This window comes from Nestor notabilis, unplaced genomic scaffold (assembly GCF_000696875.1).
Source record: "Nestor notabilis isolate BGI_N333 unplaced genomic scaffold, ASM69687v1 scaffold10348, whole genome shotgun sequence".
Lineage (NCBI taxonomy): Eukaryota > Metazoa > Chordata > Aves > Psittaciformes > Psittacidae > Nestor > Nestor notabilis.
The window spans coordinates 1-59,928 of record NW_009938720.1 but is presented as its reverse complement, the minus strand read 5'-3'; the positions used below and the strand labels follow the sequence as shown (position 1 = coordinate 59,928).

Below are 59,928 nucleotides of genomic sequence, written 5' to 3'. Positions count from 1 at the left end.
GCTTGGCAGCCAGGTCCAGCCAGCTAACTCTTCATTTTGTTTTGAGTCCACCCAAAACGTGTGTATTTCAGAGTTCTTCCTCCTAGCTCTCTCCAAAGGCTGGGTTAGACAAAACTCGTCACGTAATGTTTTTGTGTGTGGAAAAAGTGATTTGGTTATACTTTGTTTCTGACAATAGCTTATAAGAAAATGGAAGTTTCCATTCAAAAGCATGTTGAAAGCAAACATTCTGAATTCTCAACAAAACAGGGAAGGTGCCGTTTGCTGCTTAAGCAGTTTGCAAAGAGGGCGAGTCAATTCAAAATTTACTTTTTTTCTGGCAAGTTACTGGCCTGTTGCGTTGGCCACAGTTTCAGGTTAAACAGGGGGACCAAGTTTTCAACCGCAAGAAAAGAAACGCATGCATCCATGCAAGTAAAATACCTGGTTTTCTTTGGTGTCTGCTGTTTCTAGTACTTCTCTTTCAGAACTTCGATGGCTGACTACGGGTTTTGTTGCTGTAGCATCAGTTCCTACAGTTGGTCTTTTTGTCCATTTTCCTCAAATCTTCATAGATTCTTCAGCATGTGCTGCCAGTTTGTGGTCAGCCAATGGGTAAGTGCTAGCACCAGGCTGAATCGCAGGGCTCCCTCACCAAGCACTCTAGCCCTCCTAGAACGGCTGCAGTTGGACTTGCCCAATAACAAAGACTGGGAACAAATACTGATCCCTACTGAGGTCCAGTATTCATCAGCCTTTGTGCTCTGAATTAACTGCTCTATTGATTCCTTTACTTACACTGTAATTGATTTTTAATTCAGAAAATTAACATGACACAACTCAACACAACCTGACAGTGTGCACTTGCATCCCAGAAAGCCAACCATGCCGTGGGCTGCATCAGGTGGAGCAAGACCTGGTCGAGGGAGGGGATTCTCCCCTCTACTCTGCTCTTGTGAGACCCCACCTGGAGTACTGCGTCCAGCTCTGGGGCCTCCAACACGAGGGAGCTGTTGGAGCAGAACCAGAGGAGGCCACAAAGATGCTCAGAGGGCTGGAGCACCTCTGCTATGGACACAGGCTGAGAGAGTTGGACTTGTTCCGCCTGGAGGAGAGAAGGCTCCAGGGAGACCTTAGAGCAGCTTCCAAGTACCTAAAGGGGGCCACCAAGAAATCTGGAGAGGGACTTTTTACAAGGATGTGTAATGATAGGACAAAGGGGAATGGCTTTAAACTGATAGAGGGGAGGTTTAGATTAGGCATTAGGAAGAAATTCTTCACTGTGAGGCTGGGGAGGCACTGGCACAGGTTGCCCAGAGAAGCCGTGGCTGCCCCATCCCTGGCAGTGTTCAAGGCCAGGTTGAACGGGGCTTTGAGCAACATGCTCTAGTGTGTGGTGTCCCTGCCCATAGCAGGGGATTGGAACTAGATGAGCTTTAAGGTCCTTTCCAACCCAAACCATTCTGTGATTCTAAGTGAGGATTCTTATTAAGGAACCTAATGCAGAAGGGCTTCATTGGTCAGGATGGTGCGTGGCATGACTGAGATCTCTCTGAAAACAAATCTGAGCTGACAGAATGTTTCAAACAACTGTTTGAATTCTTTCATCAAAGAAAATACCTTTGCAAGTTAAGACAAGTCTCTGATAAGGCTTTCTGGCTTGCTTATCTCTCATCTCCCAAAATAGCTTAGCCATTTTTGCTCCAGGCTGGTTTGCAAGGAAAGGTTGATTTTCTTCACCTCTGCGAAAACGCAGCACCCCTGGAGAAGTCAATTATCATGCTCGTCTCTCCTGTGAAGGCCACAGGAGGTTATGATGACAAGTAAGAGTATTTTCAACATTCTTCACTGCTTGAGGAGGTGTAGAGCTTTTCCCTCACTTTGCAATGGGAACACGTCCCATCTCCGTGGTTACAGATCGATAAATGGCATTAAGCCTGATATTTCAAGAGCTGTCAGGCATTTTGAAGGCAGAGCATACACTCTTTTACATGATCTTCCTTGGGTGACAGTTTGAGTCTTCAGCACATTTCACAGCATGGTACAACTAGGAATGCAGTGTTGCAGTGCAGTTAGCTTTCAGCTGGATCTGTGGGATAAGCAGGCACTCCAAGCCTCCAGGATCACTGGCATGAAGTGGGCGTGTGGAGTGGAGGCACAAGCAGGACCATGCCTTCCACTGGCAGTAACTCTCAGACGAAGCCCCTTGCAAACCAGCAATGAAGAGCACTCTTACTAAATCTGCTGTGCATCTGTTCCGGGGTATTGCCTGTGCCTCGTTGCTGAGTGATACAGAGTGCAGTTTTTAATGCAGTTATCCTTACTACGTTCTCACCAGCATTACTATCTCATGTTGTACAGTTTAAGCAACTCTTCTTGGTTCACTGGGAGTGTTAATGGCTTGTCGTCATCCAGATTTCAACTTCCTCTGGAAGCCATCTGAGTTTAGCAGTGTGATGGTCATTAGCCCCCTGGCTCAGGATTAGTGCTAGCTCACAGGCAGGGCCCTGAAATGCAATAATATCCATGTACATGGCAGCCAGTTTTCATTTTATTTTTATTTTAAACTTTAGCACCTTGTTAGGCCCCAGAAGTTTTCCTTTAGACCAAACCCACTCCCCAAAATCCAGAGGCTGAAAGAGCCAAGGGTTCTCCTTTCCAAAGGGCAATGATTTGACGCTCAGGCTATGCACAGCTTTCATTTCTGGAGAGCTCCGAAAGTGGATTCTGTGAATCGTTCTCTTTATTCCTAGCTGGGTGTTGATCCCCAAGCTGAGCCAGGGTGTTTTCAGGTCAGGTCTCTGCTACAGAGTCTCCTGGCACAGTTGTGTCAGCCAGAGCTGTGATAAGATCCTTTGAAGGCAGAGCTGTGCCAGCAAAAGCACCTTTTGCAGTTGGAGGTATAAGCAGAGAAAACAGTGCTTTTGTCCAGGTAGCTTATTTTGCTCAAGGAAGCTAGAATTCACTTTCTCAGCAAAAGCATGGGTTTACTGTTAGAAGCTGCATCTGCCTTGGAAATGTTTGCTCTTCTGACCAACTAGTGTAGCTATGCTGTCAAAGCTATTCTGGCTTTCAACTGCCTCAAGCATCCCAACTGTTAAATGCTCAACAGACCCAATTGTTTTAGCCAAAGCCTTGAGCTTTGGTACGACACTGTGTTCAGTCCTGGGATAAAGCACTGTGCAAATGATTTCTAGCTGTCAAATCAATAATATAACTTTCCTCCTCATGTTTGAATTCCCCTCCAATCCCTTCCTAAAAAGGAGAGGAGGAGAGGAAAGATTCAGTGCCCAAAATATCAACTTAATCCACAGCAGCTGAAGTACAAAATGTCCCCAAAACTGTACCCCGAGAATGATCAAACTTCTGATCTTGGCTGTCCTATCCCTGAGTCTTCCCACAGCCAACCTTTTGAAAACACTGAAAGAAAAGCCCTGCAGGCTGAACCTACTGCTGATCTGACAGAAGGGATGCTGCCTTGGTTCTGCTGTGCTCCTGGACAGACCTGCTCAGGGCTGAAGTGCTCCACATGAGCAGTTCTGTAGAATCACAGAATGGTTTGGGTTGGAAGAGACCTTAAAGACCATACAGTTCCAATCCCCTGCCATGGGCAGGGACACCACACACTAGAGCATGTTGCTCAAAGCCCCGTTCAACCTGGCCTTGAACACTGCCAGGGATGGGGCAGCCACAGCTTCTCTGGGCAACCTGTGCCAGGGCCTCAGCACCCTCACAGGGAAGAAAGTTTCTCTCGAGCTTCTAGTTTCAATCCCCCAGAAAAGAGAAGGCTGTTTAAGAAATGACCAACGTGTTCCTGGGCATGGGATTGTTTCAGGTGCCCTTAATCCTCTGAAATGGGGTTACTTACAGGCATGAGAACCTCCAGCTGCTCTTATGGGTTGACATTACAGCAGGAGGGGGAAAAGCATATCACCTTTCCATTTGTGATCTAGGAGTTAGTAGTGAAACCCATCTATGAAGAGCCTTCCTGAAGGCTGGATTAAACTGAGTCTTCCAGAAAGTGCTGGAGAGAAGATGCCATTTCCACTTGTGTTGTCCATAATGTCTTTGGGAAGGTGCATTGGTAAGGTGCTAGGTCATCAACAGTCTATTGAGGTGACCAGTCTTGTGTATTTCGTCTGGAACGTTGTGCAATTGGCCTCTGAAAACCAAGAAAAAGCAAACTCAAGTTCTTTCTCAAGTGGGCAAGAAAGTTTCCCATAGAACTTCACACACCTGTGATGGTGAAAAAGTTATTAGCTGATCATTAGCTGCAGGAACTTTTTCAGCCTGAACACTGAGATGAACCTCAGAGATGTGCCAGTGTGTATCTGGAAATCACAAAAAGTAGTATTACTAAGGAGAAGATGCTGCAAGTTTTATGTAAAATGTGAGAGAAAACATCCTGGCATGAGCAGGAATCACAACATGCTCAGTTGGAGGAATCTGTACACATCCAATGGCAGTAGCATAGCTGTTGAAAAGATTGTGTGTTTCAGATGGGCTTTGTCTTCCCAGGATTTTGAATGATTGCTGTCATTAAAAGCAGAAAAGGAGAGACGACAATTCAAAAGTCGTTACGTTTTTGCATTTCTGCAGGCCTATTAAACATTACTTTTCTCTCCCTGGAGGTCCCCCCTCACTGTAAATGTACCTTAACTGGGCCAAAATACTCATTAGGTTAATGCACATGCAATTTTCACAGCATTCTCTTGATTTCTCTATCATCAGTTAATTCTTATACTTGCACTCGTGAGCTGCATTCTGGAATAGTCAGTAAAGATGACTGCTTGATCAAGAACTAGAGAGAAGCCCTTTGGATAATTAAAGTGTTTACCTTCAGACACAGGAAAAAGTGTTCAACAACTTAGTGGTGTAAGAGCAGTCAGTAACTGTCATACAGGTAGGGGCACTAACTTTGACTGGTAGACCTCACTGTGGAATGTACCAGATAAGCACATCTCCACTGAAATACACACACATGGCTTGCAGCCAGCAAGGCTAATACCGGAGTCTGTGAAGTACTGTACAATGTTATCAGAGGACAGCAGGCATGGTGGATGCAGCAGGACATAACAACCCTGCCAGAAACTTAGTTTGTAGCATCTGCCTAATCTGAAGAAGATTTTACACCTAGATGCAGTCAGATTCATCTCTTGTACAACTCACACTGTTAATCACATCTGACCTCACCACTACCCTTCATCTGTGCCTGGCCGGTGATGACACCCTACACCTAAGTGTCTAGTGTCTGTGCCCCAACCACTGGGATAACTCTCACTTTTTATTTCCCACTAATTCTGAGCTCATATTGCTCTGGTTTGCCTAGCACTGCATACATACAGACATGGCATTATCACCCTTTTGTTCCTTTCATAATGACTTTCACATTCCCATTCCCTGGGGAAATGTGTGTTGGGGTGGGGTTTTTTTCCTTAATTTTTTCCTCAGTTTCTCAAATATCTCTTGGTTCAATTTGGTTTTGGCATCAACTTCTAGATTGCACTGTAATGAAAAACTGCCAGTGCTACTGAATGCAGCCTTTCTACAGTTCTGCTAAAGCCAGGCTTACAGGCACACCCAAAAGCCTTCTAGCAGGGCTCTCCAGCACGTAAAGCCCTAGTGCAGGAATAAAGTGCCTTTGTTAAGAGAATCTCAAATAGTGCATCCTGCCACATGGATATTACTCTCTCCACAGTGCCAGTGAAGAAAACAAGGCATGAAGAGGGGAGGGATGTACCTCAGTTCGTGGTGTAACACTGTGCAGAATCTCCTGAGCAAATATCTGAGCAAGGCAATACATCTGCACAAAGTGGAGTAGCTGAATAGCTGCATTCCCACTGTCCAGTCCTGCTGCCGCACAGCTGGCAAAAGCAGCCATGGTACAGTGCCAGCCCCACTTCCAGAGCAGCAGATATCTCTGCCTGGCACACTGTAGACATAACTATAGTGGCTTACTCCAGATCACACAATGAGTCAGTGTCAAAGCTAGCTCAGTCAGCTGGCCTCCAGGTTCTGGCTTTAACCGGCCTTCAGGAGAGGAAAACAATGTAGGTTCAGACATTCCTTAAATGCTAGGACCAGGAGGGCCATGAGGGAAGGTGACAGCATCCTGCCTAGATGAGAGCAGGAACTGCATTTACTTCCCATTTCCAAGAGCCCAAAATATGTGCACCTTTTTTGTTCCTGGACTGACTTCTCTGGAAATGCGTCTTGCTGGTGACTCACTGAGGTGTGAAACAGGGCCAGGCTCCCAGGCTGAGTCACCCCAGGCACATGCAGGGTAAGAGGGGCTGCTTTTGGGTGGCAAGCACCAAGCATGTTAATCACTCAAAATTACTAAGATCTTCTGCTCTAAACAAGAGGTGGTAAGCAAAATCTTAGGGGCTGACTAGGATGGTCACCAACCTGTCTTACTGTGTCAGTCAGTGTGATAACTGCCATGCTCCAAGCCAAGTGGCAGACAACCATGAAACCGGGATTATTTTATTCTGAAAGAAAGAAGAAAGAAACGTGAAAAACATAGCACAAGGAAGTACAAGGAGATTGCAATCACCAGTTTAGCTGCTATCAGGTTTGGTCTCTCTCTTCAGAGAGTGATTTTATACCTTAGGAGTGAGGAGAATAAAGCTTTCATTCATGGAAGAGACGTATTTTTTGGGTTAGAAAAAAACATCAAAATGATCTTTATTCTTCACATCACTTGTGAGCCCTGTCTTCTTGTGTTAAGGATAAGTAGAAGAAGAGACAAGGGGATTTTGTTTAAGTGAGGAATAAGTCAAGTCTGAGTTAGTATGACTGATACGAACAGTTTATAAATGGAACTTCACTAAGTCTATAGAATTAAAAATATTCACATTATTTACCTAAACCCAAACAATTTGAGGACCATTCAGAGACAAACAATGGGGAAAAAATTAAAATCACGTTTCTTCATTCTTGTTGGAAGATGTGCAGGATGAACTGAATTTCAGTTATCTGCTGGTAAACAGGAGAAATAGTTGCCTCTTCTCATGATGAAAGTTTCTGAATATATTACTGAAGTTATTACACAATTTAAATCTAGATCTCAAAATGCTTTTCCAGATTGCATTTTTTCAACGTCTCTATTAAAGCTGGTTAAATGTTTTAACTTCCATCCCAAAGTGTTGATTTTGACATTTTGAGATAAACAGCAGTGTGTTTGGGATGAAGAGTTTAAAATTTAGGATTTTTATTAAATTCATTAAATTCATTAAATATTCCAGGAACAGCAGATAAGCAAACTAATATGGAAATCAGAATATAGGTACTGAGCTATTTCGTAGGAATGCACTAATGTTTGTTCACCATTTAGACTGTCAAAGCAGTGCTGGCCAAGCGAGGAGGTGAAAGCTGGGATGGATGCACATTTGCAAAACCAAACAGCACACAAGTATTGTCAGGCTATGGGGTCACTCTGTCTTGTTGAGCTATACCTTCTGCATTCATTTTAGGTATCCTGCTGCCGTGGCAGCTCCCTCACGGGGATAAGACAGACAGGCCGGATGCAACACAGGTTGCAGAAGTGAGTGGCCTTGTGAATGATGAAAGGTTAAACGTGCAAAAGAAAAAGCAGGACATAGAAAGCAGGCAAGCATAACAAAACAGTGTAAGGGGGGATGAGTGAACGTGCATCTCAGATGAGATTAGTTATACTCTTGAGTCTAATCTTGCTGAAGACGGAAGGGGCACCTCCTCTGGCAGCTTGGCTTCAGGAAAATACCTTCAGCTGTCATATCTCGTTGGCTAAATGCCATTGTGCAAAATGGTTTTACTAGCCCTATCAGCTCATTAATGAACAATTTGCTAATGCAGAGGGCTGTGATCCCGCATCAGCAGTCCTGTTGTGGCAGCTTTGTCTTTGTGCCAAAAACTTCTGAGAATGTCCTTAAAGAGGCAGATCTCTTTTAATTCAGGTGACAGTGTGCCATGCACTGCAGGTTTCATCACGACCTCCAAGACCTGAAGATCTGTTTCAGTGAGAGCAGCTCTGTCCATCTTCTATAAAAAATGTCTTTGCTTCCTAAAATGAGTATTTTATCTTAAAAAGGTTCTTAAAGACAGTTTTAAATTTAAGTGATCTAAGTTATTGTAATTTCTTCTTAACGTTTGTGGATATTTCTTCTAATCCTGGGTTCCATAAAGAACTATTTCAGCATCTTCACATAACTGACTCTCCAATTCCCTCTACTCAGATGGCTTCATGTATAACTACAACAGCACTCCTATATTTGTACATAAACCACCTTAAAATTCAAACAAAAATGTCAGGAAGTTCAGACATGAGGCCTTTAATTCATATACAAAACACGTGCACGGAACATTCAAAAGAAGTTTTCAATCTCTCTTAGGCATCCAAGGAATGATATTTTCGTATTTGAGATAAATCAGGAGTCAGAATTAACCATTATCTTTTGGCAAGTGTTTTGCAAACATAAATCTCCCCCTTAATCTTTGGAAATCAGGACTTTAGACTGCATGACATTTAAAAATCTTGTTTTCTTTTAAAGTGTATGCATACACTTATCTATAAGTAAACACTTAAGTTGGATTCATTAATAATTTGATAGCTGACTTAAGAAGTAAGCCTATTGAAAATAAAGCATTAAATCCTTACACTGGGTATTAAAACACAAGTTTAATATAATTTTTAAAATGAATGAAATAAATTCAAGGTGAAAACCGTAAACGTTTGCTGTTGAAGTTTTAGGGAACATAAAATCACTGAATTGATGGAATTACCATCTGAACGTCTGGAACAAGAATTGGCTGAACTGAACCAGGTTTTGATAAAAGTGATTTTTCTGCATGTGCAGAAAGAATATTGGAGCTGACCAAGTTGAATAATCTGAAACAGAAATAGGAATAAGTTTGAAGCCAAGAAACTAACTGGGAACTACACATCAAAAGCCTCGTGTTCCTTGCTAAGCTGTGAATAAAAGTGAGGAACAAAAGCTTCATGCTTACCTTTTGAGGGACGCTGAGCAGCACCAAGCAGTTTGACTCGCTGCAAACTATCCTTCTAAATCATGTTCTAATGAAAAATATACGACACCAGGCTTAGCATAGTTCTTTCTGTGGACAGCATGCTTGTAATGGTCTGCGTGGTTAGTAAAAAACATGGACACCAGCTAGAGAGGGGTTTTGATCAATGCGTGTGCGCTGAGAACTGAGCCATGATGCTGAGCATGTAGGCACCCACCCCAGCTGCGTGGAAGCAGTGGCCTTGCACCCCTGCACACGGGCACTGCAGGGGTAAAACACCAGCCCCTGCCGTGTAAATCCTCCTTTTGCTCATTCCTACATGAGATGGGTACATAATTTCTTTGCCTCCTTTGGCCCAGGCTGAGCTTGGTTTGCTCTGTGCTGCTATGGGCAGGCTGGCTTCCCTTCGTTTGCCTCCTACCGCCATGCTTATTTTTAGTCCCAGGGCTCATACACGTGTAAGTAACAGTACCTTTGTCTAAGGGAGAACGACATATATGAAATAAATATGAAATACATATGCTTTTAAAAGATGTTTCTGAACAATATGCTGAATTCACAGCAATGTGAATGTATTTTCCATGGCAGCAGGTGACCCCTCAGAGAGGTGGGGAAGGGGGTGTATGGCACAGTCAGTCACATCTCAGTCACATCCCCTGGAGCTGGGACAGCAGAGGGTAAATTAATGAAACACCATCAACAACGCACATGGTGGTTCAGGAGCGCCAGTGGGGCTTGCCAAGCCACCTCTCTGCCCGCTCAGCCTCAGGAAGCTCACTGAGAGCTGTGCTGGGCAAATCTCCACCAAATAAACAAAGCAACCCAAAACTTTCCGCTCAAGTGAGCCAGAAAATGAATCTAAGGAGCAGCCTGAAGCTCCAGAGACATTCCACCTACCCCTGGCCCCAGCGGGGTCCATGAGGCAGGACAGTGGCATGGGGCTGGGTGCATGGCTGAGGTTGAGGATGGTGTCAAAATGGCGTCCTGGCCTGTGGCAATGCACTGGGGTGGATGAGGTGTGCTGGTGCACCCAGGGCATGGCGTGGCCCCAGGCAGGAGGTTTGGCCGTGTGTGGCTGGGGCAGGACTCTGCCAGCTCCCCTGCAGAGGCTCAGGTCCTGCCATGGTGACCAGCCTCTTTTCTTTGGCATTTCATCATTAACTCCTGTTAACAAACTCATTACAAGAAAGTTACTGCAAAACTTCTCAAACTGACAGCCCGCGCTCCCCACCACAAACACAGGAGGTCACGGGGATGTTTCAGTAACGCAGGGCAGAAACGGTGCTGCATTTCCTATGACAGAGCATGATGGAAAAAAGACTTCAAAACCCCAGGCCTTTCATGTCCTGTGTCATCATTCAGCCCACAGGATCCCTATTGGCTACAGCAACAATCAGCTTGGGCTGTCAGCTACCAGAACTGCGTTGTGTTGTGGTATTTTTAAATTAAACATATCTTATTTCACATATAGGAGGACATTAAGGCAAGCTGCACTCCTGCTTTTCACCAAAATCATGCAGCTGATTGTTCCTGCATTAGCTGGGAGAGACACATCAGAGGAGAGCTGGGAGAGCGACAAGGGCCCCCAGGGACTTCAAGCAAAATGAGTTTCAGGCAGTTTCAAAAAATTTGACTCATCCAACCTGAATGTAGCTACAATATTTCCAAAACAGGGAACAAGAAGCGAGTTCTCACTCGGCTTGGAGCTCATGACCCCTTCCCTGCCTCAGGTCTCAAGGCATACTTAACCTGGAACCTGCTCCTGGTGGAGAAGCAGCTAGCTCAAGCATTGTTCGGGCCTGCTAGCAGCTCTTGGAGTTTGACAGGGGAAATAATGTCTGTAAATAATGATTTGAACTTCCAGCATCAATAAAGTGTTATTGTGAAAATGGCTGAATGAGACTCCGCAGCCTGTTGCTATGGGGAGGATGAGAACGAGAGGATGTAGCTTGGGAGGAAATGAACGGGGGGGACAAGTGTACTGCACTTCCAAAATGGGAGATGCGTACCTCAGATGGATGTGCACAGCTTATAGTGACTCTAACACTATAGGAGAAGTGTGCCCTGCTATCTCTCACAGTGCTCAGCAGCTCCTCCAGCATGGCAGTATAAAAGGGGAGCACTGAGGGAGGGGGCAAGGACAGTGTCATGTTGAACACTAACCAGAAATGAATCTCAGCAAGAAGAGATTGCCAAGAGACACAATGGCAACCTCCAGTCATCTTACCCTTGTTTTTCTCCTCCATCCCTTGCTGCAACCTATTGTAGACACTTCTGTTCAAAACTATATAAGTAACTTCTGGAGGCAAGAACCTGTAATATAACTGCAGGACACCACAGAGCTGTGCCTCCATCTTCATGAGGTATACACCCTGATGATACAGGAGGAGCAAATGCATCTCTTTGACAGCTGAAACTTACATCTGCACTATGTTCAGCAAGGGTTGGTATCATTTATTTGTTGGAGCCCTGTGGCAGATCTGCCTATCTGCTTGAATGCTCCCACTTCAAGAAAAAAGCCCCTCCAGCTTTTTAGATAAGCTCTGTAACTTATAGGAGGGAGGAAATGTCAAAACAGCACAGAATGATATTTAAAGCAAAGCACTACCCACCAGAGCAGGCAGATCTGGAGGGGACATTTCTGAACCCAAGCTAACACAAACTTTGTTCGGAATAATGTTCTGCTGTACGTGCATCAGTGCACTCACTAGGGACTTACCTGGCTCTGTGTCTGTCTGTATCTGTTAGTTAAAACAAAGATTCCTCATGGTGACATATTAGGCCAGATGCTGAGATAGACAGTGCCATTGCCATGGTTCTGCGTGGCTGCGCAAGCTGCGGAGCAGGCATGGTACCCAGGAGGATTCCCCCGTCTTGAGCCATTGTTGTTCCTTGCACATTCCTGGCCTCTGCTATGCACACAAGATGGTGAACCTTCACTATCTGCATTCTAGTAATTGGGACCGACATCTTGCACAATTTCAGATAAACCTAAATGCTTTTTCTGACCTAATATGAGTGCTGTCCCATCTGATGGGAATGTTCTGGGCGACTCAATCAACGACAGCACTGCTCAGCTCAGTAACTGGCAGTAAATGAGGCACTGGGAGTCTTGACTTTGGGAACCTCATTTAAGGTGGGATTTTTTTTCTAGAATCCCTTATCCTAGCTATACCTCAAAGTAGCTGCCTTGGCAGTAGTGTCTGATGATGAAGAATGACTTATCAAGGTCAGGTGCAGAATAGAGGTTAGCTACATCCCATAGAGAGAAGCGTGCAGGTTCAGGTACTTCTATACACCGCCCTCTCTTAGAGAGTTCAAACTTCTCGCATTCTTAAGGAATAACATAATTTTACACTCTGCGTGCTTCAGGGAACATGTGCTAAAATCACCTAAGGGAACAATTATGAGTACAACCCCAGCAGTCTTCCAGGTAAATTGGCAATTCCCAAGCAGCATGTTTTGCCCACACAGGTTTTTTCAGTGAGACATTAAAGCCTCTGTAGTCTGTATTAATATGTGGGGACAGCAAATCTACAGCTGCCACTGGCACTGTGCTGCATTGCAGAATTACGTCTTCTGTGCATCATTACTTAGGGTTGAACATTCAGCTATAGAGAAGACAGCTGGGTGGGCTATTGTGAGACAGGAAATACTATAGATAGCAGCAGAGCACTGGATTTACTTTTAGCACAAAGCTCATCTTCATATGCCATTTTCTCCAAAACCTTAGAAAGTGAAGTCACAGGAAGAACTCAGACTTATTGTCAATCTGGTGAGGTGCAAACATAAACAGTGATTTCTGTAACAGAAGCATAGGGCTAATGTGCACACAAGTTCTTATTTTCTTCAATCACAGATCAGCTCCATATGCTGGTTTGCCAGTTGACAGCTGTGTCCCAGCTATTGATTAAATTCTAATTAATCAGGCTGACAAATGGTGTCACTGCTTGCAAGTACAACTTGTCATGTGCAACTCAAGTTTGCTGCATTATGCTTATGTTGCTTTTCAAGAGGAGTTACCAACAAAATCATGACTTTAAGGGTGCAGCAGCATTCCTTATCAGGCAAGGAGACCCAACAACACGAGCTACAACACTGATTTCCTTATATTGCTGTGGCATTAGCTATCTACTCTATACATTGTTCAGAAAAGCAGCCTTAGCTTGACAATAATTACATTTGGCAATTATTAACTCTCCATGTGCTGCCTTCCCAGGTAGGAGAATATCACTAACACGTGGTGTCCCTCGGCCTTGTGCACTTTATGATTGTTCTTATTGTAACAATAAAGCAATTATTTAAAAAAAAAAAAAAAAAAGGCCTTTGAAGTGTGGAGCACTTTGAGCCTTGTCTTCACAGGTGGGAAACAGACACAATGGTATTCAGCAAAGTCCAAAGGTCGCACCAGTTGCCTGCAGCAAAGCAGTAAATAGCCACAGATATCCCAAGCACCAGGTTAGTTGTTTAAAATGCACAATTGCTGAACTCAGTATCCTTGTATATGTGATGTAAGGTAGAATGCAAATAGCAATGGAAGAGCCCCCCTTCCGTTTTCCTTCTCTTTCATGGGTTTACAAAAATGTCTGCACCAACACACATCTTTGAATACAAAGTGCATCTAAAGAGCCTGCCCTAGCTCCTTGTGAGGTTGAGGAAAAATGCTCAGTAGCCATCGTGAGCGTAAATGAAGTTTTAGACACTGATGTTAAAGCACTGGAGTCCATCCATCTGCCCATCCATTGCCAAGAAGCAATGCTACTGCAATCATGATGATTCACTTGTGCCCTTTACCCAAAAGCATGAGATTTCATGAGTGATACGGTTTTGCATGGCTGATGGTCTCAGCCTTATCATGCCAATGAAAATAGCAAGTAGGTTTTTTTACTTTGGCTCTAGGACCCTGACTGGTTTTGAAATAAAAAACTGAGGAGTCATGGTCTCAAGAGCCTTCCTGGCTTGCTTTGTCTCAGCTCAGCATTTTCTTTCCTGCCTGCTCTCAGAAGCCCCAGTTGCAGGGATGACCCTTTATGTCAAGGCTCTCAGAACCAGGAATTATAAGTGTCTGCCCTCTACGTGTCACCCTTCGATTACAAACCTACTAAATTAATGAGAATCAAAACCTGTGAGTAGGGCCACCCCAGTATCTGAGGCATAAGTGCTTGCATACTACAAAACAAATACAACCACAACTGGTGCTATGCTATAACCTGAGTCTGCAATTTTGGCAAAGCAGCCAATGAAACTGAAGGTGAATGTGATGTATCCTCTTAGGCTGAGGAAGTATCTCTGCAACCAAGTTGAGGTGTGTCCAGAGATAGCACCACGTGAAAAAATCCATGGATAGGATCTTTGGATCTTTTATCACAGCCTTGGGACAAAGGCTGTGATGTCTGTATCCAAGTTTCTAGTTCTGTAAAAAGACTAACACATAGGTTCAGCGGGTAATGTTTGAAGTTGCACAATTTCTAAACATACAGAAACCTACACTTAAAAATATTTATGCTAAGTATTATCATTCGTCTGCATTGTACCAGTCCTTGGAGCAGAGAAACTTCATTGGTAACATTATTAATCCAAGTTATTTTAGCATTAGTAAAAGACTAAGAAAAAAGTCTAATTCGTCTTCGCAGCATTAAACTCATTGAAGTGCTGTAATTCTGCCAGAGTACTGACAAACCCAAATGAAAACCCTGATAATGAGATTTTGTAGATTAAGTTAGTCTCACTCCAGGTTTCTCATTATGATGAGCAGGTAAAAACCTATTTGAATCCTTCTTCTTTAGAAGGCAGATGAGGTGAGACACAGCTCCAAGTTACAACATACAGCGAGACTGGGGGTAGTACATAACACTCACATGGAAGTGTCAGTCTTGTTGAGTATGCCTCTGTTTTAATTTGCGCTTGTCTTTACAGCAAGACTTACTATAAATGGAAAAACACGAGTAGGTGCAAGTGACTGGTGAGCAGAGTATATTTTTGAAGGATATTTTGAAGAAGCATGAGGTTAGGCCTTCACTTCTCATGGAAATGCAGCCAGAGACAATACCTCGCTCCATTACACACTGTAAAAATACAAGCCAAATGAGAGTACTAAACTCACTCTTCCACAGAAAGGCTTAAGGAGAGGAGTGTGCATAGTGAGGCCAGCTGGGAGACTCAAATCCCAACCACCAATTAGTCTTAATTTTCCTTACAGTTCAGGTCTATGTGAAGATCTCACCTATTTGGAAAAAAACCCCACAACTTCAGCAGTTAATGATCAGTTTTCATCTTGAGCTAGATTACAAGTAATGGGATCATTTCAGGAGACTTACTCAGTCTTGCGAGCAAAGTGTGCTCGCTTCCTCAGTCTCCTTCTGGCCCCATGAATCTTTCCCTTATTCCTTTACAGTGGCATGACCTTCAACAGGCAGGACTGAAAAACATTTTCATTTCAGTTTATATGCTTTAGGAAAGTAAGTTAATTGCTTAAACCACACAGCAATTGTAAGAACAGCTGTAACACTGAGAACTGATAGGCAAAGTTAAAAATCTGGAAGTGCTATCCCAAGTTCACAAAAGGGAAGCCACATCTGCTTAGTAAAGTTTGCAGCTATTTCTGTATGGCTTTGCTTAAGCTAAACCATGGCTGAATCCACATGTTTATCCTGGCTTTGCTCTTAGGCCAAGTTTCCTATTTCCACAGTAGAAGCTCAGACCGTCATTAGCATTTGTCTGGAAGTTTCAGCAAAAGGCCCTTGAACTCCAAAGTGTTGTGTCTGATGCAGAAAGAACTCAGTGATTTGCTAGTGTTTATTGAAATGTATTCTCAAGAAAATGCTATTAATATTTTTCTAATGTTAATGAACCTTTGAGAAATATTTTGACTACAATTATTGCACTAAAAAATCAAATCAGGTTTAAAACTGAGGTGCAGATCACCTATTTAACTGCAGTTTTACAACTATCTCAATATAATTCTGATACTGTCAACCTTTGCTAAAAGTGATCTTTTTGTTTGTTTTTTGCCTGTGGCTCCACCTGTTTTTCTTATTTTCTGTTTTCTCCTTCCAGTGCAGAACTACCGTGTTGCCACGAGCTTTCACTTAACCACTAACCAAAGAAGCAATTTAACTGTGGAGTTTAAGCTACCTTTTACACCCCAAGTGCAAATATTTATTTAAATATGTGGCTAATTCTAAACAGAGCTAGTCAAGTGAATAAAGCTACTTACATTCATATATCTGTGAGATTAAGTTTTTAGACTATGTTTACACCATACTGAGTAGTGCTGTGTTGAGATATCCAAGCTGGTGGAAGCCAAGGCAATTAGGTTAGTCCTACAGGCTTTGCTATCATAACTAGATTCTTTCTAGGATCCACTGGTGTGCTGACGGTGCTGTACTGTGCCGTCTACAAACCAGCCTGTTCAGAACTAGCCCTGGCTTTTCTTAAGACAGTACTGCACATGTTGTCACATCATTAGTAGTATCACTAAAGCAGGGATCCTTCTGCAGGAAAATACTATATCAATTAAAAAGAATAACAGTGTCCTTTCATATACATCAGCTATTTTTAAAGTGCTTAACACCAATTATTGGTTATACTATTTCCAGCTCAAAGTAACGTGCATAATCAATTTTAGGCCACCATTTCAATACTAAAGTTCATAAAATTAATATCTTATTGTGTAGAATTCCTCTTGAAAGCTACCAAGGGCTGCAGGTTTTTAACTGATGATTAAATTTAGCCATCATGAAAGGGAGTAACGATAGTAAACATCATGAAGACTCTACAACAATTTATGCCTTTGCGAAACCTTTTGTATTAATTTTAATATGTGGACATCTGCATATCTTAGCTAGAATACAACTTGTATTTCCACCAAGATGCTGAAACGCCATTTAAAATCTATTCAAAGACACGGTTCCCCGAGATCGCAGAAACACGCTGCATGCTTAGTAGAAATACTGGAGAAGCTTTTTGCTGTTATTTTTTCTATGAAATAAATGATGTGAAATGTGAACTAAGGTTATTGTTTTGACACAAACATCTTGCCAGAAGGCTGTTTTGAGTATAACTTGTTTTCCATGTGATTAACTGTGGCACTAAACTTGAGTGTAGTACGTGAGTATTGCTGATTTCTTTCTTTTTTTGCTTCTTAGCTGTTACCAGCTGTACATGACTTAAATTTGTCACTTCCTGAAAAGCTACAACATTTAGAAAGTTTTGTCTTACTGAAAGATGCATTACCTGCATATACCTGCAAGTGACAAGTTCTGCTATGATGATTTCATCTGCAGCTTGTGTGAATTAAATAGGTATCGGTTTCTGTATCTAAATGCCCACACATTTTTCCAGTGTTAACTGCAGGGAAAGAACAGAAAAAATACAGCCTGCCTGGAGAGAAGCTTTATACCCAGCCCGTTTTTCTACTTTGCACTTCAGTTTCAACAGTCACCTTGCAATAATTCTTAATATTGATCTTGGCCACAATGAAGTCAGAGGCAAAGAATTCTACCAATTGTTGTGGAGTCAAGTTGATACTCAGTTTTTGCTAGTATAAATCAATTACAAAGTTAAAGTCCACTTGTGACTTATTAAAAATCCTGTAAACTCTGGTCTGCGTTCTCAGTGAAACTCAGCTTTTAGAAGAACCAAAATTGCAAAGAGCTAAAAGCTCATTCTCCATTACAGCTATTGGAAGGCTTGGAAGAAGTTTCTTTCCCAAGCTGTTTAATAGCAAGGAAGGGTTCAATCATCCATTGGCACACACAGGATCACACTGGGCATTTGACTAAATTACAAAAAGAAGTGCCTGTAAATTTCCTTTTGCATCAGTGACCAAATGAAACATACCTATGAAAGTCTGATCACTTTGAAGGAAAACACAATCTGGTCATCCCATACAGCATGTGCCTAATTCCCACATCAATAACATTGTCGTACAGTGAACTGAATTCGGACTACTGAAACCAGTTAGAAGTTCTGTCCTATGAGAAGCTTCCCTCCATAAAAATGCAAATTACTGGACTCTAAATTACATCTTCCAAATTCCTTGTTCCAAAAAATACCTGAACAACTTTGAATCTCTATTTGAGCGGGACATTCCTCAAGACCACCAGTCTGAATTTTGAAAGCCTTATTCCCTAAGCAGACAGCAGCAAGATGAGGAGTTAGAAATGGTAACTCTCAGTCCTTCTAAAAGGGATCACGTTTACTAACATAAACAAGCTGTTTCAGCAATGCAAGTTCCACTCAGCACTGTACCTAAATCCTTCCAGATTGATAAGGTGAAGTTTCAAATTCTATTTAGATAATCCATAGAAACCTAAAATCAGTAATTTTGAAATGGGTTGGATTATTCAGTGCCTGCCTGGAAAGGGAGCAGATGCACACTAGCCTAAGCAGGAAAATAATCCACTTGAAAACATTTTCCCCGCAGACTGCTCTCAATAATCCTCTTCCCCATTTTTGAAGTTACTAACCTTTATGCTTATCACCAAACCTGAAAGCGCTGAAGTGATTGTGATAAGAAAGCTGGCCAGAATCAGTAAATACTTGGTTTAAACACAACAAAGGTGGAGACAGAGAACAAACAATCCAGCCCCCCTTGCTTTATCACAAAGGAATGGATGGAGCCCCCTGCCACAGCCCCACACATACAAGCATCTTGCTTGCAGCAGGGTATAGAATTGCATTTTAGGTTATTTTTATAAGTAGTTATGCTGACTGGTTTGGTTTTCGTGGGGTGTGGGTGTCGGGTGTGGTGGAAAATGTGTCTTTTTCCTGCGACTGTATCTGGAGTTTCATTCCATTTGATCTTTCTGTTTATCTGCAAACTCCCACAACACTGGAGCACTTCCCATGGCTTTCTACCAAAGGAACTGTAAAGACTCTGCAATAATGACCTCTGATTTCTGAGATACACAACACATGTTTTTATCCTGGAAACTTCAAGTTCCTTACGGAACTTGGATACAAAATGCTTCCAAGAGTTAAAAAATACCACAGGAAATGAAATACACGGGTGCTTGGTATATTTTTTTTTAAGACAATCTAGAGGCAGGCTGTAAATTACTGTAATAAATCACAAGCAGGACAGCTCTGAAAAACTGTAAGATTTTAAAAGCTTTAAAGCTGGGGGTCCATAAAGGGGGACTGTCATAAAAACCTAAGTAGTTACGAGTATCATAGAGACAGAAAGTAAGAAACAACCGTTTGCTGTCTCTTCCAGGGCCAGAAGCAGCGATTCACAAATGAAGTAGTGGTTAGCAAACAAAGCTAGCAGAGTCAGAATAGAGAGAAGTGGCTCTTCCTGCAACAGGGAGGAGGCCCATGGCACTCCCTGTTAGAATCTGCAGATACAAGTAGTTTCCATGGGCTCAGTGGAGAGGTGGTCAAACAGACAGACTTGGAATCAGCATCCCTAAGGGTTTACCAAATGGACAAACCAAACTGAGCTCAGGAAATCCCCAGAGCTGCAAGCAGCTGCTGTGCTTATCCTATTCTTAACTTTTTCTTTAGGGGTCAGCTCCTGTCCATTGCTGCTCACACTGTGGCTGCTCTTACGTTGCATGCAGAGTGAAGTGGAACCAGCCCAGAGTGCTGCAAAACAAGTCTTTAGCATCTGATTGTATCTTGTTGAACAACACTAAGCTCATCTGCCTCTTGGTTTTTTGTGTGGTTGGTTTGTTTGTTTTTTTGAAGAGATTTACCATCTCTTCAGTGATAACAAAAACATTATCTAATATTGCAACTATATCTGCAGGGGAAAAGTTATTCTTAAAGGACTGGCAAATCAAACCTGGTACATAAAGTATGAGGGATTAAGAAACTAACTTGCTTATCCTATTTTGACAAGATGAAGACTTAGGATGGAACCACTCCTGTCAAATAATTTTTATCGACTCGTCTTACTACCCTATCTATAAGATTACAAAAGAAGTGATCTTTGAAGTCAGATTTGTTGTTTAAAAGCATTGCATATTACCCAAGATATTACATAGTTCAAAATCCTGCTGCTCACTTTCCATTCCCTTCTAGAAACACATTGATACACTTCATTGTTACAAAAGAGACCATTAATTATGTTATTTTCTCTCAGCTGTGCCAAAGTCCCCTAAGTTTTCAACAGATCACAGATGTCAAGTCATGTATGCTTGGGTCCTGCAAATACGAGAGAAGAAAACTTACACCTAGACAGGGCCAGCACTGTGAGAGCAACAACCAAGGCAGAGATTTCCCCCAAAACTGTTTATGAATTCCAAGGATTGTGTGTTTATTTCTAGAAGTTTTGATATGAAAACAAATGAAGAGTAAAAAGTTACGTGTAGTAACTGCCCATATATGTGAACTCATCCTTTAATAAATAAGGTATGCTGAGGTACTTTATTCCCTTTTCTTTCCCATTTAAGCTAAGGTAAAAAAAACTTCACAGAAGCTGACACAACTTAGCTCTCAGGACCCTTAGTTGGGGTTTTTGTTGGTTGGTTGGTTGTTCTTTTTTATTCCCCGGTACAGTAGGCTAGTATAGCTTGGCAGTGGTTCCACAGGACCTGCTCCAGTAAAAGCGGCTATTTCTAAAGAACATAAGAACTTGTGACATATCTCAGGAAGTCTGTCTTTTCCTCACCAGGAAGATATGAAATTTCTGGGAATAATTAAGCCAAGAAGCCAGAAAACTTGGTCATGACAGCCATCTGTCACAGTAAAGGAGAGCCATCTACATCAATCTTCTAGAAATGAGGTGCACCCAGAATGTGCTGCAGAAGCAGTTCACCAGCTCATTCACCACTCGCCTTTTTTCCTGCATCCTCTAATTCTGCTGCTCTGAAACATGGTTCTGTATCTTTTAACCTGCAAGAACCTATAAGCCCAAGTATCTCATCAGGGATAGGGGAATAAAATTACCATCTTCAGAGAAGTCCTGAGTGGCACAAACCTTTCCAGTTGATGGTTACTTCCTGGAATTCCAAGACATTTTATGAATTTACATGATCTATGTCAGCCCATGGAACAGAAGTAAAAGACTAAGTGGGAAAGGCCAGAAGTCAGGGTCTGGAGGGAATCAACATCACTTGTGCAAGAATAAATTCTTCATTTCAGTTTGGATCATGAACCGGAACATGCTGCTGTGAGCAACCACTAACATGACTAAATTTAGCCTTCTGTGCTTGTGAGTAAACCAAATTTTCCAATACTCTTAAAAAAGCATAAGATCCAGAGAAAACCAGAAATAAGTGCACCACAGGAAAGAAACATGGACTGAAGCTCTGCTTGAAACTGTGCAAGAGCACAGCACTTGGCTAAACACTATGAGGAAATCCTGAGGAGTTGCATCCAGCAGAGCTCAGAAAGGATCCCTCTGCCCCCACCCCCCACCTGTCAGATATCATTACAGGAAATGCAAAACCTTAAGGTTTAGTATGATTCGTCACTGTACAAGACGAAGGTATCCTGAAGCACTGTTTTAATCCTGTGTGCCACATGGCAGTCCAGGCCTTTCTGCAGCCTGCCTCTGATCCAACTCAGGCTGGTGACAGCCAACTATTACCCTCCGCCCAGCCAGACCCCTTGCTCATTCCAACAATACCCAGATGGTCTTTATCTCTACCACATTCTCATTCCCTGCTCCTAATTCTGAGAAGAATTCTCTCATGTTTTCCTGTCAACACAGGAACTGGTTTCCCAAATAAGCTGCTGCTTACATCTGAACTCCTCTCCCATCAAGATTTTCTTATCTTTAATTCCTTATGTGCCCTTAGTAACAAATTAGTTGACCCATCTCCAAGTACAACCCTGATAACTAATAAGGCTTTTAAGAACCTGTTGACACCTGCTTTATCACTTAGCATACTTACCCGAAACAAGACTCTGGAAGACTCGTATGCATGTGTTCTGTTTAAACAGCATCTTTCAGGTAGAGCATACAGACACTCTCCTTTCCAGAGACATCCCAGTGAAGCTGCAACACCAGGGTATTTAATACCTTGAAAATGCATGTTAGTTTGGATTACAAAGTTACCCTGGCTAGGGAATATCATCTTGAGCTACCAAAATCCTCATTAGTTCAACCTCCCCATTTATATTTTCAGGGAATGGGCCTGGGATCTGAAAGCATGAGTACTTGGTATTTAACAGCAGTGCATCAAAATAACATTTGATTGACCTGACCTAAGCACATCCGCCAACAACTTGCACCATGCCAAAAATACAACCCCTGTGGATATATTATTGAATTGTATTGTTATACAAACAGCAATAAGCACCTGCTGTCTCAACTGCATTCAGTGTGTTAACTTCACCATTACTTACAAGTCGCACTTTTTCTGTAAGACTGCTTTAAGCCACAAAAGTTCACAAACAGTAAAGGGAGAAGCTAATAAATTAATTGAGAGCCACAATACCGATCACTGCAAAAGACTCCAGGTCGCATTTCTGGTTTTATTTTTTAAAGAAATCCAAGAAGAATCAAAAAATAGTGGTTTGACTCTAGACAGTTGTATAAATCTTGTCAAAGAGTGAATATGCTCCTTCAATAACAACATGTGCACCATTTTCGAAAAGAAACTGTTGAGGAAAGTCTGTATAATTTCAAGTTATTTATTTACTCATTTATCTGTCTCAGCTGCAGTATTTCTTGGTTTATTTAGAGTTTATTTCTATAATTAAATAGAAAAAGGAAAATGCATTTTACAGTGGCAAAAACGGAAATTCTCAGAGTTCATTTATACAAACAGAATTCTAGCAATTCTTTCAAAGTGCCAGCTTATTTTTCATTTTGCGCCATGATGTAGCCCAAAATTCATGTCTGTGAAGAAACAGCAAAGTTTACTCTAATAAAGCTAGTGAACAGATAATTTTGGCCCCATGTCTGTAAAAAAACCAAAACCTTTTGACTGTAGGAAATCACATGCAAGTTCAATGCAAAAAATCTATAGACTGAAAAATAAAAATGAATCCAACAGTCCGTTCTAGAAAATCTGGACAAGATGTCACCAAGAAATTCATCATTTGCAAAGAAGTTCATATCTATAAGATACAAAGGTGCTCTGCCAAAGCATAGGAAGAAGTCAGTGCATGATCAAATTACGTATTCCTTCAGGAAAGGGCCGTTATCCAACAGTAGAAGCCTGACACCTAGCGGCTACCACATCGATTTCTTCACACACCTCGGCCGTCGTAAAAACAGCCCAAACAGGCTGCCTCTCTCCTCATCTTTAGTGTTAAAACGAATACCATAATGCTTATGGTAGTACCTGTGGTTAAATGTCTGTATTAAGTATGCACATATCGAGTATCTTCAAATGCTTTCCTTTCATTACCTGAATTTAAAAACCAAAACAAAGCAGAAAAAACTATGCTTTTATGGATATAATCGATGCAAAAAATAATCTAAACCTTTAATACCAGAGATAAAAGATCCACTTTATATATTAATGCTATATTGTTCTAATGCAACCTATTAAGTGCCATGTTCTTAAGTAATATTCTGTAACTGGGTTACAGTTCTTGCAAAAGCTGTCCCCCAAAAGAAGGTCATCCTATATGGCATTTACTTACAGACAGCACTATGTCACACAAGTACTTTAAAAAGTCACAGCTCAAGCAATAGAAAATCACCCTAATCTCTCCAAAAACATAGAGACTATAAAAGATAGTATAGAACATGTTTGTACTAACAGAGAGTGCTAGCCTCACTCTGGGACCAAGACAATCCAAACTTCTCTAGTTAGTAAATAACCTGTGGTGAGACCAAAGTGCTATATTACAGTTACAGCATTACTTTCATTAGGTTCTACAAACTGCCCCTCTAATAACATATTACAAATAATACAAAATAGTAATTAAGATTTTGTTACTCCTTTCTTATACCCTTACCATGTACTGGGGAAATGACCATTTTTCTCAAAACATTCTCTTCTGATTGTTATGGTGATCCAATGCAAATCCTTCCTCCCAGAACTGTATGCTTTATTTTCACTTTTGACTACAAAAATTGCACTTCTGAGACAGGCAAGGAATCACAAACTGCTTCATTTGAGAATTACAATACCTTATTTTACAAGTGTAGTGTGTGCAATTCATCATTTCAATGACATTTAATAGTTACAAATATTCTTAAACTGTGTAAGTACAGTAGGTTCTACAGAAAGTAACATGGATATTCAATATTCTAGCATTTGAAACAAAAACAATAAATAAAAGGTTTAAGTATTAAAACTAAGAAAAAGTATTCCTGTACACTGTACAGTACCTTTTGGTTACAGATTCTTAGCAAAAATATAGTGTTTTAAGCATTCCAGTTACAGATGGTTCAATATTAAAATTTCAAGGTTTCCCCATCATGAAAAAAATATTGCATTTTTCCATAGGTGCATCAGAAGAAACTCTCTCTCTGAACAAGGCTTCGGTCTTTAGAAATATATAGACAGTAAGTATGAATTCAAATGAGACATTAAAAAATTATAGTACAGTACTGAGGATGTATGGTTGTTGTGCATTCCGGATTTGACATTCCTTCTTATTTCAAAAAAGCAAAACTAGAGAGCCCATTGTATATCACTGAGTTCCGCTGGATCACCAAGTCCTCCATCAGCCTCCAAGTAATTCATAAGAGCTGTCATAGCAGTGTCATCATTTTCACATATTGCATCAAAGTCTAGCTGAGAATTACCACCTATAAAATTATTAAAACATTAACGTAAGCGGTATAAAGCATGAAGAATACAGTAACTTTCAAAACATACTTGTTTTTAAATAGCACCTTCCTTCGAAGTCAAGGCAAACACATGCTGAAAAAAATAATCAAGTAATAGAAATAATGGCTATCCACAAACAGTTACAAGGACATAGATAATGACTGAAGCCTTGCCAATCCCTTGGACTACCTCCCACTGCTAGCTAATAAAACTTGTATCCATGCAGTAAAGCTCATGTCACTGAAGTAGAAAACTGGGTTCTACTTTATGTTACTGTAGCGGGAAATACAGTCGTGTGCCTGAATTCTCATCTAATGTACTATGCCGGATGAACTCCTGAACCATATGAGTTACTATGCGTTAGTTCTAGAAATCAACGCTATAACCTTGCCTTTAAGAAAAGTAAGGTAAAATGCTTTGGCTCAAGTATCAATGAAAAACACTTCCTTGCCTATCTTGGAGAATTGTTGTTGGTTTGGATTTCTTTTTCAAACACTTATTTGAGGATTAGCTTTTTTTTCCTTTGGGATTTTTTTTATATAAAGAGCTCATAGCTAAACTGGAAGAAAGCTATAGGTTATAAATAAATAAAGCTCTAGTAACAGAAATGAAAAAGGGAGATGGAGAAGTTTCTAAGAGGTGAAATACAGCATAAGCACAAACATCACTTTTATAGCACTTTGCCTTTTATATTAAAAACAATACAAAAGAATTCTCCTCTTACAAGGCCAGGGAATCCTACATCCAAACTGCTGCCCTAGTGCACACTTGAACTGAGGGATAAAGAAAAATCAAATTCTTTCTGAAACATTTCGACTAGCCCTTTGTATTGACTATTCACAGCTTGCAGTTAAGAAAGAGAGGAAGTGCTTAAAGGACAAAAATTTACAAGTTCACAGACTACAACCAGTTCCTGCACATTGCACTGAAATTCTCTTTTCTGGAGAGAGAACTAGCAAGGACCTAATTAAAACTGTGGCATGCAAGAACGCAATGGTAAATTTCTGTTACACAGTGTTATTTTTGTCACAAAATTCAATTGCTGATCAAACCTTTGCTGTTTGCCTTCCCATGACAGTACATCTGTTTTAAGAGTCCCCTCATCTTCAGACACAGACAAACCTCTTTACAACTTATAAATGGTTGTAAAGTGGTGCGCTCAACAATTACACCATTTATCCCTTGCAACCCTCAAAATACCCACAAGAGAAACAAATCTTACTGAGGAGAGGTTCATTACTGGGATATGGACTAGCACCCTGGTTTTGTTCTGAAGTCTCTGTAACTTCTGTTTCTGAAGGACGTATCTGAATCAACTCTTTATTTGGCACCTGAAAGAACAGAAGTAGTAAAAAAGGCAGAATTAAATCCTGAATTTAGTCACAGTTATTACATTTCAGAAATTTAAATCACTGTCAAAGTATTAAGAACTAGATAGGGTAAATGAAAAATAAGCAGATCTACTGCATTTAAAAATACTTTTTACATAGCACTAAACTTGGCTTAAATAAAAGGTGTTACTTATACATCTGTCAAAGGTACTTTACAGTGATGGCTTCTCCTTTACTGAGGGTCTAATTCAATATTCAGCAAATAGATCCTGCACAACAAATTGTACTGGTATACACATTCCACGACTAGTACCATAAACTACAAATTCCCAGTGATGTTTGTTAACATTGACACATTCTAGCTAAAAGATAACAAAAAGACCCTCATACCTCCCATGTTCTAAATGCATTAAACTATATGAATTATAAACTTTCACCTTTTCTATTATTTTGCTGCCATCATGATAAAAACCTTTGCTCTTCAGAAAAATGAGGCTAGCAACAATAGAGATGGAAGTCATTCTAACCCAAACATACAGGGAAAACAAATACCTTTTTAAAAAACTTTTTTATTTGTTTCATGTAACTCAAACATGCAATTTAGCAGGAGAGGTTTCCTGAGCTGCCTGACTTGTGTATATTCTATTAGGAAATTAATAAAGTTGAAATGCCTTACAACAGCATTTTAGGAACAAATGGGATACCAAAGCACAGAATAAAGAAAAACCTTCTATTAATACAATGAAGTTATCCTTATGATGAGATGCTGCATGACTTACAGAGTTCAGTATATATGAATTCAACCAACTCTTAGGGAGAAAGACCTGCAGTAAGGCATGGGAAAGCTGATCATAAGAAAGGGAGGAAGCCAAAACAATCCCTAGTCCAGAACAGAATTGTTAGGAAATGAAAATTGCAATGGGAAGATAAACTGTCTTTAACTGGGAAGAAATTTACATTCAAAGAAATGCTGACGGAGAAGTGAATGTCTTTTAATACAGCACACAATACACAACATACAATATAGTTAAGTAAAAAATATCTTAATTAGTCCAAAGGTATGATCAATATTTATAACAGTTATAGTTTGTGATGTTACCAGCACTACTAGATTAGCAGAACAGCACATTCTATCAATTTTTAGAAAACTAGTGAAATATCTTCAAAGTAAAAATTTGAAACATTTAAGAACTGGGAATATACAGCACAGACTTTTTAAAAGGGTCTCTAAGAACATTAACATTAAAAGTACAAGCGAGAGAAAACAAGAACTGATTTATATTTAGGTTGTCAACAGGTAAAAACACTTCTACCCTCTGACAGTTTATCATCAAAAGTTTTAATGTGATTCCAAATCCAAAACAGTCCTCATCACATGAATCACACTCATATTTAGCACATTTGTAGAGCTTCAGCAGAGATCCTAATAAACTGAGTGGAGACTGCAGTACTCAGCCTTGGGAATAGCCCCTTAAGGCTTGAACTGATGCTCCTGTAAGTGAGGTTGGAATTTCTGCTGCTGTCACATCTCTCAGAAGATGTTCACAACTGCCAGGTAGTTGGCAATACCTTATGCAACCTCTCACAAAAACATAAGTCAGGGTAATTTCATTCAAACACAGGCTGTAAGCTATTTTACATTAACCTTTTACTTTCCGATTTTTACAGGCAGTGACATACTCACATTGCTGCAGTTTACAGTTAAAGCTGGAGAAGGTGACTTTCTCAAGAGATGTGATGGACTTAACTCCTCAGATGGTGAAGAACGTAACCTAGAATTGTATATGTTTAGTTGATTTACCAAGTGATATTGTTCATAAACTTAAAAATAACCTAAGTGTTGCAGAACCCACCAGACCTCCCCAGTGATGAAGCCAGCTAATCTGAGACAATGTTGTCTTAAATCCTCCTGAAGATTCTACATTCTCCTGCTCCGAGTTTTGATAACACAAAGAGATCAATAAAGGCCATGGGTCATAATTACTTGAGCACACTTTTATTTTTTCTGTTGAATCACCAGCACTGACAGACCAAAGAGTAACAGGTTTCAGAATCATCATGCACACTGGGACAAATAGGTACAGTTCAAATACATCTAGAATACAGACAACGTAAGGAGGTTCTGCTAAATGATAGAGGGAAAACAACACATCCTTCTAGTGTTCCCTCTACTATTATTTTGTTATGCCTGTTTTTCCATATTTTCATAAAATTCCAACTAAAGACCCCTTTTTGTTACCAGAATTCTTTGAGATACTGTTCATCCTCCCTCACTGAATGTGCCAGATACAAAACTAACAGTGAAAGTGTCATACCAGGGCCCTTTGAACAGCTTGCTCCTATCTCCCCCTGCTCTTCCTAACTCCCAAAGGACAAGGTTATAGAAGACTGGGGTACTCTGGATGCCTCTGTTTCTGTCACTTCATCAGATCTGAAATGTGATAAGGGATTGGAGGAAAGAAATGGATGAATAAACAGCCTATCTTGAGCTGTTTGTGGTGAATATGTGTTAGTTCCCTACATTCCAATATCCCATGTGCCATTTGGTAAGCAGTACTGCCATCTCTAAAAGCTGGGAGCGAAACTCCAGATTGAAGAGATTGTTGTAACCGCACTGCTGTAACTGAACTGATCATTCATCAGATGCCAGTTCAATTCAAACACGGCCGTAAATAGAGCTGTAGGCATAGTCCTGGAGTTTTTTAAAAAAACTTGATGATGCCTAATGCACAGCTTGAGAACCATCTGTGTCTTATTGGCATTAAAAATGCAGAGAGCAGATTCAGGTAATAAATGCGCTCATCCTACTGGATTAGATTTGTAGTCACAAAGATATTTGATGAAAACCAGCTGGTGTTAGCCTCTGCTGATCACTCTTTTGTCTAATTCTGATTTCCTCAGTTTGTGCAAGATGATAACTTCATTTCATACAAATGAAAAATGAAGAAATAGCATGAAGTTCTGCTCTTTGGCAGGAAAGAAACACAGCATTGTTTTCAGCAACAACTCTGGAAAAAGTGAACTACATCTGGGTGCAAGCAACTACATCCAGACATCTCCAGAAACAGTCAGTTCTTACTGATGAGGCCAATTGTATTGGTGATTTTCTTCTGATTTTATTTTCCCTCAAGATACAAACCTGTAAGATGAATATGATGCCAGACATCCCAGTTACACAGTATAACCGCTCCCTTCCTTAGCTGGCTTCTTTTCAGTACTGCCCTTCCTTTGGACACAGAGTTTACCTTATTCCGCATGACTTTGTTCTTAATCCAGTGAGACACTGGCACGGGTTGCCCAGAGTTGTTGTGGATGTTCCATCCTTGGAAGTTTTCAAGGCCAGGCTAGACGGGGCTTGGAGCAACCTGGTCTAGTGGAAGGTGTCCCTATCCATGACAGGGGGTTGGAACTAGATGCTCTTTCAGGTCCCTTCCAACCCAAATCATTTTATGATTCTATAGCAACTTCTTGGGCTGTTAAGTTTCAGCACAAGTTTATGTCTCAATTCCCAGTGTCCATGGACAACTAAGATCACTGAAACAAACATACCTGCACAAGACTAAAATTGCTTGGATTACTGTGGCTGATGAAACTGGTAAGCAAAACATTTTTTCTCTCAAAATCTTGTGATGTTCAGACTATTAGCTGAGAAATAAGGTGACTGTTACCAAAGAACAGCAGAGGAGTAAAGGGTCGGTTTGATCTTCACACAAAGCTCACAAAATTTCCCTCTGTCACTTATGAAGATAGAGAAACTGCTGCCTCTGTACCAGTATGGAGACAAAAAGCACTGCTTGTGGTTCTTAAAAACACAAACACCAGAACTTCCAACAGGTAGCTTTGAAGAAAATTTTCCCAGGAATGCGTTCATTCTTTTTTTCATCATGCAGCAAATTTAGTATTCATCTACTTCAACTGGTTTCCTCAAGCTGGTGACACATATGCTCGCATGGATAAGCATTTTCAGCATAAGTCAGGTGATCTCAATCAAGAACATCACACTGAGGTGACTGAAGCATCTAGAACAAGACTCAAATTAAGCTCTTGGGTCATGCCTGGATATTAAGTGTCAGGGATGAGAACTTCTGCCAACTTCTTCAGTCTTCAGAAAGATATTAATAAATTAATTTTATATTAGTGACTCTCCTTCTGTCTAGGTGGTACTGATGAGATAACATTAACAATGATATTTCCAAAATGTAACACCCCATCTTCGTTGATGATGGAAGATATCAGTCCTTTTTTTGTTGCTAGTGCTTTTCTCCCTTCTTGTTGAATTCTAGCAACCTGCCAACATGCCTTGTGGTGGACTTTAATTTTTGTTGTAGTTAAGCAGCAATTTTTTTCATCACAAATGAAATATTTATTCTTTTCCTCCTTTCATTGAAAATGAATGTATCCCTGTTCATTTTGACTATTCTAGTAAAAGGATGTGACTTCATAGTTGGAACAAAATTCCAAAATACTGGAAACAGAGTAAGAAACATCTACCACTGTCACTCATCACACTCTTCAGCTCTGACCATGGTTTTTACTGTTTCAGAAAATTAAATACTTTCTTCTGATGAAGAGACAGCTGAGAAGTCAACCACATTGTGAAAAGATGATGTGTAATCCTGGACTTCAGCATGGACTTACAATGGGGAAATCACACTTAACCAACCTGACAGCCTTCTACAAGGAGGTGACCAGCACAGTGGATGAGAAGATGGCATTGGATGTGTTGATGTTGACTTTGGTAAAGCTTTTCACACTGTTTCCCTTAACAACCTCCTAGGCAAGCTTATGCCTGCTTCTGAAACTCTAGCAGAAACTGACTATGCTATGGCATATTGATTTATCTAGAGGCTGGAGGACAAGAGCATGGAGTGCAACCCTCCTGAAAGAGATCTGGAGGGTTTGGTTGATGGTAAGCTCAGCACGAGTCAGAAATACACCCTGATAGCCAAAGGGAACAATGGTATCCTGAGGTGCATTAAGCTAACCAGTCAAAAGAAGGGATTGTTGCACTACGCTCAGCATTGTTGTAGCCTCACCTCAAGTAGTGTGTGCCAATTTGGGCTCCACAATGTAAGGATATAAAAATATTAGAATGTGTCCAAAGGAGGGAAACAAGCATGGTGAAAAGACTGGAGGGCATGATTTCTGAGGAACAGCTGAAGATACTAGGTTTGTTCGGCTCAGAGGACAATGAGTGGTGACCTCACTGCTGTCTATGACTTCCTTAAAATGGAGAGTAGAGAGGGAGGTGCTGGTGTCTTTTCTCTGGTGTCTGGTGGTAGGACATGGGGAACTGCTTTAAGCTGTAACAGGGAAGATATTAAGAAGATCATCTTTACTGAGAGGACGGTCAAGCACTGGAACAACCAGGGAAATGGTCATGACCCCACATCTATTGGTATTCAAGAACTGTTTGGCCTTCACTCTTAAATATATGGTTTAACTTTTAGGTTACCCCATGTAGTGTCAAGAGCTGGACTTGATCCTCATTGGTCCTTTCCAACTCAGGATATTCTAGGATATAGACCTATTCCTTATACCATTACCATTGTTGCCAAAACTGGTGTACTTCTTCCTAGGAGATTTAATATTACTACTCTTTCAGATCCAGTTGCAAAAGTGCCAGTGGAAAGAACTACATGGGACCTTGGAACACACTGCTCTGCAGACATGGCATTCCTTTACCTGGAACTGGAATTATAAGATCTAAAGTCTGAGGGACAGCTTCATTATCCAAAACTAACACTTAAACAACTTCTGCGCTGATGAGATGATAGCACCATTATCCTAAATCTGACCTCAACAAAAGTAGTTAGATCTGATGAAGCCTTAATTCCTGAAAGAGTTGTGACTGAAAACAGACTTTCTCTGTATATGTGCATCTCAGTCATGGAATTATGGGGCTCGGTGACTTCTTAAAAAGTGTTTTTAGAAAACAACGATACAGTGCAAACTGACATAGAGTAATACGGCAAGTCAGGCATCACTCTGGGTACATACCACCATAAAAAAATATGGAAGATATCTTCACATTAAAATTACGTTTCTTCCCTTCAAATTTCTTGGCTATCTGTGTACCTGTTAAAACTAGTTAGTTTTAAAAGGGCCAATCTTTAATTCACAATTTGAATCTTGTATAGGTTCCCACTTGGAATGATGCAGTGAGGTTTTTATAATCTATGGCTGGGTATGGGAGGGAATTGTGCTGTCATTTTAACCTGCATTTAGGATAATCAGGCAAGGGACGATACAGGCTACGAAAATGCTCCACTGGGGACTGCTGCAAGGAAAGTTCTCCTAGCAGAGCAGTGCTATCAAAAATTATAAACATTACTCACAGACAACCGATTTTCCATTCCCGAATGATTTATCTACCCATTTCAACATCATGGGAAGCAGCTGCATCACAGAAACACTTTTGAAGTCACAATTAAATAATACTTCCATTAACAAAGGAAACTGCATGCCCAGAACAAAACTATCTATCGACACCAGTGATGTTTTCTTCCATGTATGAGACTAACGTTAGATTATAATCAATCAGTAGCTCATAAAGCCACTGTTCAACCTAAGAATATTTACACATAAAAATGAAACTTGAACAACCCTCACATACTCCCATATACCTCTTCTCTCTCTTTACTTAAAAGCCTAATGTATGATGTTAAGCATTTATTACCTTTGCAATTCTAATATTTCATTTGCAATTTCAGTTCCTATACTTCCAGCACCAAGAACTGTTCCAGAGGACATTCCAGGTACACTTACTAAAGACTGTTTTACAGCATCTACAGTTAAAACAAAACAAAAGAAAACCTTAAGTCTGTAGCAGTTTCGTTACACAGCAAGGACAATCATGCCAGGATCCATTTTAAAGCAGTTTTTGTTTTATATCTCTTATTTTCAGAAATTAAATTCCTTAAAACACTGACTCATGGGGGAGGGAGTTGTCTCATTTGCAATATGAAGTGAATAATGTATTTGTGAAAATTGTCAATCTCCAGTAGTGAAATTAGCTTTAATCATTTCCACCTCCAGTCTCTCACAGACAATGCAAAACATACGACAAAAACAAAACCCTTGAATTTTTCACAAACCGAAAGCAGTTATTAAAAAGAACAATTTCAAAAGCAAAAATAAAAAACCTTATAGCAAGATGATGAAAAACATGTAGAAATCAGAGTCTATGTGTAGCAGAAAAATATTAACAAAATATGTATCAGTATCAGCATTCTATTAGGTAAACTCAGGTAGTACCATTGCATTTCATCAGAAAACCAGGCAAAATGTGAAAAGAGGCTGTGACAGAGGTATAATATCCTATCCTAGAATATACTGGTATTATAGTAGCTATGGTAGAAGCTGCTAGAAGGAAAAGATGTGCTATAAGCTTTTCTGATCAGTTACATGAATGATACGAATTAGGATGCTGTGAGTAACTAGACATTTTCACCAGAACTAGCTTTAAAAACAATTAGTACTTCCTTGCACACAACCTAAAATAAAAAAAATTCCATGCACCTACGGTACTGTAAGAAGCAACACTTGCCTTCTGCAGGCTGGGAACTGTAGAGGATCTCATCTTCAGCTGACTCACTATGACCTCTAAGATTTAAATAAATAAAAGTATTTTAAAATCCCCAAATCAGCAAGTTTTTCACAGGCAAACCTCAGCATATTTATATTTGAGTTCAACTATATTTTACACAGAGTAAAAACTAACATCCTCAAACTAGTAAAAACCCAGAGATACTCCTCACACGTTTCTATGTTCAATCCTGTGTACTGTTTCTGAAGCACTGGGTGAAATACTATTTCCACTTGTTCTTCAAAAAAGGAAAGGCCAATATAGCTGTCTGTGTTCCATGACAAGAGAACAAGGCCACCATTTTTACTACTAGAAGGGAGACCAGCTAACCAGAAAAAACTGCTACAAGGTCAGGCCTTCCACCAGCAGCTGCTGCCTACCTCCCCTCCTCCAGACAGCTGCGGATGCTGGGGAGGGCAGGCAAGGGCAGGCAAAAGTGGCCTTCGGCTGTTGGACAGCACAGACTGACTTAACTGCTCTTCTCTGTCTTCTTGAAGAAAAGGGTCGTGTCCAAAACAGGTATGTTGACTTAAGATATGAACCAGCTACAGGATGGGTAAAAGGCCCCTTTGACAACTTTGTCCCCCTCTCAAAAACCCAGTCATTGGCAAAGATCCTCAGTATCATTGGAAAACTCAATCCAAATTATTGCTCCATTGCAAGGCACAGAAAATGAAAAAGAAGAATTAAAAACAAGAATTAAATACAAGCACTCAGCTTGGAGATGATCGTTTTGTCCTGCCTTGCATTTCTACAATCTATCAGTTATGCTTCTCCACATTCTCACATGCAGTAGGCAGGGTAGCATTTAAAATTAGGTCAACTGAACATGCAGTCTTGTAAAGCTCAGAGGGAAAAGCAGAACTAACTTCACATTTCCATTTAATCATATCTACTTTTCTTAAAAGATCCTTAATTTCTGTCTTTAAAGAACATTGTTCACCTCTTCTTTTTTTTTTTTCCACTGGGAAATAGAGTTTTCAGAGCCAAATCCATGACTTAAGTCTGAAATAAAAATAACTGGTAGAGGCAAAAAAAAAGTATTCTTCCAGGTTACTCAACCACTTTTTGCGCAGTGCTGATATTTTCTAGTCTTGTTCTGCTTAGCAGGTTGCTTCCTTTTAATGCTAACTGTAATTAAGACAAAAAGATAAAAAAAGATAACATGGCGAGTCATATGAATTACTTACAATACCACAGTGTTGTTTGACACAATGTATTCCAGTTCTTTGGTCCACGGATTCATGAAACTAAACCACTGACTCTTTAAAGTAACGAAAGTCCCATCTTTTGCTCTAAATTTGTAGGAATTTGTAAATACTTTTTCTTTATTCTGCAACACTAGATAAGAAAGGAAAGTTGTAGTCACCATATTTATTCTTGGAAAGATAAAGTTTAATAACAATAAAAATCTGTCTTACAGCATCACAAAACCAAAATGGTTTTGATAGCCAGTAATCCAAATCAAATGCCAAAACCACTGACAGGACAAGACCCCTCCTAAAACCAAACTATAGTTTCAGCAATGTTATTAATCTCAAATTAAAGCCCAAGTAGTAGATTTCTGCAAACCACTAGTAGGAAGCCTCCTGACTTCGTGAACTTTCATAATCAGTGTCTTTAATCATATGATTAGCACACTTGCTTTTCAGGATTCCTTCCTGATTCTTATAAAGAACTGAAGCAGAGGGTTGAAAGCAGCATTGACATTATTCCCTTGCAATTAAAGCACCGCACCAAGATCCAAGGCAACAGAAGTTTCTCCCTGCTTTTATTTCAAGCTTTATGCAGGCATGTCTTAACACAGATGTAGAAAAGGACAATGCTAAGACTGTTCAGTTTTCTTAATTCTCAGCTTCTGATATTTTGATTTGTAGTGTTTTCACACAGCAGCTAAATGTAGTTGTAAGTAGCCTGGGAGGACCAATTATTTTGTACCTTCTTTATGTTTTTCAGCTAGATGATTGTGATCATCTTGATGGCAGTACTCGTAACAAGAAGTTCCTAGAAGCTCTTGTGGCAGATACCCTAAAATTGCTGTTGCACTGTTAGAAATAAAAACATGAACTACAGCGGATTCAAACAACTGCAAAGATGTTTTCTTCAGTATTAGATAAAGCAGAAAAGTAATATTAAAGAAATAAATGCTTGTGTTCATGTTTGGGAAAAAGATATAGCATTAGTATAGCTCTAAAACAACAAGAAATATTATTCACTGCAAATTATCCATTTGCATTGAATGGCAATTTAAAGACAAAATAACAGTGTTTAAACATGCAAACCACAATTACACACAAAATACTTCTGATCATTAGGTCTTCCCATTAGACAATCAGGGTACTGGTCATATAAGGAGTTGCTAAAAAAACCCCAGTAGTTGAATTTTGCTCTGCCACTTTAAGGAAGAGGTCTAAACTGTCACTTTTAGTTGAAAGACCAGATGATTGAAAGCAATAAAAAGCTTCCAGTGACAATAACGACTCAGTCTCTACATCAAATAAGAGTTTGTTATAGGAAGTTCAGGAAATAGAAACTTCATTTTCACTTCTATGAAACAATTTGGTACCTCATTTAGATAGAACGTATTTGTTCCACATAGTAAGATTTAAAGAAGTATAATTTTTGGTTGTGTTTACTGCTTAAGTCATATACATGGCTATGAAGCTCTAACTTGAGATTTTTCTTTATGAATAAATGAATGCATTTTATGACATATTTTAATCTTGCTACCTCACCTTCTCCTACAGGACAATACACTTACTTTTATACAGTACATTTTGTTTGACAAAAAACCAAAGTGCAACTACTCATAGATTCAGAATGAATTGCACCTAAAAATGCTATCCTGCCTGAGGAATCGCAGTTCTGACAGAAAGCATGAGAAAGTTTAACTAGTGGTGCCATTTTCAGTTTCTCTTCATTAAAGAACAAAATGCTTACCGCTGATCTACATAAACAAATTTTCCATCCATGGCAAACCGTGTAACAAACTCTGTTGCTTTGACTTTTATCTCTCCACTCTTTTGTGGAACAATATAAGGGTGTAACCTCCCAATTGCAACAAGACAGTTAAAGTTACTACTGTCCTTTTCCACATCATTTTCCTCTTCTACTCCCACCTCATTAGGAGGCCAGTTCTTCATATACCCAGTGCAATGAATGGTACAGTATTTTCTGTGATCTAATGAAAAGAAATGAAATAAGAAGCAGTTACGGTTCAAAAAGTAAACTGAATTACTTTCTTTTACTCTGTTCACTTTGAGACCACAGCAACTATATCTTACGCTTACCTACAACAACTGTACAAAGCTATAGATATTTTTACAGAGTATTTTTTAATTAATTTTGTACTACTTAATTTTGGCTTACCTGGAGAGAGCACTTCTAACCCTATGTAAGATTCTGGAAGGTAAGTTACAGGTGTTGGCAGTTCAAACACAGTCTCACAGAAATAAACCAACAGTTTGGTAACCCACAGATCACTTTATATGGTTGCATATGTATTGTAAATGAAAATAAACTGGTGAGGCCCTCTGTAGCTTCCAAATCAATTTACCTTTTGTGAACACAATGACCTTAACATACTGCAACTGCTAAAAGAATAAGTCAAGAGAACAACCCAAAACAACCGAGCTTGTTTTCTATTTATCTCAAGCTTCTGAATTCCTCAATTTTCTGGGAACACAAGTATTTTATAAGTCTTAAATTACAGCATACACTGTCATTCATTCCTATGCCTGGTAGACTCTCTGCTGCCTATATAACATGCAAACACCCCCATATGCGTCAAGGCATCAAGAGATGACATTATATGTCCTGAATTATCTTTTTTGAACTATTTTACAAAAAATTGCCAAAGAGTTCTTGGTATCTCCATTCTGAACAAATTATGCTTTACATAGATTTGATTTCCTATCGACTATGCAAAACGAAAGAATGAATTATCCACTATGACTTTGTCACAATTTCTCAGACTGTCAAAGTGCCTTCTCTGAATACTGCTTTTCCAAAAAACATTTGTAAAAGTTAAATTCTTATCTTACACCAAGTTAGCTGGCACACCAAGGGAGACTGAATTCTATTTACTTACAATTACAGACTTATTTTAACATTTACTATTGTATAGTATATCTCAACAGTAACAGGTGACACTGAAAAACAGAAGTAGGAGGATTTATTCAGGGTCAAACAATCTCAGCACACCTTTGCAAAAATCAATACTAAGGTATTAAACAGAAGCTGGAAATTACATTTTAAAAAGATTCATTCACTGAAAACTTGATAAGAATCTACTACTGTACAGGCAGACCAAAATATGAAATAAATTAAAATTATTGGAAAAAATAATGGAATTACATTGATAAATTAACTTTCAATAGTAAAAGAAAAAAAAAAAAAGGAAAATTCACACTTTTAAGTACACAACACAAAGTAAATCAGAAAAAAAAGTTGGTTTACTTGCTTTTTTTCCTTTAAAACAGTAGATTCTGCAGGCCTGATTCACACAATTGTCTTCAAGACACACGTTATTTAGTTTCCTTCTTCTGATCTGCTCCAGTGCTTTCAAAAATTTCCCTGAGACTTCTAAAATTTGACTACAACAAACCACACACTCCTAACTCAGCTTTCTCCCTCCTTCTTTTCCAGGAGGAAATAGGGAGGAGAAAGAGTACAATTAGACTGTTTTTCAAAACGTCTCTAGTACGTCTCTACACTTCTCTACAGCTACATTGTTAAGTTACTGGTAACTACAAGGGTCACACTAGTGACTCAGAACTTGAACATACCGCATTTCAAGACAGAAAGCCCCCACCTTATCTACACTGTTTGAATACCTTTCTTATTTGGGTTGGGCAAGCACTCCTTTTCTTCTTTGACTGTAGTCCTACTACATTTTATCCGACAGAAGAAGGAACGTCGAGCACCAGAATTCAGACGAGCTGGTCCAGCTTGAAAATCTGTGTGTACTTGCAAGCCAGCTTACAAAAGTTTAGTAAAATAGTTAAAAAACCCCAAACAAGCAAAATCCAACAACAAAACTTCAGAATACAATGCCTTTTTCTCATTTTAGCTTCCATTACATTCTCCTTACTGTTTAGCTGTCTAAATTTGTCCTTACAATTAAAAATGAAAAAAGTCTAACTTAAATAGGGCACAGAAAATGTGACTGTCACACAGATTCAAAAACTAGAAAGAACTATCATACTATTTTTAAGCCCTCTTGATATTTTGAATGTTATTTTAATAAGTACGCTTTATAAACTTTCAACTTCTATTTGGTACAAGGAAGAACTGCAAAGATGCTGATAAAAGCCAGCTATTATATAGTCATTAGCTGCACAATATATAATGCTTTCCATATTAGAAATAACTGTAAACAAAGTAAGACTTGGTTAAATTAGGATTGACACTTAGCATTTTCAGAGAAGACAGTGATTCTTGATATTGAAGTATTTTATCCCATGTTCGACTACATCAGGTCTTTTGTATTGACAAGACCTATCAAATACAAGAAAAAAAAGTAGTATGCCTGGTAGGAAGAACATCAGACCACATCTTGCTAAATGCTTAACAATGCAGGTTTCAGTAATTCTTATTATCTAAAATAAATTCTTTCCTGGGCTAGATTTTAAACTGTAAGTGCATTCTAAGCAGCAGATAAGCAGTCAAATATGTTTGGTTCATAGAAATTATACCTCAAGTTTGTACATCTATGCACATACAACACATGAATATAACCTGTGTAATAACCAGATTTAGTAACATCTCTTTAAAAAAAATCTGAGCGCTTTCAAATATGACTTACTTTTCCCATCTACGAGCTTCTCCCTAGGAGAGACATCTGAAGAAGAAAGTTGCTCCTTAACTTTTGCAACATCTTTTGGATGTAAGTAATCAAACAAACTTTGTCCAATTAAACTGGCCTATTTAAAACAAAACAAAAACCGAAACAAAACGAATACCCCCCCCAAAAAAAAAGATGTAAGAACCACATCATTTTAGAACATGACCCTACACATACTTTTTTTCTCAGAAAAACAACTTCCTACACTATTAAAAGTCAAACACCACAGTCACTCTACCCATCAATATTTTGATTGTCAATTAATTTACCATTAATATTTTTAATATGTAATTTTTATAAAAAACATAGTAAAAACAGTTTTTTACTTCCTCTTTGAAAAATAGCAGATTTTAGAGAAACATTAAGAAACAGTTCTGTAAAATCAAATGTTAAATCAAACGTTTTATTTACACACTTAACATGACTTCTGTTAACAAGCAATATGCTAGATTTGAATTGCAACTAATTTTGGACCCACATTACCTGTTATGCAATCACTGCATACATAAAGGGGAGCACTTTTCCAATAAGCCAGAGTCAAAAACGGGTTTAATGAAAAGCTTCTAAGAAAGCAGGATAAATGTACAGCCTCTGTCATTTGCCTAGTCCCCATCTAACCCTAATACAAAGGGAAAATGCTGAGAGGGGCAATGACCATAAACTGAAACACAAGAAGTTTCACCTCAACATGAGGAAGAACTTCTTTACACTGGGGGTGGCAGAGCACTGGACCAGGCTGCTCAGGGTATTCATGGAGTCTTCCTCGTTGGAGATAACCAAAATCCACCTGGACGTGCTCCTGTGTAACCTGCTCTGGGTGGCCCTGCCTTGGCAAGGGGTTGGACTGGATGGTCCCCAAGAGGTCCCTTCCAACCCTAACAATTCTGTGATTCTGTGTGCACTAGAAAGGCTAATAGTAGCCTTGTCAAAAAGGGTGACATTCATTACCTACAGTGATTCACGAATAAGTTAATGAATTCATGCATTAAGTCAGTTATGTTCTCTGAACCTCTTTGACTGGAATAGCAAAGATCTTATGGGTCTTGAAGTAGGCAAGTCTGAAGTTAGAAACTCCAAAAGGTACTTTTAAGTCCTTCAGTAAATTCAGTGCAAAAGTTTGATAAAAAATAAAATGGTATCTGCTTTATGCTTGTTCCTGTAAGATGATTCATTTTAATTTAAAGACATACAGTTTTAGTGGTTTGGATTTGGGGTTTTTTTAAATAAAACATTTTTAAAAATCTATAAAACATATGCAACAGAGTCCAGATTGGTTACTCTTCTGCTTATGAAGTAAATGGAACATAGCACAAATGGTTTCAAAGTTATACAAGTAGTCAGAGGGAAGCACAATTTTAGCCTTTGTTTTCAGAACAGAAGTCATAAACATATGAACAAGTTACTATGCCTTGATTATTTGTGGCTATTGTCCATGGTGTTCAATGTCAACTACTGTAAGGTACTTACATTTTTCCTATTTCTCTTATTTTACAGGCTAAGCTAACTCACACTATCTTGGTTTCCTTCAAGTTAAGAGTATCCACATGGATGGTTATTGTGGTTGAGGTGTTATGTAGTGCATCTAAGCATAAAGGCATTACCAAGGAAAGCTTTAATTAACTTCCACTACCACAATTTTCCTTGGCCTAAAAAAACCCCAAATCACTTCACCATTTAAAAAGAAAATCTCTTGGAGATATAAATTAGGACATCTTCAATTCATCCCTCCCTCTCAGACTAGCAGTTTTCATAAGGATGATCGATTGACATCTGCTGCTATGACTCAGGTCAGGAATACTGAATATAGTTGCGAATATTTTGTTTCGTATATTCACTTACTCTGAAGGAAGTTAAAGAAATTCCAAGGAATTATATACAAGGACTGTTTATAGCAATATACAATAAAATGTAAAAGTTTAAAAATGTCTAAGAAAATGCAAGGTAAAAGCAAACCAAGAAGCTAAATTATAACCACCTGATCATAGTTCAGTATTTTGCAAACTGATTCTGAGACAAACAGAATCTTTCCTCTGTTGCATCCAACCACAAATAGGAATCCATCTGCTGCCTGAAAATACAAAGATACCATAGTTTAAAATATACATTTAAAACATACAGTGAATATTGATGACTACAAGGAAACATACTTTTCAATCTGTTTTAATTAACTAAGTTATAAATCACACTAAAGAGCAACTAAGGTTACAAGGACAAAATCAGACCTTCAACTACAGACAGCTGAAGTTTCTTAAACACAGCCTTGGGAAAAGAGGTGGCCAGCTGCAAAGCAGCTTAACTTAGGAGACATCTTACAGATCTTGACAAAGCCTGCTATTGGAGCAAAAGGAAAAAGAAAATAGCTGCAAATGAGAAAGAGTAAAGGGATGTTGGTATAAGATGAAGTGCAAAACCAAGATAGATTTTCTTTGGAGTGTGATTTCTGCATATTTTTCAAGATTTAAAAATTTAAAATGAAGGAGAGCAAACAACTGCAACTATATTTATGTGTAATTAAAAGCATTCTCTATACTTGCATGCAGACTTCAACAGCAACATAAAAAACTGTATGTATTAAATATGCAGACTGTATACAAATTTATTATCCCTTCAGGGGCTGCTGTCTGCCATGCTCACAAATCATCTTCTTTGCCCCTTTATGAAAAAACCGGTCAAGTGTGCAGAGTTTATGAACTTAACAAGTACATCAAAGCACTTGCCTGAAGAAAAGGATGGGAAAACAGTCTCCAACTAAAAACTCAATGGCAAGCTTTAATAAGGACATCATTTAGCTGAATGATTCCTTCCGCTTACCCTTAGGATTAACTGTCGGAGCTCATCATCCTTTAGAAATGAAGGTTTATACCGGACTTCTGTATAGGAGCTAGTGGAACCTGGAAAGTAGATTATTTGTAGACATAATGTCAAAAGTTACATTTTAAATTTACTTTAACAGTTATGCTTGGCTTGTATTTTAGATTTTTTATTTTTTATTTTTTGTAACCAAAACAGCTTAATTAAAAAAATTCTAAAAATATTAAAAATAAAAGAACTTCATAAACATATGCTGGTAATGAATATGGGCACACCACCAGTTTTTTCTTGCCCTTTACTTAGCATGAACCAAGGAAACTTCTGTTCACACATCTTTAATGTACTGCTAAAGAAAAGGTATTATAAGAACTGAATTTTCTACAAACATTTCATAACCCTATTTCAGAATCCTTAACATTTTCTTAATCTGAATAATTCCAATGTTATTGATTAACTTCTGGCATGAATAATGCTTCATTAGTACTATATAACCAACAATCCAAAAACCACTTTGTTGTAGTTAAATTGAAAGTGTCACTAAATGTAGTGAGACTGACTCACTACATTTATTGTTCTAGCACCTGTGGCAAGTACTCAAAAATAACTTTAGCCATTAAAGGCATTTCCACAACAACTTCTATAGATTTTTTGAGGTAAATAGCAGTTGAGCTTTCCAGCAAATTTCAGCATTCGCTGTAATTCCACACAGTACCCTGTACTTTCTTAAAGCATTTCTTTGTAAGATATATATAACAACTATGCTGGATGGAGTCCAGTTTTCATGTCCTATTGTTAAAATACAAATGTTTTGAGCTGAAGATTCCTTGTAGATACTTGTTTATACTGGAAGTGCAATTACTGCCCTGCTAATTTGTCACAATATTGCTTTATGCAAAATTCTCCTCCTGCTTAGGCCAAGGGAACTCTAGAAAATCCTTCCAACCTAAATTATTCTATGACTCTATTACTGTCAAGTTAGTAGAATAATTCGTTGCCTACACTTCTTTTAGACTAATGGGGCTCTTATTAGATAAGCTTATTCATAACCAATTTTTTTGCAGTGCAGACAGTCTTTGATCTTTGCTTGCAGCTGACCAAACTGTTATGTTGAAACAGTGCTGCCAAAAACCTGAAATCCTGTGTGCTGCTGGTAGACTATGCAATATGCAACTTGTATTTGGATATTCCAGCACTAAACCATCCACTGAGATCCATGATTACTTTAAAGTTGCTAGCTGACTGAGAATAGAAATTTTTGATACCTCTTGTTCTTGGTACTCTGTTGTAGTTTAACCCTAGCTGGCAAGTAAGCCCCATTCAGCTGCTCACTCACTCCTCCCACCTCAGTGGGATGGGGAGGAGAATCAGAGAGAGAAATAAAATAAAAGGTAAAACTTGTGGGTGGAGATAAGAACTGTTTAATAACTGAAGTAAAATATAACAACAACAGTAAGAAGAATAATAAAAGGAAATAGGAGAGAGAAATAAATCCCAAGAGAGACAAGCGCTGCACAATCCAATTGCTCACCACCCACTGACCAACACCCAGCCCAATCCAAGCAGCAATTGGCCCCGCTTCCAGGTAACTTCCCCCCGGTTTATACATTGGGTATGATGTGCTGTGGTATGGAATACCCCTTTGGCTAGTTTGGGTCAGGTGTCCTGTGTCTCCTGCCTCCCAGCTTCTTATGACACTGAGGGGAATGAGAGCCTGAAAAGTCCTTGATCAGGGGAAGCGCTGCTCAGCAACAACTAAAAACATCGATGTGTTATCAGCACTGTTCACAACCTACATCCAAACCACAGCACTGCCACAGCTACTAGGAAGAAAATTAACTCTATCCTAGCTGAAATCAGGACATACTCTCTAATATTTCATGGTGTTTCAGACTTTAATGTAATCAAAGTGTAATCAAAGTAATGAACTATTCTATTATTGTCTTCCAACATTCTCTTTGACTACTATTCTTGCAGGCAAAGAAAAAAAAACAACCCAAGTTTGAAAGATGATTATATCCAAACATAATTTTTTCTTAACTTTTATGCAACTGGTTTTGGCTTTATGAAGTAACACTGTAAAAGACTTGAGTTCTCTGTGCTCTATACCAGTGTAACTACTTCCATCAGTTTCTTTAGGTAAGCATTCATATAGCTTCCCATCATTGAGGACTTTTTTCCTACTCTCACACTGGACAAACAACTCATCGGAAGTATTTGGTATTTTTTTAATGACTTGGCCTTCAACTTAAAGCCTTCCCAGAACTGAGTTGCTTTGGGATTTTATTTTGTTTGTTGGTGGGTTTTTCCTTGTCAAGGGTTTTTTCCATGATGTTGTAAATTTTGAAGTCAACAGGTAAACGTGAAATTCCAATACAGAGACAAAGGGTTGATGCAATCATGAATGTGGGAATAACAGAGGAGTACATAGACCATTCGCTTCTGTATTAGCAGTACAGCTGTTGGCATCGGTACAGGACCACAGGTATTCCTGTTACAGAAACTATGTTGGAAAGTGGAGATATCACAGAACACACATTTAATTTAGGGGTTGGAAAATAATGAAAGACAGTTTGATCACTGTAATTTTAAAAAAAAAATCAAGGAGTGATTTGACTGCAAGGCATTCCCTTACAGACAGAAAATATCAGACACCAAAGGGTGACTTTTTTTCTGCTATACTAAGCAAAATGAAGAAATGAAGTTCTGAAAGCTACAAACATAAATGTAAATGAAGAACAGACTTGGAACTGACTTCAGCAAGGAAATGCAAAATAAATGACCTTTGATTTATTTAACATCAAAGAAGATACACAGTATGATTCCTGATGGAACAAGGACTTTCAGAATTAGTTTCCTAAAACTCACCTTTTAAAGACTTTAAGTGTTGCACAGCCATCCGTAACACTGTAAGCTTGTCTAGCTTTCGTGCCACTGGATTGCACTGAGGTATCATAGCAGATAATTCCTCTATCAAATTATTCATTTTGTCTCTTCTTCGTTTCTCTGTTTGACTGTGAGCCTCTCTAAGAAGAAAAGTTATTTTAAGATGTAGAACACATTATTTTCCTGATAATATGAATTGATTAAATTTTGGGAATGGAACATATCGCAAGAAGTACTACTGCACTGAAACAGTTTTTCATACACTACTTGTATTTGACAATTGAATTGGATTCATTAGAACAAAGCAGAAATGGTCACAATAATCATATGAAATATGGAGAGCAAAAAATATCTCAAGCAACAACTTGATTATCCGTGGCAGGAACAAGAGGCTATGAAGATCTACAAAAGTTAAATTCTTCTTGCAACCGTTGACATACATGTGTCATCCCTGCCACCTTACTGTGTACCAGAGAACTTTTGATGTCTTTAGTAATCACTGGAAGACATTTCTGCTCCCTGGCCCTGTACCTACCCAGCCTGTGTAACTATGATGGGGTATTCATTCTGATACTTTTTTTTATTGTAAAGAATGCTCTCAGCACTTGCTAAAGCATCACTGAACTCTCTGCTGCAGTTTCACCAGAGCTATTTCAGAAAGCTTTCCCCTGATAAGATTGGTAGAAAGGGTTTCAGCCTCTTTGCATACCTTGTCCCAGGTGTCATCTCTTGGTAAACCTCTGTCCAAGAACTCAACCACAGAAAAAGAGCATCTCTTTTTGGGCAGCTGTCATCAGAAAACCCCTTCTAAAGCACGTGACAGTGCACATCACAACTATATTTATATCTCAGGTCACCTTTTCTTTAATTCTTTCTAGTGGAGTATCTTAGCTTTTCTAGCTGGTCTCCTTCTCTCTAACATTCTCTAGCAGATCAAGAAAAGCTAAATTCATTCTATTCCCACCTTACCCAGAATACAAGCTAGCTACTCAATTAAAACAAAAACTATTTTCCCTTCTGACTGAGACCAGGCACAGTGGTAGTTAACCAAACCGAGGGACAACAAGTTTTGGTTAACCGACATATAAAACTTCTTTTTAGGCACACTATAACAGAAAGTATTAAAGGTTACCTACACCTGACCTGCTGAGAAAGAATAGAGTACAGTTTTAAAGACCTTGTTGTCTTATTTTTATTATTTTTCCTAAAAACAAATCCCTTCTCCACACAAATAACTCTGGTCATTATCCAAGCAATTAGCTTTTCTCTCTCCAAAGGCTCTTAAAAAAAATTTATTTTTATCAGCCTTCTGTTTCATTCCCCAGTTACAAAGGGAGAGGAAGAAAAACAAGTTTCCCAATAAGCTTGAGAAAAGAAACACTGGAAGATGATAACTGTTAAGCAAACCACCAAAGAATCTTCTGTTTATTTTTTTACCCCTCCAACTAACAAATCAAAACTTAAGGAAAGAAGTTAACAATACAGAATGCAAGTTATTGAAGCAATGCACAAAACTCAATCTTGTCTAGCAATTTAATATTGTAGTTAAAAAAAAAGCCTGTAAATATATTTTGGAACACATTAATTTCATCCATTTTATGCAAATTACAGGAACACTTCACAATTATTAGTTAGCCTTCTGTATAAATAACACTTTTGACAGAATACAGGATTATGTATTTCTGCCTTGATATCTCTGTTCATATGACAAATTAAAGACACTATGTTTAAAACAACTTCATAAAACAACTTAGTTTTATTAAGTGGCTTCTCTATAATTTAAAATATTTATTTGGCTGAATCACGACTGCAGTCACACAGCATTTCAAATCTTACAAGTGCTTATGTGAACTTCAATTTGGATTCAGGTAAGATGTGAATTCAAAATGCAATGGCAAACTTTGAATAATTCCCTATGCAAAAACTTGTTCCAGAACAAGAATTCTTTCTCATGCTTTAGCTGAATCCATTTTCAAGTGGGATAAATTTTAAATATCTCCAAGTGTAGACAAGTCTAGAAAAAACAGTTCTCAAATTCATCCAGACTGACTATCAGCTCCCCACTTCATACAGAACTTCAGTGTACAGCATTTAAACCTCAGGTTTTTGCTAAGCCATCTGACAGATTCTGTAAGACATTAAAATTAGTAGGAAACAAAGTCCTCAAGGAGGCTCTAAAAATTACTATACATTTGGGAGGCAGGGGGCGGAAGAGTTTACTGTTAAGTTTTTGATCGTTTTAATGAATGTTACCCACAAACTGATATTTTACTATTATGAATATTAGAATTTACTAGCAAAATGTACTTTTTTTTTAAATTAGTACCTGAAATCTTTTATTTTAACATGTTCTTCATCTTCACTCCTAGAGAAAACAAGACACAGTTTTATATTGCATATTTAATACTAGGCACTTCTTTCCTCCCATGAATTTGAGAAGATACAGAAAATGCTACAAATTTACTATGGCTCTAACAAAAGCAAATCCACAAAAATTCCTAAGCCAAAACTGATCCAGCAAGTGAAGCATAAAGAGACCAAAGCATAACTTCCAATATTCAATTCAGCTATGTGAACATAGTAGGTAATATTTCATAATTACGGGGCTATTTTTATCATGGAGAAAACATTAAAGGAACATTCAAATAACTTAAGTCCAGGCTTGATCGTATTTGTTTATATAAATTTTACAAGAGAGAGTATCTATTCATGTGTTTATTTCCAAAATCTTATTGTCAAATGACGAATAAAGCAACCTCAGCCTAGACTGGCCTTAACATACTCTTTAATTGCTGATGGTCAGAAAAAGTAAAAATTAAGTATTTTCATATACCCTACAGCAACGACTGGAAAGTCTGTAATAAAACATTTAAGTGAAAGACAATCATAATGCTTATATCACGAAAAATACTTGGCAACAGGAAAACATAAAGGATAATTCAAACAAGGGCAATGATCTTTCTTCTTCCCCAAGATCACTGTATTATTCACCACCATCTATTAAGAATTTCAGAACATGGCGTAAGTTACCTTGCGAATTCAGTATGAGTGATTTGGTGCTTGCAGAGAGGCAGTTTCCATACAAATATTGGGTATTTTTTTCTTTAAAAGATAAACTGATACAAATATTTTTAGTCTTTCTACAGCAATTCTTCAGCTATTTTTAATTCAGCAGTGGAAACACTTCAGACAGTACTTAACTCCATTCCAGAGGAGAGACCTGCTAACCTATGACCACTTTAGCAGAGGCATTTGTTGTACCAGCAGGATTAAAAGAAGGCAGGCCAATCAGTCAGCTGCTGTTTCCTGTGAGGAAATGGAAGTAGGAAGTAGGACAGTTGGAGATTACAGCTTTAAGGAAGACCCCAAAAGCTGCTTTCACCTGTAACTAAGCACTGACCCCAGTGAGGATCCAGCAGCCAGAGTCAAATTAACACAGACTCCAGCGCATCACCCTGAGATTTCACTGAACCCTGGAATCTTCTGGACAGTCTGATAAACCCAAACATGGAAGTAGGTTGGACTCAGAGACCATAGGATTTCTCTTCAGTGAAACTGTTTCAGATTTAGACGCGTTAGTAATAACTAATATTTTTCTTTCATTTTAAGAGGAACTTTTACCAGAAATACGCATGTCTTATGAACTCAAGCAGAAGTTATATTGTCAGAACATAAGAGAAAAGGAAAGGGGAAGCCAGACAAACTGCAGTGCAGCATGTGGCCTATTATCTATTTCTCCTTCTCCCATGGGAGCTCCACTTGGAGAAGAAAGTAGAACAAATCTGCTGCCTCACCTTGCATACTGTGTGCAGCTCTGGGCCCTAAAATTTAAGAAGGATATGAAGGTCCTTGAATGAGTTCAGAGGAGGGTTACAAAGCTGGTGAAAAGGCTGGAAGGAATGTCCTATAAGGAGCAGCAAAGGACTCTGGGTTTGTCTAGTTTGGAAAAAAGGAGGCTGAGGGGGTGACCTCTGTGCTCTCTAGAGCTTCCTAAAGAGGGGACGTGGAGAGGGAGCTGCTGAGCTCTTCTCCCTTGTATCTAGTGACAGGAACGTAGGAATGGTTCAAAGATGTGCCAGAGAAGGTTTAGGCTGGACATTAGGAAGCATTCCTTTACTGAGAAAGTGGTCAAACACTAGAACAGGCTTCCCAGAGAGCTGGTTGATGCCCCAATCCTATTGGTGTTAAAGAGGCATTTGGCAATGCCCTTAACAACATGCTTTAACTTACTTTTGATCAGCCCTGAAGTGGTCAAGCAGCTGGACTAGATGATCGTTATATGGCCTATTCCAACTGAAATATTTTATTCTGTTTCACAGAAAAGAATACTGTACAGCTACACATAAACCAATACATTTTCTAAGTAAGGTATCCAAGTGCAGAAAAAGAAATCACAACAAAGCAATCATGTAATTAATAACTATCCTACAACATATATACACAAAGGTTTTACTTATGCTGCACAGCCAATCTTAACTCCGGTTTGTCACCTTGTAACACTGTAGAATTATTTTAACATAGTTGCGGTAGTTCTATTTTAAAAAGCATGTGACTAAGTTAAAACAAACAGAAAGTGTTTACATGCCCTGATCCTAGAGGAGTGCAAGACCTCTCCTCCACCTCCCTAGTCTTCTTATTTAGCTGTTGCTTTTCATTCATTCCCATTCTTATCTTAACTTCAATGCTAACAAGTCTGGTAAAGTTATAAGCAAGTCAGTGTCTTAGAAACAAATATTAGAAAACCTTAACATTGCATGGACCTATTTATCCTGTTAATTAGCTGTATGTTTATCAGCTTGTGCTGTACAAAGACCTGCCCTTAGACAAAGCATTCCTTAAGGTGAACCACATAGCTCATCTAGCCAAACAAGACATGTTTTTAGCACTAAAACCAGAAATGGATTAATTTATAAAACGTACCTTTTCTGAAGATCACCATCAACTTCAACTATATCTCTGCAGAAACAGGTAATATAGTTAAGCAAAATGTAGTTTGAAGCACAAAAACATGACTTGACGTACCCAATGAAAAAAAGTCACCGAAAAATTTTCGTGGAAATCCCACTTGAACAGTTACTTTCAGCAAGAACATCAGTTTTTAGAAACTAATTACTAGTTCTTATAAAATAATACTTCTTCAATTAGTATTTCGACTTGAACTTCATTTTTTTAATGACAGAAGTTTCATGAAATCAGAAAGATAGCCAAACTTCAGGGCAACACTATTGACAAACGAGCACTTTTACTGAACAGGTGAATAAAAACCAAGAATGGCGACAGGTTTCTTTTCAGAAACTAACGTATTTCAGGAGTTTTCAATGATCTACAAGATACATTTGAATCTCCAAGTTGACAATTGATATATATCAACATCCACAGTATGACTACATTCCATAGATCAATGGACTATATATAAAGGAAGCAGTGGTTAAAAAGAATTGCTTTAAAAAAAAAAAAAAATCACACATACATGTAGATTTCCTACTTCCTGCCTTTTTAAATGTGGATTTTCCACACAAGTTTGGAGATACTTGTAGTGTATTAGATCTACAGACTAACTTGCGGCCCTTACTTCTGGCTGATTAATATAGCTTTGATTAATTCACTTTTAACAGATATTTTTCTATGCAAATGCTTATTTGGTTTACTGTCATCTGTTTTGCAGTTAAAACAGGAGAAAGCAGACGAAAGCATCATCTCACTAGTCAAGTATGACCCACTTAAAAAGACTGAGCACTACTGTAAGACAGTTCTCATTTTTAGGTCACAGGCCTGTTTGGGCATTTAAGTAAATGGCTGCCCTGGTCACTGAAGAAGCAGTTCTGATTCTGCAGTTCCAAATCAAAGAGCTTAACTAGTAATCATGTTTCACACTTTAAGGTAATATTCTAGTGTGAGACTTCAAGCAACTTAGTAACAATATGCTCAATATGCTGCAAAGAGAACTTGCCTTTACTAGCAGGCAACAAAGGACAAAAAAAAAAAAGAAAAGAAATAGGAAAAGGAAAAATAGTTGGGATTGAAATTTCAGTATTAGAGACACTCTGCCCAGACACTTCAAGCCAGGAAACTGCATTATAGAATCCTACATATACCCCTTAGGTTCAGGTATTATTCTTTCTATTTTTAATAACTCATGACAGTCAGAGAATGTGTTTGGAAGAAATTGTAATAAATAATGGTAATAAACAAAGGAAAAAGGATGAGACATGTTGTGTAAGTAACAGATGAATGTCTCAAGTTTATGCTGAGACACATGCAGAATCAATTTACTTACTGGTTATCAGAATCACTTCCTTTGCGTTTCCTTGGAATTTCAGCCACAGAGGCATTGAAAGAAGTGGTGGTAGCTGGCTTAGTTACTGGATTCATGAGGCTGGGGACTCCAGAAGCAATGCACGAGTTTCCATCTATTGAGAAATTATCTGTGGATGAGAAGAAAAATAAAAAGCTCAAAGTCCGGTCAGAGCTGCACCATCATGTATGCATGGATTTTCATTTGGGAAAAAACCCCAACAGTCTGTGAGTGGCTTCTATGCCTCTGACACAAAAAAACATAAAGGTTGCACTGCTACCACTTAAGTACAGAAGAAAGTACCTTGTCTTCCCACAGTACTGTAATGATCTCATCAACCCAATTAACACACCAATGCAATGTAAAATCCACCTATTCTCTTCCTCATGCTATCTTGGCAGACTACACTTAAATCCCGCAGTACCTCAACCATCCTGCTGCAAAAACACAAGATGTGGCATTAGCAGATCAAAATATCGCAACTAAAAGTAAATTAAACTTACAGAGTGAACTGTGGTTTTTAAACAAGCTGGATATCTGAAAAATGAAAGTTTGCCATAACAATGTTTCTGACAAAATCTTGTCCTGGGGAGTTACATTCTTTTGATTCTCCTCCCCATCCCTCTGGGAGCAGGGGGAGGAAGAAGTGGGGGAGTGATCGAGTGGCTGCGTGGTTCCAAGTTACCAGCTGGGCTTAAACCATGACAAATCTATAATTACACATAATATCAGTCAAGTAAGTAAGAAGAGTCTTGAAAGCTTGACCAGTTCTGACTCAAAGTTCCCTTCACAATTCTCCTTTCAACGAAAACTGCTTTGTTTCTGGGAGGAACAGAAGTCACAAGCAAAAATAATCCTAGCGACCTACTGAGAAAGGAGAAGAATCTCAAGGAACCTAAGCACTATTACACTTTTTCCTTACATCACTACAAAGTTATCACAAAGAATCACCCAGCTGATGTCTAGGTAAAGAGTCAGAATTAACTCTGTTTCAGCAAAGGTAGGCACTCCTTTAGGCTTCATGTGCTAGTGAGACATGAATCCTATGTGATACATTTAGAAACAACAAAGAATTAACTCCATGAAGGGACAGAAGAGGGATTGAGAGCAGTTATTTAAGGAAGTGAGCATCTCCTACTCTCAGAAGGAGGCAAAACCCAAGATAAATGCTTCCAAAATCTAGCTGGAAGAAAATCTGGATATTTTATTGTAAGCTTTTTTTTTTTTTTTTTTAAGCATCTGTATATGATAGGTAAGTATGTGCAAAAACAGTGATACACAGCGTGTGTTTTTTTCCTCTTAGGTGTAAACACATCTTACACTGGAAAAAATTTTTAGGTTCTCATTTTCTGTTGGAATATGACTCTGGAGAGTTAAATGAAAATAGGCTAATACTTGAACAGCTTGCCTGGTCTTCCACTAATCCTCTCTCTACCAAGTCAGACTACATAAAGTCAGCCCCTGTTTTATTTTAGAAAGCTCTTTAACTCATTAAGTCACGCAGGAAGTTTCATAAAGAGAGGTGGAAACTCAAAGAATCAATAAATGCTTGACAATTAAGTAACAGCCTTTGATCATCTGCAACAAAAAGAAAGTTTGGTTACTTTAAATACACAACATATTCAAGTCAGGGATATTAAAAATATATTACATCATAAATACTACAAGGGCACAAATGGCAGATGCTCGAAATAGTTTTATGATTAATCAGTACTTCATAATAGTCTCATTTTATATTTATACTATAAATTCGTGCAACCATAAAACAAACACCATCCTACACCATCCCCCCCCCCAAAAAAAACCAAAAAAAAAAAAAAAAAACCAAAAAAATCCCCAAAGGAACTCTTTATTTATAAAGAGTAGTTTTAATTCACTTAGGTCATAGCAGCCTATAATTACTAGATTAAGTTATCGAAGTATAATCATACTTCATGAATATTCATGGAAGAGTACTTACTAAACAGAAACCTGCATGTATCAAAGACAAGAATGCCTTCAGCACAACAGATCCTTTAGTCCTGGAACAAAGCAGGACAGAACAGACCCACTGACCTAAATACTCCTTTGCACACAGATGGCCAGCCTGCTTTCTAAACCACTTCCCTTTAAAGAAACAACAGGAAATGCACCATTTAGAGCCTTTCCAACTTATCCTTCATATTATCAAAATAATTACTGGGCTTTTTCCTCACACCCAAGCAACAAATTCTGAATACTGCATTTCTCTACATTTCCTAATAACTCTCTTAACTAAAACACACAAAAATTTAGATTATCAGCAATGATGATCTGTTAAGAACTTTTACACTAAAACGTTCACGTGATAAGTTGAATCCTATCACTGGGACAAACTAAACGCCATGTGAAATGCCACCTAGCTAAATGCTGGTAATTAGCTGGTTGATCTTAAGACAAAATAGAAGGTTAAGAATCTGTACTGATCCCCAACATGTACAGCAGGTAGTATATATGCTTTATATACATTCTTTAAGATTCTCAATATAAACCCCGAACAAGTAGAGAAATAAATTTAAAGCTTCAGAACTATCAAACATAGCAGAAGAGTAATTATACGGAATTTAACAGACAAGAGCAAATCTTTCTAACACATACTACTCATTGAACAAGAAGCAGAGAGAAACAGTTCATAAAGCTAAGTCAGCTTTGAGAAGTCAGTAAGAGCTCTTTAAAATAATCTCTTGGGGCTCTATAACAGCTATCATTATGATACTAGGTGATTCCAAGGTGCTTACTCTCTCCCTGAAGAGTGTCTTAACCTCATGCAGTCTGCTGAAAGATTTCTTTACTTCTCCGGTTATGCCACTTTGGGAGAGCCGGATAAAGGATTTAAAAATCTTTGGGTTCCCAAAGCGAATGAGCTTGAATGCACCCCAATAACCAGGGTCTGCCCCTATGATGGGAAAAATCTGGATTCTTACGTTTCATTTGTGCTCCTGGCTGACTTTCTTATAGCATCAATTTCTGTCAACATTTTCATACCATTAACATCAAAACCAAACATCCCTAAGAACATATGAAGCAAAACTGAATGTTTTCAAATTTCATAGCAAACTTGCTTCATGAAAAATAATATCCAGGAAGACCATTCTTTATTACAGGTTTATTTTCCTGGAAAACCAAAATCAGTCAATTTTTAAACTACCAGAAATAGTTTAACTTAACTAGAGATATTTTGTTTTACCACTGCAAAGGCTATTAGTTACACTAGTGTGGTTTGCAAGACAAATAAAATTCCAACTGAGAAATTACACTTAAAAAAAATATTATTACTGTTCATTTCAAAGTTCTGCTAATGCCCTAGCACTGAATTGTAATATTTGAATTGTAACAAGAACTGAATTGTAATGGTAAGTGAATAGTTCCTCAAATACCTATGTCTATTTATGATGTTTGGTTCTCAGCATGAAGCATATATGCTTATCCATATTAAAAATGAAAATTTTAAAAGCATAATATGCACATCAGGACAGATCTCTGACAGAAAGCAAAGACCAACCAAACATTACAAATGCACTATATGAAAAATAGCTCATCCCCAGTAAGTGTATCAGAAACAAAAAACTAGTATTTCAACTCTGACTTTATTGTATTTCATAATGAGGCAAACAAAGTATTTAAGGAATGGTTATCAACATGTACAGTTCTCATCAACATACAAGAGCATACCCTACTGAATACAGCCTCCCTCATGTTTTTCTACCAGAAGAAAAAAACAACAAGCCCAGACTCCTCAAGGGTATTGGCAAGGAAGTGAACAACTGCAAATGAGCTGCATGAAACTACTGTTCAGGTGTGGGATATGAAGTAAAGACATACAAAATCAACTGTATTCCTATGTTCAGCAAAGGATCTGTGTAAGTCACATGCAGTTCATTAAGAAACAAGGTTTGGGAGACTCTTAAGTTTTTCCGATTACTGACAATAATATTTTCTAAACACATGCCCCATTCCTGAGCTGTTTTCTCCACTAACAGCTTTAAGGTTTTCAGTTCCTAAACAAACATGATCTATTAGAAAAGGCTTATGGCCAAACTCCACCAGGCATAAAAGGTGAGATTCATTTGAACAAATAAAGATGTCCACATCTGAACAAGGCATTCTAGTCCCTCTTGGAGGGAAGAACACATTTCTAGGGTGATTCATCTCTACCCAAAATAGATTCCTACAGTTGGCTAGATGAAATACAACATTTCTAGGGTGATTCATCTCAATCTAAAATAGATTCTTACAGTTGGTTAGATGAAATACAGTCCAAGAGCGCTCAGTATTTATACAAAGACCACAGTAACTAGCTCTAGACTTGGGTATCTGCTCTGTGGACATTTAAAGATAAACACGATGAATCCCACCTAAGGTAGCTATTGAACTATCATGCAATTCTTAAAATATAACAGCCACAGACAGCACCTGTTTGTGTCACATGCAACCAGTTTAAGCGCAAGACAGTCTTTAAAATTATTGCCTAAATTACGCTGTACAACCTCATGACCCGCTCACCTCCCTATGAAAGGTTAGCTTTTCTGGTTAGTTTACTCCTCATAGGCTCTCCTAAAATACTATTTTAGACTTTTTAGAATCATCAAAATGAAATCATAAAAGATACGCATAAGCACTCCAAAAATCAGCAGAAAAATACAAGTCATGTAGGTATTAATCAATTTAATAAAAAGGCTGTCAGTCAGCCCCATTTAGCCAGTTTATAAAAAGAACATCTAAATCCATCTATCAGGATCTTACAGTAAAATATGCTTGAAATAAAATGTCCATGAATAAGTGCATTTATAAAAAACTTACAGGTGACACTCTTCATAGTCTGTGAATAAATGTACACACCAGACTTGGAGAAATGTCACAGCTCTGCAGCTGCTTAAGTTAACAATGTGGTAACACTGGCACAACCTTTCTAAGAATAAGAAGGCACTTTCAATCCAGCTTCCTATTTTGAAACACTTTCTGGCAGAAGGAAAGTAGAAGAAAGAAGCTGCTTTGAATTGAAATTTTTAAGACCACAGTTGCCACAGACTATTAAAATGTGTATTTCCTAAATGTATATTCCTGGCGTGCACAAAAAGCTTTAGCTAGAAATTCAAGCTTTGACAAGTTTAAAGAAGTCAAAACTATGTTAGAAGTGACTCTAGTTAAAGCGGCACATAAGGGTTCTTTAGTCTCACTAGATGAGTTATTAAAATCACAATCTACTCACACAAGCTAACGAGCTATGTCTACAGTAGTAAATACAATAGCATAACAGCAACAGGTCAGTAGGGAGAAGAAGCTGGTTCAGAAGCCCCTGTTTCTAATTTGTAAGTAGTTCAGGGAGCTTACACTAAACCACATTTAGTCTGGTTCACTGGGCCAAAAATCCTTACAATCCATGTGTTTTAAAGCTGTCTGAGAACAAACCACTGGTTCAGACCCTTATGTTTGGAGTATGTTTGGTATGCGCCTGGAGTGGCCCTAACCTTGCTACAAGAAGATTCTCGTTTAGTTTCTTCTGACAGGAGTTCAGTTCATTTACACCAAAACTGCTGTTCAAACCAAACCCATAAGCAGGAAGTGGGGAGGACGGTATTCAGTTCAAACCAGTGATATTGCTCTGCACCAAAACACTGATGTGCACACAGCCTCTGAGTACTTACTTGATTTCAGGGTCTCAGTTTAAAGTCCTTGGGAGCACACAGGCATACAAAAGAAGGAGATACATATATACATGCACAGAAACCTAGGCACAGAAGCAACTTATATTTCCTAAACTGAGGTACGCTCGACATGCCAAGTTGGACTCCTTAAGTTTTGTCAAATTGACATGTGGGGTTTTTTAAGGCATGTCTCTGATTACCTAAGCAATTACAGAGTTATCTATCTATATATTCAGCTTAGACAATAGCTAGTGAGTGAAATAGTTTAAATTACATGTCATGTAAATTGCTTTATTTTAATATGGAGGGTTTTTTCCTAAAATTACTTTAATAAATTCTTAATGCAGATTTTCATCAGAGAATGGGAAAACTATACCTATATCCTACATACATGCAGGACTGTATGAGGAAGGAAGTTACAGGTGCTGTGATATGCATCAGTTTATAGGTCCTGCAGATCTGAGCACCTATAAAACAAAGAACCATATCTTCTAAACAGGGATGAGAGTTGTGTTAAATATTCTTTTTATTAATTGACTTTACAGCTGTAAAATAGGCCATGAAAAGCATCTTCAGACTTGTTACAGCAAGTGGCATCCATATCACAGCCCACAGTATCTCTCATTGAAAGCAGGGGCAACGATTTTCATTGGAGTTCTGAAAACAGTGGGAATGTACTGTCTAAAACATTTTGGGTTCCTCCCACCCCCATTTCCTAAGCATGGGTAATGGAGGAGCAAGATACAGAGAATGCAGTAATGAAGCCATCTTATCAACAACACTATACAGAGAATAAACTCTTACAGGTTAATTTAAGAACATTGCATTTGTTTTTAATATCACAAAACGATGAAAGGAAAATTACAATATCCTGAATTACAGACATTTAAATCAAACATTAACATGGGCAACTGATTACTTTCTGCATCTATTTTTTACTTATTTACACCACTCAGAAGAGTAGTCAAGAATCACAACCTACCAATTAAATAACACATTTACTTAATAGATTTCAAACACCAAGTATTTGGCCAAGCCTATTAGTGTATTAAAAAGATGACTGTAACCAGCTAGTGAAAAGATAGTACACAAGCCCTTGAAAGACTACCCAGCTTTCCCAGTCACTTTCAGGCTCAAACCAGGTCACTGATAAAAATCTAGAGTCTCATATATCCTAGCTCATTACTGAAAAAAAAAACCCCACCTCTCTCTAATCATATACAGCTAAAGGAAATTCGTAGCTGTTTTCTTATCACTTTTTGATTCATATTATTGTGAAATGCTGATTCCCTTCAAGTCAGCTGCAGAACTTCCATGGGTTTAGGTGGCTGTGGAGTTCAGAACAACAATCCATTTCCCACAATCACCCACCAAATTATTTCTTCAAACAATGAATTTGATTCGTTGTTGATATGAACTGTCCAGTTTACAGTTTGCTTTTTATAATGTGCAAGTATACCAACAGTAATGTGCACACTCAAGTGTAAAAAAACCCTGTTAAGCAGCTAACCCTAGCGTGCACCTATTCCACAAAAATTAAGATACTTTTCTCTTAAAAAAAAAACAGGAAAAAAAAAAAAAATCCTGCCTCTTCAAAATCCGTTAGAACAGGTATAAACATGGGTAACAAAAGAAACACCAGGGATGAGGGTTTCTTTCACAAATCAAACATGAAAACCTACTGGTCACTGTTTTCCCAAATGTATTTGTAAATGGAAAAGTCTGCATATTTGGAGTTTTCTTTATTCTCATTATTTCCTTTCCTCACAATATGTGCATGATACAGAAACAATAAATCCTTATTCTAAGCACAATTTAACAGATTGCAAAAACTCTACCAAAAAACCCACTGTGTTTTCAAACACCAGATTACTTGCTACAAAATCATACCAGTATTTACACAATCAAGCAGCAGAGACAGAATAATGCCAATCATTCTAGACAACCAGGCTCCCCATATACATTAAAACACACATAACCCAACAGACGTTTAGAAAACAACTATTAAAAGCCTGTAAGAATTGGTCTTAACAAACAGAACTGCAATGATGACTTGGGAGAGGTTTGCTCACTTCTGTTTCTCAAAACCCCGTGCAAAACACTTATTTCTCCTCGGAACGGGGAAGCGACATACTCGTTTGAAAGCAGGAGGCGCACGAACAGCTGCCGGTGGTTTACAACTAGCCTTGTTTTAGTAGCAGAAACTTATGATTAAGAACAAGGAAGGAACATCAAACCCTGGTCACCACACAAGCGTGGGCATGCAAACACACACAAAGTCAAAATCATGATACCTAAACTACTAAATTATGTTACCTAGCGAATTAGGAACACATAAACCGGGCTAAGCAGATACCAGAATCAGTGAACTATATATACGAAGTTACAAAAGCCGTAACATGTTTAGTCCACACCACATCAGTATGGAGACACATCTGTAACAAACAAGCAGAGTGAACATTATACTCGGGATTTCGCTGTGAGTGCACAACATAACGCCTGGTAACATCCACCCCGGCACCTTTACTGAACTTCACCGGCAGAAAGGAGTTTGCAGCGACCAGGTTATACTTTGAGCCAGCGGGCGTGCAGGCAACAGCGTGAATTAAACCAAAAATCACCACAAACCCTCACCACCACAGAGCGACACCGCGAACCTCACTAGACCGACGTGCCCCCACAGCAAGGCTCTACCCCCCTGCCCTGCACCCCGGGCACCCACAGTCACGGAGGGCTCGCTTGTGCCACATCACGGAGGCAGGCAGAGAGGGAGGCAGGCACACCCCACCCCACCGCACACCTGTACGCGCCCACGGCCGCCCCACACACAGCACAACAGCC

General features: G+C 38.7%; 1 protein-coding gene across 1 annotated transcript; it reads right to left on the bottom strand.

Moving 5' to 3' along the window:
* Positions 1-23,227: 23,227 nt before the first annotated feature.
* ARNTL2 (aryl hydrocarbon receptor nuclear translocator-like 2) lies at positions 23,228-51,550 on the bottom strand. Its single transcript, XM_010019481.1, has 16 exons — positions 51,407-51,550; positions 50,050-50,085; positions 47,456-47,494; positions 45,112-45,269; positions 42,247-42,326; positions 41,411-41,503; positions 39,397-39,514; positions 38,426-38,569; positions 36,531-36,771; positions 35,529-35,635; positions 34,781-34,931; positions 33,552-33,607; positions 32,682-32,790; positions 27,687-27,774; positions 25,894-26,002; positions 23,228-24,649 (listed from the first exon to the last, which is right to left on the bottom strand). Exons 1-16 carry the CDS (start codon positions 51,499-51,501, stop codon positions 24,513-24,515), a joined length of 1,761 nt encoding a protein of 586 aa, XP_010017783.1. The 5' UTR covers positions 51,502-51,550; the 3' UTR covers positions 23,228-24,512.
* Positions 51,551-59,928: the final 8,378 nt, after the last annotated feature.

Coding starts and splice junctions, on each gene's coding strand:
- ARNTL2 (XM_010019481.1), bottom strand. CDS start 51,501: ATGAATCCAGTAACTAAGCCAGCTACCACCACTTCTTTCAATGCCTCT. Junction 50,086..51,406: donor GGAAGTGATTCTGATAACCA/GTAAGTAAATTG, acceptor CTGTTTCTGCAG/AGATATAGTTGAAGTTGATG. Junction 36,772..38,425: donor GCCCAACCCAAATAAGAAAG/GTATTCAAACAG, acceptor TCTTTTCATTAG/ATCACAGAAAATACTGTACC.